Raw genomic sequence first — 72,089 nt, 5'->3', positions numbered from 1 at the left:
CAAATGTTAGACATCCACACCCTAGAGAAGATTCTAGTCCATCAATAGCGGTAATAAGCTTTCAATATAGATCATTGTTTGTTGTTGTTCTGGTTCACACAATTCATATGAGAAATGCTTATCTTAATATTTGGGAATTTGGTGCAAATGTTAGGTGGTTGCATCCCAAGATTGGCCTGAAGCCACAAATAATTAACTTAGGGAAAAATTTACAACTTCACACACCATGGATTAGGGACATGTTTTGAATTACTAAATGACAATGAGGAGAAAACCCTCTAGAGCACAATTTCTGCCTTGATCATTAGGAAATTTGAATGATTATTTCACTTTGATTCTTTGCAGGGAGCTACTGATTTCTTTTCACAGAGCAACAGGAAAAAATCCTCTGCGAATCATATTTTATAGGTAATTTATTTCATTTTGATTGGTTTTTGTGCTGAGATTTAGTTTTTCATTTCTTATGTCTCCTTACTGATAGCTTTGATATTTATTCAGAGATGGTGTAAGTGAAGGACAGTTTTACCAAGTTCTACTTTATGAACTAGATGCTATTCACAAGGTCAGTTTCCTAATACTCACTATAGTACTTGCTATTCAATTGAGATAGACACGACTCATTAGTTTGTTTGTATTCTCTTTGGATTTTGTTAAAGAAGACAGCTAAATGCTATATAAACTAAAATTTATGTGGTGTCAATAGGCTTGTGCATCTCTTGAGCCAAATTACTAGCCCCAGTGACATTTTTTATTATTCAAAAGCGGCACCATACTAGAATATTTGCAAACAACCATGTAGATAGGCATTCTATAGATAGACGTGGGAACATCTTGCCAAGTCTTCAGTACATAATAAAGCAACTGAATTTCATAAATTGTTTTTTTGATAGTTGATTTGTTTAAATATTACCCATCAAAAATTACTTAGTACATCTCATCTTTTTTCTGCACAAGAGCTTGCAGTTCTAAAGAATCTAATAGTGAAGAATCTGAAGAAGATATTGTAGCAAAGGTATATTTGGTGTTCTTTTTTAAGTGAAAATGTGATTTGAAATTTTGTATATTGTCATATTTCACATGCAGAAAGGTCAAATTGTAAATAGAGATGAAGCTGAATGAATTTAAGTTTCTTCTTCATTATTTATAATGCTCTCAATTCCTCCTTTGTAGCTATAAAAATACTTGTTTATTTTCACCTTTCCAAATACCCTTTACCAGGTTCTTCAAGATTCCAAAATATCTTGGGCTGACCCCACTATAGCATGTCCTAACTCCAACTTGGTTCACAGACCTAACTCCTTTCTATATGTGTCTTCCTATTACTACTCCATTTGCAGGTTGCAAACAAATCATCCTTCTTCCACCAATGAGTCATTCCATTCAAGAAAGACCATGTCTGACGATATCAACGTACAAAAAAATAGGGAGACAATTGCTAGATTGTGATCTAACTTAAAAAGAAAAGGTGATGGAAAATTTTATTGTCCTTGCAAAATGTGTAAGGGCTTAAAGACTCGAAGATATCTAATCACAACAGCTGAGCAACATTGTAGGCAACATGGTCACATTGAAGGGGGAAATGAATATCGCCCATTGGTATGTATTTTAATAGTTTATAAATTACATAAGACATGATTTGATGATGACATCATGGTCATGGTTAATATAAGGTCATCATTTTCATATAGGTCAACGTCCCTGAGTTTCATGTTATGGACCATGCCAATTCAGAGAATGCGGATTTAAGGTAATGATACCATGGAAGAAGACCAGGATGATGAAGATCACGATGATCAAGATGATGATGATGATGATGATGATGATGATGATGATGTTGACACAGAGCTTGATGTACCTTTACTTGAGAAGGCACACTAGTCCCTATATGAAGGCTCCAAAATAACTCTTCTTGTTGTTGTATTGTTGTTGGTGAACTTGAAGGTTATGAATGGTTTATCCAACGTAGCAATGACACGTATGTTAAGGTATGCCATCTTCGTTCATTATTTTACTCGTAGTTCCCTTATAATTAACATTAGGTTTGTGTAGAAATTAATATTCTTTAAATTAACAAATTATATTTTTGGTCGTAGGCTAATAGGTGAGTGTTTGTTACCACCATCAAACATTCTACCTCGCTCGTATCAAAAATTATCTACCATCATGAAAGATATTGGAATGGAGTATCAAACAATACATGCATGTCTGAACAATCATATTATATATCATAAACAGCATGAATTTGCAACACAATGCCCTACTTGTCATATCAGTAGATATCAATCAAATCAATTAACAAAAAAGGTGCCTCACAAGGTTCTTTAGCATATTCTCATTATTCCACATCTGCAACAATTATTCAGGTGTAATAGCTTGGCACAATTTATGGATTACCATGCACGCAATAGAAGTCAAGATGACATTATGTGAATGTAATGAAGGTATGCTCTAATACCACTTGATGGAGGGCCATACCACCCTACCAACTCATAACCAAGAGTGCAACAATATGGAGACAAAGATGACAAAATGCTTCAAACAATTGTATTATACATGAAAATCTAATATTAATTACAATAACATTTCTACAAGATCCCTCAAGATCCAATCCAAGCCCAAGCTAGTCCAGATCCACACTCTAGTAGAAACCACTTAGATCTCAACTTGTGCTCGCAAGCCACCAAGAAATCTCCTTGTTTCTAAACCGCAGCCACTAGCTCTTCTCCAACTTTATCCAAGATCCAAGTGTAAACTACCTCACATCCAATGCTCTATCTACACACTCATAACTCCAACACAATCCTACTGTAAACTGCCTCACATTCAGCACTCTATCCACATAACTCAAGAAAACTCACTCTTCACTTCCTTCTTCTCTTTCACACCTTGAAGCCTTCACACCTTCCAGCTTTCACACCTTGAAGCTTTTCCTTCCAAAGCTTTCACCTTCCCAAGCTTCTCCTTCTCGAGCTTGATTAGAAATGCTCATATGCCTTTCTTAAATAGGCACTTACCACCCAATGCATTACTTATCCACAACCCTCTAGAATTCCACCTACAATATCCACAACCTTCTACAATATCCAAAAATTTCTAGAATTCCACCTAAATACAACTAAGCACCACCACATGGCCCAATTAGAAAATTACATTTCCTTTATGGATCACAAAAAATATTAAATGCATGATTTAAGGAACTTTCCAAAAGCTTCTAAGATTCACCTACACACCTCAATTAATGGAATGACAACTATTTTTCTTATTTTTCTATATATGCCACCTTTGCACCTTGAAAGTAGAAATTCCTCTTTTCTCCCCTTTTTTCCACTTTCTATTTTTTATTATTTTTCTTTCTATTTTCATCACTTTCTCTCTCCTCCACAACTTTTTTTTTTTTTAATAAGTTTTAATTTTTCTCATGCAAAATGCTCCTGCATTAGACTCCCCTAATAGATAGAAAAGTGTGTCCCACACTTTGATGCCCAAAAGAAAGATATACAACCATCTTCATCTTCACCAAAGGCTTCCACCTCAATAGGGACAAGAAAGCCACCATGCAAATCCTCCACATCTGCATTACTCTATCAAACACTAGAATCTCAACCATCCAATGAACATGCTCATTCCCAAGAACAAACTAAACATAATGCTTCATTAGCAAACTCCCATTCACATCGACAACTAGTGAATCCATACCAGCAATAACAAGCTCCACATTAGCAGCCACATGTATATCTCCATCAACACAAGCCAAACTCTCAACACTAGCAACCTCATTGTTCACAACAAGATGCTCTGCAAGATACAAGTCACCACCAACAACAACTAGATCATCCACGACTGAGTGCTCCATAATCTCCATGTCTGACTCAACCGATTGATCATGAAAACCAATCTCCATCTCAACATCAACAAGGTTAGGAATATCCTCAGCAACAACCTCTATTTTATCTATAGGTTTTGCATCAGGCTCCATAAACTAATCAGCAAAACCAACCTCTTCCACCTTGACCTTCTTAGCTTGATCAGCCAATCTAGCATCTAACCAAGAAAACGTCTTACAAAAATTCCTCTCCACTATATCATGGATTTTTGCAATCATCTTAGGGTCCAATCCTCTTGGAGGCATCTCCCAAGACCTTCGTAAACCCTCTACAACAAATCCTTCACATGCTCCTTATGACAACCTCAAATTTTTTGCAAGTCAGATTGCAACCTACCACCTCGCATGAACAATCAAGAACCACATCACAAGTCTAGGACAATGAATCTGCATTCCAAAAACTCTCTACGATCATGCCTCAACAAGTTTAATCATCCATCTTCACATCCATCAATCAATTTGCATGTCCTCCTAAGGTACTAGTGTAAACTACCTTAGTTTTAGCAATTTGTCTACACGCTCAAGAACTCTCTGTCTAATAAACTTTGCCCAACCAAGGTCCTGGTACAAACTGCCTCACACTTTGGCAATCTACTTGTACACTTAGGAACTCCTACTCTGATAAACTTCACCCAACCAAGGTCCTAGTACAAACTATCTCACACTTCGGTGATCTACTTGTACACTCAAGAACTTCTCTGATACCACTTAATGAAGGTACACTCTGATACCACTTGATGGAGGGCCACACCACCCTACCAACTCATAACCAAGAGTGCAAAAATATGGAGACAATATGACAAAATGCTTCAAACAATTTTATTATACTTGAAAATCCAATATTAATTACAATAACATGTCTACAAGATCCCTCAAGATCCAATCCAAGCCCAAGCTAGTCCAGATCCACACTCTAGTAGAAACCTCTGAGATCTCAGCTTGTGCTCACAAGCCACCAAGAAATCTCCTTGTTTCTAAACCATGGCCACTAGCTCTTCTCCAACTTTATCCAAGATCCAAGTGTAAACTACCTCACATCTAGTGCTCTGTCTACACACTCATAACTCCAACACAATCCTTCTGTAAACTGCCTCACATTCGACACTCTATCCATAGACTCAGAAAAAATCACTCTTCAATTCCTCCTTCTCTTTCACACCTTGAAGCCTTCACACCTTCTAGCTTTCACACCTTGAAGCTTTTTCTTCCAAATCTTTCACCTTCCCAAGCTTTCACAGCTCGAAGCTTTCACCTTCCAAAGATTTCACCTTCCCAAGCTTCTCCTTCTCGAGCTTGATTAGAAATGCTCATATGCCTTGCTTAAATAGGCACTTACCACCCAATGCATGACTTATCCACAACCCTCTAGAATTCCACCTACAATATCCACAACCTTCTACAATATCCACAACTTTCTAGAATTCCACCTAAATACAACTAAGCACCACCACATGGCCCAATTAGAAAATTACATTTCTTTTATGGATCACAACAAATATTAAATGCATGATTTAAGGAACTTTCCAAAAGCTTCTAAGATTCACCTATGCACCTCGATTAATGGTATGACAACTATTTTTCTTATTTTTCTATATATGCCACCTTTGCACCTTGAAAGTAGAAATTCCTCTTTTCTCCCCTTTTTTTCCATTTTCTATTTTTGATTATTTTTCTTTCTATTTTCGTCACTTTCTCTCTCCTCCACAATTTTTTTTTTTTAATAAGTTTTAAATTTTCTCATGCAAGATGCTTCTGCATTAGACTCCCCTGGTAGATAGAAAAGTGTGTCCCACACTTTGATGCCCAAAAGAAAGATATACAACCATCTTCATCTTCACCAAAGGCTTCCACCTCAATAGGGACAAGAAAGCCACCATGCAAATCCTCCACATCTGCATTACTATCAAACACTAGAATCTCAACCATCCAATGAACATGCTCATTCCCAGGAACAAACTGAACATAATCCTTCATTAGAAAACTCCCATTCACATCAACAACTAGTGAATCCATACCAGCAATAACAAGCTCCACATTAACAACCACATGTAGATCTCCATCAACACATGCCAAACTCTCAACACTAGCAACCTCATTGCTCACAACAAGATGCTTTGCAAGATACAAGTCACCAACAACAACAATTGGATCATCCATGACTGAGTGCTCCATAATCTCCATGTTTGACTCAATCGACTGATCATGAAAACCAATCTCCATCTCAACATCAACAAGGTTAGGAATATCCTCAGCAACAACCTCTATTTTCTCTACAGGTTCTACATCAGGTTCCACAAACTAATTAGCAAAACCAACCTCTTCCACCTTGATCTTCTTAGCTTGATCAGCCAATCTAGCATCCAACCAAGAAAACATCTTACAAAAATTCCTCTCCACTATATCATGGATTTTTGCAATCATCTTAGGGTCCAATCCTCTTGGAGCCATCTCCTAAGATCTTCGTAAACCCTCTACAACAAATCCTTCACATGCTCCTTGTGACAACCTCAAATTGTTTGCAAGTCAGATTGCAACCTACCATCTCGCATGAACAATCAAGAATCGCATCACAAGTCTAGGACAATGAATCTGTAATCCAAAAACTCTCTACGATCATGCCTCAACAAGTTTAATCATCCATATTCACATCCATCAATCAATCTACATGTCCTCCCAAGGTACTGGTGCAAACTGCCTCAATTTTGGCAATCTGTCTACACGCTCAAGAACTCTTGCTCTGATAAACTTTGCCCAACCAAGGTCCTAGTACAAACTGCCTCACACTTTGGCAATCTGCTTGTGCACTTAGGAACTCCTACACACCTCGATTAATGGAATGACAACTATTTTTCTTATTTTTCTATATATAACACCTTTGCACCTTGAAAGTAGAAATTCCTCTTTTCTCCCCTTTTTTTCCATTTTCTATTTTTTATTATTTTTCTTTCTATTTTCGTCACTTTCTCTCTCCTCCACAATTTATTATTATTTTTTTAATAATTTTTAAATTTTCTCATGCAAGATGAATTCCTATATATGGTTCGGCATTTAAGGAAATAAAGGAAAAATGGCCACACTTTAAAGAAGAACCTCGTAATCTCAAGCTTTCATTGGCAGTAGACAGTGTCAATCCTTTTAGAGAGATGAGATCTACTTACTGGTGTGGCCTGCTTTTGTTATCAACAATGACATACCTCCTTGGTTGCCCATAAAGAGAGAGCACATAATGTTGACATTGATTGATCCAGGTATTTTTTGATTTAGTGGTCATCTAAATTAATTTATTATTACTAATCCATCAAATGGTCATAATAATTATGTAATGTTTTTGTTCATTCAACTAGGTGAGCACCAAGTTAAAGATATCAACATATATATTGATCGCCTTATCGACAAGTTGGTGGTGTTATGGAATGGGGTTACTATGTATGACATCTGTAGACCAATAAGACAAAGACAATTTCAATTTCATGCAGTGCTTGTATGGACAATACATGATGCCCTTGGGCTAACACATTTTTGTGGTATGTTCTCTTCTTGACACCTCTTTTTTGGTATGTCAAAGTTAACACATTTAATCCAATTATACACGATCTTGTAGGTCTTCAAACAAAGGGAAAATTTGCATGTCCAGTTTGTGGTCCAAAGACGAAATCTCATCATTCAATAAGTTTAAGAAAGCAGGTGTTTGATGATAATAGACACTTTCTGCACAAAAATCATAAGTACTGAATTACCAAAAAACATCTTTTCAATGGTCTAGAAGAGACTACGTCAAAGCCACAGAGAATGACACCTCGCCTATTGAAGTTGGCATACAATAAAATAAATTGTCAAGGTAATGTCATTCAATTTGATGGTTTTTGTTTCAAATTTATATTTCGATATTGTGTTTTGTTTACTGATAATGTGATTGATGCTTGTGAAGGTTGTCAAGGCATCAATAACCAACTTCCAAAAGGACTAAAAATTTATCCTATGCAACGTACTAGGTTTCTGTACTATGAGAAACTCCTAATTGTGCATTTATTTGATCTTATGCATATTGGAAAGAATGTAACAAAGACATTATGGAAAATCTTGGATGGAAGGCGTGACAAAGATCAAATTGTCAAAAATTGTAGTGACATTGAAGAATCCAACCATGCAATTAAAAATGGCATTTGATCAAATAAAAATGGAGACCAGATTGATACAAGTTCCCTTGGTTATTGTCAAGGCAGCAGAGCAATGCTATAAAAGAAGTCATAAAAAGAAAATGATTTCCCACAGGATTTGTTGCGAACATAAACAATCTCATATCAAATGAAAGTGAATTTGGACCAGGGTTGAAAACACACGATTGGCATACATTTATTAAGGTAATTCATGTTATTTTGTATTCACTATATATTTATATACTGCATTTAGTTTCAATTGCATTCTTTTATAAAATATTGACAAGATCATTTTACAAATATTGCAGTACGTTCTACCTCTATCTCTCCCACACCACTTCACCAACAATGTCAAACAGGTTATATATGATCTTGGAAAATACACAAGGTGGTTATCATCTAAAGAAATAAATAAAGAACATATAAAATATTGGAAGAGAAAAATTCCTCTTCTGAAGACTGAAATGCAAAAGTGTCTACCTCCAAGTTTTTTCAATGCACAAGAACACGAGCTCATACATCAAGTTGAGGAGATTGAATTGTGTGGACCTGTACCAACCAGGTCAATGTGGATGGTTGAGAGGCACTTGAAATTTTTGAAAGGCTTGGTTCAATAGAGAGCACATCCCAAGGGTTCTATGGTGGAGGGATATATGGTATACCAGACCATGGTGTACATTAGTGAATATCTTCTTAAGTTTGCAGCAAAGATCCATGTAGATCGTATTTGGGATCCCAACTCAATTAACAAATTTGAAGGGGAGTACTTGATAGGAAAAGGTAGATCGAGGAAAGTGAGATGTAAATCTAAGATGTTATTTTAGTTAATTAATTCTTATAAATCTTCAATATAAGTTATTTTTAATTGGTGTATTTTTTTGAAACAGGTGGTCGAGAGTGGGATGCAATACATTTGTATATTGCAAAAAATCTTGATTGGATGATGGAATGGATTGAACGATGTCAACAAAATGGTTGCTCATTAACATGGTAAGGTGTTGCTTCATTGGTTATAGAAGCTCATCGTAATGGAGATTCCAATGTTATATCGATAGTAGTTGATCTAGTAAAGGGTTTAAGAGGTGGAGAGATACGTAGAAATTTATTAATGATCATAACTTGACATATGTTTCATATCAACTCATGATGAAAATAATTTACACACACTTCAAAAATTGTAGGTCAAGCACCACAAAGCTATGTACTATCATGGCCACAAATTTTGTATAAAAAGGTTGGATGACACAAAGACAACTTGTGATTCTGGGATAACTGCAATTTTTGAGGTCACCAATATATCATCTAAAAATGACATACATCCTCAACAATCTCAAAATCAATACTATGGCATCTTGGATGATATAATTGAGTGCTAATTTAAAACCTTCAAAGTAGTTCTATTCGTCATCAAATGGTACAGGTTATGACTAAATCAAAATGATCCAGATAGAATGGTTATTCAACATGATAATCAATTTACAATGATCAATACAAGGTCATTTGAGCTAGTTGGAGATGAGCCCTATGTTCTTCCAAGCCAATGCAAGCAAGTGTTTTACTCAGAGGTTCCACATAAATAGGGTTGGTCATTTGTTGTTAGACATGATCCAAGAGGAAGGCTAATAAAGTATAATGTTATGGAAGAAGAAGATATTGATGATGATGATGATGGTGATGATGATAATGATGGTGGTGATGGTGATGATGGTGATGATGGTGATGATGATGGTGATGATGGCGATGATGATGGCGATGATGATGGTGATGATGATGGTGTTGATGGCGATGATGATGATGATTATGATGATGAAGATAATCAATGACTACAAACATCATCACCCCTTCTATTGACGATCTTGCATTCCATATATAAGGTAAATTTGTTATGTTTACGATGTTGTCTATTGTTCATGTTGTCTTCTAAGTTATTTGTAGCATACATGTAACATTTAATTTTTAGCTAACTTAAGATAAATGATTACCATATGTAGGAAATTTGATTACATATTTATTGTGTTCATTTCTAATGATTACAACATATGTTATTTATTGTTACCAATGTTTATGTTGTGTCTGAATATGACTCTTTTTGCAAATAGTCAATTGACTACAGGTACATCATCACCCCTTCTGTTGATGATCTTGCATTCCATATATAAGGGAAATTTTTTCATGTTTGTGATGTTGCCTATTGTTCATGTTTTCTTCTAAGTTATTTGTAGCAAACACGTATCATGTAATTTTTGGCTAACTTAAGGTAAATGATTAACATATTCAGGAAATTTGATTACATATTTATTGTGTTCATTTCTAATGATTACAACATATGTTGTTTATAATTACCAATATTTATATTGTGTTTGATTGTCACCCTTTTTGCAAATAGTCAATTGACTATAGGTACATCGTCACCCCTTCTGTTGACGATCTTGCATTCCATATATAAGGTAAATTTGTTCATGTTTACACATATCATGTATTTTTTAGCTAACTTAGGAAAAATGATTAACATATGCAAGAAATTTTACCCGTTTGGCGTGGATTGTGCACAGTGACATGGATCAGCAGGTATAAGTCAATAAATAGACATAATTTTCTTATATTCTTCTTGTTTATCATTGAGCACGTATGTTATAAATAGACATATTATATAATCATATAATGTATATATAGACAAAGAAGGTCCGTATATAAATATAATTGTATAATCACTTTCAACTTACTACATTTTATATTTGTCACTTTCACTTTCCATTTGATGGATTGCAGGACCCACCAAATAGGTACTTGTCAAATCTATCTACATCGAATGAGGGAAATGAGGAAATGGTAGATGAAAGCTCTACATGTAGTATGGTTAAAATAGGAAGATCAACTAGAGGTCAAAAGAATAGAAAAAATTTTGATAAATGCATGCAATTTTTCCTTGCTAATGGGGGGTCATGTTCTTATGATGATGGGACCAAAGGTGACATCAAGGTGCCCTTTTGGTACACACACATTGAGAAAGAATGGGTACCCAATGAGCTACCTCCAATTAATACAATTTTTTGTGTTAATGAGAGGATATATCGCATTGCTCCATCCTCATTACATGGTTTGGGCCTATTTTCCATGGATGGGATAAAGGTATGTTACAACAAAGTTGTTGAATTGTTCAAGTATGTCGGTCCATGTTACAATTACAATGATTGGATGCGGATTGTTTGATATAAAAAAAGTATGTGTAGGTATGGGGTATCAGCTAATTATATACAACGGAAAGAAAATGATCAAAGTAAAAGATTTTCTATGTACATTGATGAGAGACCAAAAGCAATAGGTAATATTGCAGGTTTTATAAATAGTACGTGACCTTCTTCAACTAGTAAGCAACCCAATTGCATATTTGAGGCACATGAGGGGAATGAAGTTTTTTTTTGTGCAATAAAATCAATAAGTGCAGGGGAAGAACTGCTAATCGATTACCATTTAAATCGCATAGATACAAACAAAGTTACTATCATGAGGGTTGTAAGTGCTATTTACCATTTTGTTAATAAGTTTTTTTTGTTGTGTATTGCTTTCAATTAGCTGAATTTTTTATGTTTAATCTTTGTGACAAGATGATATGGATCCAACAAATGATAGAGGTCACCAGGATGCTACTCCCACCCCTTCTTCAATGAGGGTAAACCTTTTTGAAATTGTACAAATTAGATAGTTGAAAAATGTTATATTATTACGTTATTTTATTTATGGTTTTTGAATTTTTATGATAGTTTTACTGATATTCCTCTCACAATTTGATGTTCAGGATAAGGGTAAAGCACCAGTAGTATGTACCGAGCCACTAGCTATGCCTTCTAATGAGGATATTGTTGAAACTCCCAATTTCACAAAAATGTTGAAGAAAAAAAATTTAAAAATTAATTTAGAAGTAATGAAAATTTTGGATGAGGCAAATATGGAATCCCAGGAGATGATGAAGAGGCTATCAGATTTGAGAGTGCAAGCTCATCATTATGAAGTAAGCTCCAATGAATCTTTAGTTATAACAAAAGTTCAATAAAGATTTATATTTTATACTATTTTATGTTGTGAAGTAAAATATGTAATATGTGCAAAAATACTTTATTGATGCAATTTTTTTAAAGAGTTGTAAGAAACTTCAACTACTAAATTTTTGTTATACAGGATTTTTTGGTAACTAATCCATAACTTGGTCAAGGACAACGCCGTGAGGCCGGTAGTAGCAAAGCTCTAACTGCCACTGGTAAAATAATCTTTTAGTTGAAAAATTAGACGGAATTTTTTATTTCAAACATTCAAAACTTCTTAACTCTTACTTTTATTATTTCAGAATGTCCTTGTTAACAATGTATTGTTCAAGTCATCCAGTGCAAGAGACTCCTACGAGGTTGACGGACGCCCATACGAGATTGTCGACTACAATGTCGACAATAAGGGGATGTCTAGCTGGTAAATCCTTATTTTTCTATATTTGGTTTTGTGTTAATTATGAGTTCATAATATGTACTTTAATCTTGGGTGCATCACATAGTGTATTTTTTTTTTTGTGGTAGGAGATGCACCATCTGGTACGTCGCCAAATGTGGATCATAGTGCATGTATTGGTGGTAATTCACCATCATTTCTTTGAGCTACCCATGTTTCTAGCACGGGAGCTATGCAGACATCGTTGTTGATTGATGATGATGAATCAATGCCTTTGAAATGTCCTAAGATTCCAGGTACTTTAAATAATTATTTTTTATATTGTAATAAGGATTTTCTTGCAAGACATAAACATGATAGGGAGTGGTGAATGCAAGGGCTTTTGATGTGGAGTGATGCCTCATGACCTTCTTTAGTATGTCGTATTGTGCAAATTGTTTAATTATTCTAGAATTCCTTTTTATTAGGAGTTTGGTAGGATCATCTAAATTATCAATGGCCTTTTTTCTATACCAGTAATTCTCTAGTTTAGTGATTTGGTACATTGCAATTTCATGCTTTCAGTTGAAGATACTAACCAATTTTTCTACAGAGAACCAAAAGTGGGAGTCTTCTTTCATAGTCAATGTTCAGTTTTCAATGATTTCCCGCATCATTGCTATTGCCTATTAGAGTTTTAAAGTGCTCCCTTTCAGCTTCACTATCTATTTTAGCAATATGATCAATGACAACATCAATTAAGAATGACAAAAAATGAAGGTCATGGCAAGTTATATGTATTATGAACTATATTTTTTTCAAGGTATACTGATTAATATAGTCACAGTACATTTTTTAGTTTTAGAACATCAGCAACAGAACCCTGGTAGAGTTTGACTGGTTTTAGACTTTTTTAAATTTTTTCCAAACTTCTTTTTTGGTCAATTTTGGTCAAGTTGATCCTCCAACCCTGAAATAGATCACTAAAAAGATGAAATGTATCTAATTTTATGTATTTTTTATTCACTATGAAAATTATTCTTTGCATGATTCATTTTAATGGTTCTTACTATTAATTATCTCATGACATTTTTTGCAAGAAATGATACATTTTATAGGAGGCTTTATGACCTCACGCTGCAAAGATTCGGGCCCACCATACGTAAAAGGTGGAACATCATAACTGAACTAATTTTATCCCACTATTTTTTTTCATATCATTAATTAGTGCAATATTTTTCCTTTCATTCGGGTCTTTTCTTATACTAGCTATATCTAACAATTTTGTGTTTTTTCTTAAAAGATGGAACTACCAAGATCAAAAATTAAAAGATGAGCTCATCAAAGATAGAGAGCATGAGTTTGGTAGTAATATTTTTTATCATAATAAATTGTTACAAAAACCTTTCAGACATCTTAAGGTTGTGAGGGACACATATAGAAAGAGTCTAGTCATAAACCTGAAGTACGAGTGCCCTCCCTTTGTTTTAGTGAGGGATTGGAATGAGTTCATTTTGGATGCAAAGGAGAAAGGGGAACGTCCAAAAGAAAGTACACCAGAAAATCCAAAAAGGTATGCAATAGTATTAACTACTAGTACATTAATGATCAAATTTAGGGTTCAACTTCAGTATCAACAATTTCAACTAGCTCAGTTTAATCTATCTATTGATGAAAGGTATGTAATTCATATGCTGACACAATTGCTTTCACCCTATTATGAATGCTCTCTAAAATTTGGGCATCTAATAAATTGCGGTGGTTGATTGCACATAGAATGCCTGTATACAACTATATATATCTCAATCTGGGTATAAATCTTACATAAGATATAAATAGTATGCTTATAACTTCACATATAGCTATATTATGTCTTGAAAATATAGTAATGCTCAACTACATGTACCATAGTTGTATGTGTTAGCAGTATATATATGATAAATGATATTCAGTCAGTGTAATGACAAGTACAATTTTTTTGAAAAACTTTGTAAGAATTTTACTAATGGTCACTCTCCTAAAAGTAATAAGCATCACGTTCAATGCCAGAAACACAAGTTAATGACAACTGAGCACTCTCCTGACAGTATGGTGTAGTTAAGTTATAGGAAGCTAAACTGGTATTGTACCTGTAGGTGTCTAAGATGTATTTTGTCTGGCTACACTGGTACTTGATATCTACTAAGATGCATACTATTTGATTGATGGTCTACCAATCATATAGTTATGTGAAACAAAGATAAATAATGGGTGAGAGTTAATATCAAATTTGTGAAGTTTCCACAGTCATGATTTCAAGATTTTTTTCCCTTTTGTATTAGACCATCTAGATTTTTTGTTGCCTACATTTTGGATCAAATTCTATGATTCGTCATCAGGGAAGATGGCAAGAGAAGAACTAACATTGTTTGTAATCCATATGGTGGCAAAAATGCTATCAAAAAATAACTGAATATGATTTTGGCATGAATGTTTTGGTTCACTTTTTATGATCTATTAGATTCATTATCAAGATGAGAAATGATATGTAGATGGTAGTTGTTAATTTTCTATTTATATGTTTGTTTTGTTTAGTTTATGTTCTCATAAACCATACTGTAAAAACCCTTTCATGAATATTCCTTAATTCAATCAAAATATGTTTTACTCCCCAACCTCTTATCCCAATTATTTCTTGGACAAATGTACCACATACAAACATCTACATGTGGCACTAGCATCTTGCGAAAAATCTGCAACTGGGTTGAATGTTGAAACATTCCACTTTCAAGTGTTTTGGTAGTGTAACACCTCTGTCAACCCTCTCAGGCATCAAAAATGAATCCAGACCTGCTATATTGATGGTAAAACCTCTATTTTTCTACTATTCAATCATTGATTGAGACTCTCTAAAGCTCCTTCACAACTGCTCTAGCATTTATTTGCATTGTTGCTCCTCTCCCACATGCAGCAACACATCAGAATTCTTATTGCCACATTGAGATTATTGTTGAAGTTTTGAGATTGCCCTTTCTTTCTTGCAGCATTTCTATGAAGGCAACTATGTCCTTGGACACTTGGTCTTCCTCTTCTAAAGGATTAGTAATTTGCACATTTGAAGCTTTCTTAGGTGATAATACTTGCCTTTTATTTGGTATCTCCATCTATCTTCGTCGTCCATGGAGGTGGGAACACCAAAGTGGTGATTTGACTACGGAAAGATCATATTCAATCATCATAATACAAATAGAAACCTCCAAGACTTCCTAAATTAAACCATAATCTTATAATTAATTGAAATCCAATGATTGTGTTTCTAATTGTATTGTAGGATTTGAGCTCTCAAAAGATACTTATCCTTTGTAATGGTTCACTTCCCACAATCTACAAGTCATGCAATTGCAAGAGATTGGATCAATTTTTTTTATTTTTTTATTATAGATTGTTCCAAAAATTATCCCCTATACGTCACGAAATCCATGGATAAATAGCATGATTACACATGTCAATTAAAGGTATGATACTATAATTTCTTCCCTTTTTTCATATTTTTGGTGGAACATGCTACTTTATGCCAAAACCTTCATACCAATATATAATAATCCACTAATTAGTATTGATCTTTATATCTATATCACCTAACATATTTCAAACTTTTCATAGGTTGTAGGACACATCAAAGGCAACAAAGGCGAGGCTGGAAAAGGTTGGGCAGCACAAACTTGGCTCTGGGGGATATTCGAAAATCAAAGCACACGTTGTAAGTAGCAATAAATGAATTGAAAAGAAAAATTATTTTTAAAATTCATATAATTTTTTTAATTAATAAAAAAATGCAAGGCACTGATTTTAATCTGGAGGCCATGGAAGAACACAAAAAAATTTCCTTCAAGCAAGGCTATGCAGCAGTGGTTGAACACCTACAGCAAGCTTCCATTTCTGCAACCAAACAGTCTCCTGCATCATGTGCACAGGTAAATATGCCAAAAAATATATTATAAATTGAATACTTGAGCAACAATTTATTTGACAATAATGTGCATGACATTGCAATGCAGCCTGTTAATCGTGACACAGATCATACACAGCATCATGAAGCCCCTGATGTGCATCATACTCTTGATGGAGGTGCTCATTTGTTATTTAAAACTAATTATATAATTATTAATACAATTTAACATCTTTAATTGAACTTGTTGTAACCTTTTTTTGTTGAGGATATAGAATCATGTCGTATTGAGTGAGTGCCAGAGGATGTTTAGACTGATCAGCAGGTAGATCATGTCACACATTCAAGTAAAGAAAATCTATGTTTTGTTCTTTTAAATTAATTTTTTGATTTATAGTTCTTTTACTTAAATAAAAACTTGTAATTCACTAATATAAAATGGTGCAAATTTAACTCATGAAGTACTTGTTATTGCAACGGACCCCCCTTTGGTGTAGCGGCCTCATGATGTTCCTAAATGGATGAGGAGGAGACATGTGTTAGAACCAGTAGAGGAGGGGGATGATGAGGACATTGATATTCCTCTTAGAAATTTTATGAAAAAAAGAAACGGCAAGAAAGCAAAAAAAATATGATTATTCATGAATGACTTACTCTTGAATATTGTTAATGAATATTATTCATTAATGTTGGGTGTTAATGAATATTGTGTTAATGAATTATTCATGAATGACTTACTCTTGAATGTGAAGCTCAAACTTTAAAGAGAAGCTTATAGTTAATAGTGACAACCAATTAGCAAGTCAAAATAAAGTTCTTCGTTACAGGTACCTTTTTAGTTTTTAAAGCACGATGTCATGTTTTAATATTGTATAGTTTTTTTTCTTAAGTTAAAGTATTCATTTACTATAACAACATAATTAATGACCATTTTAGTAACTATTCTAACATTACTTTATGACAAATCATATTTTGGCAAAGATGGCGATAAGTGGTGTTGTCTATTCCTTGGGAGATTGGATTGCACAGGTCTGTATCTCAACATCATTTGCATGTGGTAGAAATGCATACTTACAACCATTTCATTCTACATTTAAAAATATTGATGATAATATTTCTTGTTTTAATTTATATTTTTGTCTATAGTCATTATAAACATTGCAACATTAGTCAGCTTTTATAGGTTATGAAGAACATAGTTGAATACTACAATAATTTTTTGGTTAGGCAACGATAGCGATTCTTCTAAGCCAAAAGATGAGACAACTATGTTTCATCTTAAGATGGCAGTAAAGTTATTCATGTATGATTCCTTTCTTTAATGGTGATTTGGATGTTTGACTAGTTCTAAATATGTTGCTATAGTGCCTATTCAACCTTGTATGTGTATACTAATTTTTTATAGTGTAAAGTATATAATCAACATCTTTTTGTAGCTCAAATGTTCAGAAAGGTTGGGAAATACTCTATCCACATCCATATTCCATAGCAGACTACCTTTGCTTGTCTTTGGTAACCTTGGTTTCTTGGGCCTTTTTCTCTGGTCACAATCCTTCAAACTGTTTGGTTATAAAAATATCTTTTTCCAAGATAAGTATTCCAAATCTGAAGGTAGTTTGACAATAACTCATAGCCATTTTTTTTAATAGGATCAACTAATTTTGATTTTAACTAAATAAATAACCATCTCTAGCAGTTTTGGTCTGAAGCATGCTAACAGTTGTTTCTTTTCAGTCCTATATTTTCAATTTAGAAATGCTTGTTGGTCCTGATGGTGAGCTTCCTGATAAGCTATGTAACTTGGAACCATGTTTGATAGAGCATGTTAGCAATGAGATAATGGACCAGGATCCCAATGTTTGGTGGGATGATATTGGTAAATTTGATATGGCTGAATGAATTGATGATAATATTATTCATGTTTATTTCTATGTACCCATTAACATTAATATTTATTTTTCCAAAATTATACTGAAGCTGGGCTAGAGCATGCCAAAAAGTGTGTGATGGAAATGGTCATATGGCCTCTATTGCGACCTGACATCTTTCAAGGCTGTCACTCTGCAGGCAAAGGGCTCCTCTTATTTGGCCCTCCTGTAAGTCGGTATGGTTTATTCTTTGTTCTTTATATGTTGAAAATTCATTTTTGTTTACAATAAAGTACATTTAATTTTCTCTTAGGGTACTAGGAAAATGATGATTGGATAAGCTATGGCAAGAGAAGCCAAAGCTACTTTCTTTTATATTTTTTTCCAGTTCATTGATGAGTAAGTGGCTAAGTTCCTAATAAAATCATGCTTTCAAGTTCTTTTATTATTTTGATTCTTAAATGCAGAAAGCCTTGTATAATTATTTTTCCAAGGAAGCACTTGTTCTTAATGGAAGTCTTACATAATAAAGATAACATAAAAAAATATAACAAATGGTTTTTATTTGTGAGAAATTAGACACATATAAGGATTGCATGTGCAAGTGCAATTTCTAAAGCATATACCATGGCAGGAGTTAATGACCAACAAATTTCAATAAAAAAAAAACATTTTCCTATGATTGATTGCTGGAATTAAATATTGATTTAAGGGAAGAGCACAAATTGAAAGAGGGTATTGGGCATCTATTATCATTTACTTTTCTATTTTGGGTGACAATACAATATTGTTAGATTAGGGTATTGGGCATCTGTTATCATCATATTAGAACATGGCAAATGGTGTGAAATTGCACTTTCCTTAGTTGTGGTTGCATACCTATTGCACTCTTTCATTTGAAAAATGAATAGAAATACCATATCTAGTAACTTCTTTATGTTGTATTCATTTATTGGTAATGATTCAATGTCATACCATTTGATGGTAGCTTCTAGAGTTTCATTTAGTTGTAAGGTGTGTCTTATGTTTTCAAGTTTGTATACTCCATTTGGTAGTTTGGTATTAATTGATGATGTCTGGGATCTTCTACCTTCACTATAGTCTTCATCATCATCCAACTTTTTGTTTGGTATTTTCCATGTTATCCTCTATTTCCATGGTCTTCAGCATGGTTGTGTATTTTATCTATCTAGTTCAAACACTCTACGTGCCTAAGGTGGAAGCCATTTAGAACTAACAGTTGGAGAGATTGTGTTTCCCCCTATAAAACTAGAAAATGTCATGAGTTTAAGGTCAAGAAGAAAGAATTCATAACATTTTGAGTAGCAAAATATGCTTAAAGATACATATTTAGTTGATTCTTTGGTGAAGTTTCTTATTTCAATTCAATTGATTTTTCCTAACTCCAATGTATATTGTATTTCAGTGCTACATTTTCATAGGGATCTAAGTAAAATGACAGTTGACTATTATTTATATTTGAGAATTTGTGTTGCACCTTACTATGATATTATTTAAAACTTATATCATTCAGATATATAATGGTTTCACAATTTATTATTGTTTTATATGTGCTTGTTGTATCTGTTGAGACATTATATCAACATTATTTATTGTTATAATTATTGTAATATCCAACAATAACTTCATGAAAGAAGGATTTAGCATACTAAATTTTTCTCTTAGCTAGAATTTGTTAGAGAATATAAACATATGGTCATATACATGGATATACTATTTTCATAACTTAAGCAAGAACCTACAACACAAGGATAAAATTGTGAGCCTCTTATGATTTTGGGTTAAAATCTAATAGAATTTAATAAATAATAATAATAGTAATTAATAAAAGCATACAATAATAATTAATCTTAGCTTCGACCTCTTATCAATCAAAAAATAAACATCAGAATTTACTGATATCTTGTACTTACTATTTACATCTTTCACTACCATAACTAGATCAGCCATTTTTAGTTATCAAACTCTTTTATCTAGTTAACTTGTGAGTAATCTATCTTGAAAATGATTCTAAAAACCAAAACATGCATTTCTCAACTTCAGTTACCAAATTTGTGCTCTCATTTCTCTACAAATAGATATCAAGATATCTAGAAAGTTAATGATGCTCACATTGATAGTGAGGGATTATGCTTCTATGCTCTTCATTAATCTACAAGCTTTTGTATAATACAAGAAACCATAAAATGGTTTTTTTTTTTTTCAATTTTATCAATGCATGTTCTTCATCATTGGGTCAGGTAATCTATCCACATATTTCCCCTATGTGGTACTATGATTACCACATGTACTAATACAAACCTTTCAATCATATTCTTGAAAGCCATCTCCATTGCCTTTTGAAAGGTAGCACCTGTATTAGTTAGTCCAAATGGCATCTTACAATAAGCATAGGTACCCCACTTGGTGGTAAATGCAGTTTTGTATCTATCAGACTCCTTAAACAACACTTGATTGTAACCAGAAAATCCATCAAGAAATGAAAACCTCTTTGAACCACTAAACTTGGACAAAATTTGTTCCATAGAAGGGAGAGGATGGTGATCTTTAAGGGAAGCTTGGTTAAGGTCCCTAAAGTCCACACACAATCTAATTTCCTCATTCTTCTTCCTAACAGGGACAAGGTTCGCTAGCCATGATGAGTGCTTGATAGGGAAAATTATATTGGCCTCAATCAATTTGGATAGCTCCTTTCTCATTAGGGGTTCAATCTTGGGATTCACTGGTCTCTATTTTTTTCTTACTGGTTTTACATCATCAATTAAATCTATGGTATGCTGAAACAACCTTGGGTTAAAGCCCTTTAAGTCATCATATGTCCAAGAAAATACATCATTAAATTATTGACATAGATGAACAAAATTTTCTTGTTCAATTTCAAAACATACCTTATCCATGTTTAAGGACTTTCCATCAGCAATCATGACTAGAGTGTAGCCACTTTCATTAGCAACTAGGTTCAGGGCCCTGCCTCTTGCTTGGTCATCAAGATTGAAAACACTTTCTAAGGTAATGAGACCCTTAGGAAACTTGTTAGAACTAAGATGAATGATTTGATCACCATATTGATCTTGCAATCTCAACTGGTTCCTACCTGAAAACTCTGCCTCATTCTGCAAGAAGCTGACAATTTGCTCATCAGATTCAAACACTTGTCAATGGATGTTGTTACCGAGGATGGAAGGCCTTACTATCACTCTAATTTTTTGTGTCTTCTCCTCCTCAAGATTCCCTAGCACATCATAAGATGCACCTATTTTTGCAAGTCTATCAGCATGTCTATTTTCTTTTATGGGGATGCTTTGAATACTAAATGCATTGAAACCTTCAAGAAAATCCCACACCCTATATTTATAAGACTTGAGAAAACCATTTTTGGTGATATTCTGATTTCTCACTTGATTAACCACCAACTCACTATCTCCATACGCCTTTAAGGCTTGAATTCCTCTTTTTTGAGCAAGTAGGAGACCTTAAATCAAGAATTCATACTCGGCTACATTATTAGTGCAACTGAATTGGAGCCTAAAGGAGAAGTAGTACCTTACTTGTGCAGAAGAAATCAACATCGCACCAGCCCCTGATCCACTCTTATTCCTTGAGCCATCAAAGTACATACTCCATATCCCACTCATATCTACTTTGGCCTCCACAAGATTTGGAACTAAAGCATTTTTTTCTAATATACAGTATGTACTAAGGCCTGTCTCAAGGATTTTTGACATAGGGTCAAATTGATATGCATTATCCCACTCATCCAAGAAAAAATCAGGTATCTCTGTTAGGGAAGTGGTGGGCTCATTCACTATGTCATTCTCATCCATCTCTAGAATAGGGCAATTCATGTTGATGAGATTAGGGGTGTAAGATTCAGTATGATGGAGGGCTTGAGGCTTTGCTCTGATTGAAGCATTGGCTCCATATCTCATTTTAAAAGACATATATGACCAATCAAAAGATATGAAACCACCTATTTGGGTAGTAAAGTCTCTTGACAAACAGATGGAAAAATATAGCTTGACATTAGCAATAGAGATATCTTGGGTTACAATACAACCAGGGCATGCATGTAAGGCCATCTCCACATTCCTAAGGATCCCTACAGTCTTGACAGTACTACCATCCAACTTTAATACATCCCTAACAATAGTCTCATATTTCATTCCCAAAGCATCAGCAACACACCTAGGCATCACTAAACTGCTAGCCCTTGAATCAATCATGCAATTATGGACTAGTTTTCTCCCTATTATTAGATAAATAGAATGGAGGAGTTCTAACCTTTTTACTTGTATCTACCTCCACTGATGGTTTTACTAGGCTTGTGGCACTTTCCATGCTAGGTGGCTGATCCTTTGGTTCAATTCTTTCCAATTCTTGTTGCAGCAACCTCTTTTGCATGGGTATAGTAGCAACGGCATCCCACATGGAGATATTCATGTTTGTCTTCTTCATTTTCTCTACCACACTGAATGGCACAGCAAGTGTTTTGGTATAACCCTTGGGAGCTGCAATTGTATGGGGTTGAGATGGAACAACTTGAGGATCACTTGTATCTTTTCTGCCATGATTTTGCCTTTGCTGCTAAAAGGTACTTGATTGATTATTTGTTGCTTGTTCATGAGATGTTGCATTTGAATTTGAGGCCTAATTGGGAGGAGGAGGGACAACATCTTCCATAGCTCTTCTTTTGCTTCTAGTGTTATCAGCAATGGAATCTTGGTTTACATTACAATTCTCCTCCATCTAGTAATTCATAAAAGAGAAATCACCCTATCTTTGCATATCTGAGGCATCCTTAAATTGGTCCTCCTTGTATGATTATTTTGCTACAGGTTCTTGGACTGTCAAAGCCATAAAAGATTCAGCCTTCTGACACATACAATAGGCATAGGAGTAGTTACAGGAGGGCAGAAATCTTGATCTTGAGCCATATTGTTTCAAGGGACTATGGCCCTACTTTGCTTTACATTTGAGGTTGAAGCATGGCCACCTTGCCTACTCTGATCAAAAGAATTGTTCCAATGATTAGGATTTGGAGGCCTACCACTACTTGACATTTGATATTGCAATTGATGAGCTTTACTACCTTGAGCTTGTCTTTCTAAAGTCACCACCTTGTTGCTCATCTTTTGCATCATAGAGAAGCTATCCTCTAGCTTCTTCTCTTCACCCTGCAATCTCTTATCTATGTTTTGCATCATAGATTGCATCATTTCTTTGATTTCATCTATCCCATTTGAAAATGTGGAAGCTTGAGGGACTGGGACAAGGGATTGTGATGTAGAAGTTGTGGGAAGAGGAGCCATTACTGGTTGATGATTTGGAACATCAGGGAAGAAAGGCATAGGAGGCCTTGGAGATAGTTTACCTCCTTGTATTAGGATGTTCTTTGATTTTATTGCTATGTCATAAGCATTAGGCAAGGTATCTCCTTCCATAGTTTGGATTGTAGTGGCAATATCACTATTAAAAGCTCTAAGATAATGCAAGAAGGCATTACCAAGGATAGGCTTCACTGAAGTAGGTATTCTATCCCATGTCTTTTGAAATCTATAATTAAAATTAGTCATACATTCATGGAGGGCTCTTTTTATAGTGGTCAACTGTTCTAAAAGTGACAAATAGTCACTTTTATCCTCAAAATGTTTGCACAATCCTACTCCTAATCCATCCCAATCTATTATAGAACCATTAGCTAAACCTCTATACCATTGTAGTGCTTTTCCTTTCAAGGATGAGGCTAGGAGCCTAACTACAACATAATCCTCTGTAATACCATGGATATTGTAGACATTTGCAACCTCTTGAATGTGTTCTGAGGGGGAGATAGAAGTTTCACCAGTAAACTCTGGTAGACTTTTGAGGGCAGCTATTGGTATGTCATGTCTTTGGGCTAATAAGAGAGGGATCCCACCATTAAAGGTGGAAAAAGTATAAGCTCTAGGAAACACCATATAGACAAGTGATCTATTGATGTGTATTGATGACAATCTAGGCTGAGATCTAATAGCAGGAGGAGTAGAGATAGATCTTGTAGGTGTATTTGTTACTACTACACTCCTAACTGGTGATAAAGATATTGTAGTCTTCCTTCTTCTAGGGTATGAAAATGAAAGCTCTTGGTACTGAAACTTACCTCTAGAAGATGCCCTTGTTTCAGCTCTGGGCATGAATCACTACAACTTTGGTCTGGAACCAGATATGTATTTGAAGCTTAGAGTCGCCAAATACTTTGAAGAATGAGCCTCTTGAAGGCTTAAACACCGAAGCCAGTACTATCTCCTCGGTATTGATCTTGAAATTTCCTCTTTTCACACTAGTAGGCTTGAAATTTTTTGAAAGGTTGTCCCACCGAGCATGCCAAAAACTGTTGTCACTTAGGTTTTCACCCTTGTCCAAAGCCTATGCATGAGGACAACCTAGTGAAACATGGAAACAACCTCCAAGCTGTGGGACTTGGACTGTGAGGTTGAGTCTTTGGAGAAGGTTGGCTTCCTCTTACTATCAAGATGCACCAAACTACTCTTGGAGAGGAAAAGGGAGAAGGAGAGCATGAAAGAAAATCTACCTAGTCTAATCTAAAGAGGTGATGTACCAAAATAGAGTGTTCAGACCAATCTCTACCCATATATGCACTATTGAACCAAAATGAAACTAAGGATATACACATTCAGACTTGCTTTAATCTAATGATCACATGCAGATTAGAAAACTAGGATGAATGACACAAGGAAAGAGATATTCTCTTATATTATCATTCATAGGCCAAGGAGATATAGTCATGCAGATTATAGATTTCCACAAAACACTAGTGGAGGCAAAGAGTTCTTGCACTTCACACCAATGGATGAAGGAGATAAGGCAGAAATCATACAATTTAGAGGCAAAGGAAATTTTACACTAAAATTGCATAGCAACAATAGAGAATAACAAATGATGGTTGACCCTAACAAAATCTACAAAATTTGCCTTTATAGTTTAGGCATAACTGAGATTTTCCCTCCAAAACTATCCTGCAACCACCGGCATCAAGTCCTACAAGGAACAATCATGGGAAAACCTAATCTAGATGCAGATCCAGATGCAATGATTTTTGATCTTTGTTGGAACAGGACCTTGAGAAGACAGAAATGGCACCATTAAGCTATTCTGACCAAGTAGATAGCTAGATTGGGGTGGTAGATTGTTCTTCTTTGTTTTGCATTCACTTCTAGTGGTTGGAAATGATCATGAAGATCAAATCACACAAGAAACCCTCAACTTCCCTAGTTCCTGTCTCATGAATCAACAGGTCAACCTAGTCGACCTATCTTTGGCACCAGGATGAGCCACATGGGCCATTAGTCTTTTATCTTTCGCCACCCTGCAAAGTCTCCCCGATTTAACCATGTCTTTCTCTAACTAACCTCGCCATCTTCCTAAACCCTAATCATGATGGCTACAACATAACCGCCACCCCCTTAACTGTTAATCTTAGGCGGGCCCGTAAGGACACATGTTACCTAGGTGCTATGTCGCTATGGGTATCCTTCGAGCAATTTCCCATAGCGAGATAGCGCCCACTGTGGATCTTCCTTAATCTGACGATCGTGAAGACTTGTCATTTCTTGCACTTTTCCTTTAAACTTTTGGGCCCATGAAACACTGTCAACACACTTGGCATTATCTGTATCATGCCTAGCAACACATGGCATCTAGCTAGCGACCCACAGAGAAATTGGTCCCGCAGAGACACGTGCCCTCCACCCCCTTTCCTACATTTTTAATTTCCTTGCATCTCCATAATGCAGGGAAGTGGGGACCGTAGATCAGCTTGCATCGAAAGGTGCTCAGAGATCTATAGAACTACATACCTGGTAAGCTAGATGGGCCAATGAGATGCCTTCGTCATACTCTGACTCACTTGACAACTACCATCGAGGATGAGCCGTAATAACACTTGGAGAAGGGTGGGCCCATTACGTCATCTTGTGCTAGGTGTCACCAAACCATATCCCCACATTTTTTAATTTCCTCGCATCTTGATAATGTGGGAAAGCCTCAGCCCTTGATTTGTGAAGATTTGACAGTGCTCATAACTTTTACTTTCTGGACCTCTGCAACCATCCGTCGTGACATCACCTGGGACACGCATCACCAAGGTGTTATGTTGCTATGGGTGAGGGACATGGATTTTTGATAGCGCCATGGTGCCCTCTGAGGACTTATCAAAATTCGATGCCAAAAAATAATCAAGGAAGAAGGAGGGACCCACTGTATTCAACTGGGCGCTATGTTGCGAATGGCGAGAAGAACCAATTTCTCGATAGCGCCATAGTGCCCCGGTGCTGTAACCTTGCCACAGAATCAACTTTTTGACTGTCTTGTGAAACATGGGCCCATCTTCCATGTGGCCAAAAGGGGCTTTCTTGCATTATTTAAAGATCATGCATTTGGAAAATGCGAGGAAACGGGGAACCGTAGATCATGGAAGATCTAATGGCAAGGAAAGCTGCACGCTGGCAGTAATAAAGCATAAGGTTTTTTCATTCATTTTTGTGATATTTCCAGGCCATTAAAATAATATTAAATTTGGGAGGTGACCATTGGACAGGCTAGGCATTTGAATTCAAATTATTGGTGGGAGGTGGGGAAAAAATGGGTAACAGTTTAGAAGGCTCCTATGAGAGCAAAGCTTTTGCAATAATTGGCACAACTTGTCAAAATTTTTACATATCTTAGTCTCAATTTTGATGCAAATGCATAGAGAGGTAAGGTTTTTTGGTCACAATTTCAACACCAAGCTAGTCGCCTTTGATGTCACTTGTATGGTACCGACATAGAAAAGTAAGGTGTTTTGGTCACAATTTAGATGCCAAATTGGTGAAGGTTTACGTCAAAATTTTGACCAGCGACACCCGCAAATGAGGGAATAACAGTTCAAGTTGGACTAGGGAAATTGACAAAATTTGCGTCCATAAGTCCACCTTTATGAAGTCAAAATTTTGACTCAAAATTTATGTGGAAAAAAATTGACCAAAAAAGACTGACAGCAAGCTTGGTCACCTTATCGACCTACTCTTGTTGAAATTTTGACCTTTTCGCATCAAAATTTAGGCCTAAATTTACTAGTGACCCTAGACTCTGATATTCTTTTATTCTATTCAGTCTAGAAGACCATCCAAAGCTAAAGAGGATTTTAGCTTCTCCCTTGTTACTTCCTTGGTAAACATATCTAGTGGATTATCATCTGTATGTATCTTTTCTATCTTTAATTGTCCATCATCCAAAAATGATCAAATGAAATGGTACCACAAGTATATGTGTTTTTTCTTTCAATATAGATTAGAATTATTCACAACATGAATGGAACTCTTTCTATGTGTGAATAACCCCAATTATTCTATGAAGAACTGAAGCCATATCATCTCTTTGGCTACCTTTGTAGCAAAAACATACTTTGCCTCTATAGTGGATAAAACATTAACCTTTTGTAACTGAGAAACTCGGCTCGCTACTGCCCCACCAATAGTAAATACATAACCTATAGTACTCCACCTGGTATCAATATCCTCTACTAAATCTAAGTCAACATAGCCCTTTAAATCAATAGTAGAGCCTCCAAAATGTAAACACTTACTAGATGTTTCTCTCAAATATCTGAGAATCCATTTGACTACATTCTAATGCTTAGTTTTGGGATGACTTATATACCTGCTAAAAACCCCCATCATATGTGCAATATTTAGCCTAATACATACCTGTTAGCATGAATATTGATGGTATTCCTTTAGGGGAGTATCCTAAGAATTTCTAAAATACTTGGGGATATTGTTATCATGATTGACATGTTGCATTCATAACTATGTTTGTCATTGATGTCAACATAGCGGTAAGTCTATAAAGATTGACAAAGCAACAGATGGAGATCTTAGTTGTACAGACAATGTTTTGATTATCTGGTAATGCACGTTCATGGACATATTTCATATGGTGTCCTAATGTTAAGGTTCAATGCATAGTACCTGAGTCAAATATGTACGGAAGATATGCCTAATTTACAGAGATTAGTACAAAGATAGAGTACCTAAGAAGCAATTTCTGATGTGTGTATTATATCTTCTAATAGAAATATAATCTAGAGATGTGTGGTTAGCCAATGACATAAGATAGTCTAATGATGACATCAACAAATGTGCAAGCCCTAATATCGCACATGTGAGAATTTGTATAGACTGTGAGTCAGAAGTCCTATTGTAATGATGAATTAATTAATTATCTTATTATAATTAATTGGGAAAGCCTCAAGACTAACTCAAGGAATTATTTTGAAGATACGGTATAAGGGAAAGATTTTTTCTTTGCTTGTAAGAGTGTATCATCATTGTATTAAATACGAAGTGTGAAAAGGAGCATAGAGTGTTTGATGAATGCGAGTAAGCAATCCAAGGGATTATTGGATGTTAGATTTGTGATCTAGTTACAAGATTGAAAGGAGAAGAAGTTTAGTTGACAGGACAAAGAAAGAGGAAGAAAATACTATTTATTTATATTATTCTACAAGGAATAATACAAAGATCATTTGGACAGTGGGTTCATTGGTCTTGTTCTTGAAGTTATTTAGATAGTGGGTCCATTTGTCTTCTACAAATCCTAACAGGGTTGGCACAACTCCTAACAATGTTGGAATCTCCTAACAGGGATTCAAAGTCTCCTAACAGGGATTGATATGTATTGAATGTTATTATAGACTCCTAATAGGGTCCATCCTCTAACAAGGAACATTTATATTAGTGCATCATCTTGTGGGTATGATCACCACTGGGGTTTTCCCTATGATCAAAAGTTTCCCTAGTTAACATATCTAGTGTTATTGTGCATGAGTATCTTGTTGTGGTTTCTAATTATATTGCTCATATGGTTAAAGTTTAATAAGGTTGATAATTGTGATATTATTTAGATAACTGATTCACACACACTCCCCCCCCCCCTCCTGCTCTCAATTATATTGGTGGACTATATATTCTAACAATACCATGGGATACATCAAACTTCCTAAAGTTGAAGCATAGGGTACCTTCGACATTTTTTCCTCCTCTTCATGTTCCTCGGGATACGTCTCCTTATTCAATTTTAAATGACTAGGTAAAGGTGTGCTGATCATTGTAGCATTCTCCATAGAGAAACGTTGCAACACCTTTGCAATAAAATCAGCCTAAGATAAAGTCTATTTACTATTTTTTCTATCTCTACAATGTTGAAGTTGATGAAAGACCAACCCCACAGCTCTCAAGAATTACTTGCATGCAAACACCTGTCATAGAAAGAGAGGAGCAAAAGCTATGGAGGCTAGAATTCCAAGATCCATAAATGAGACATTCTTGATGAGAAAAAAGATAGATTGCTATTATCAAAAGTGAATCAATAAATTACAAAGAGATAAATCCTTATAAAAGGAGATCAAAACCCTAAGAGGAAACAAACCTAGGTTGCATGATAATAATTAATAAAATAATTAATTATTATATGCCTAAAGTTTAGCTTAAGTAAACTAGAGTTAATAAGTGACTTAATAATTAAATCAAAATGATTTAATTAATAAGGCAATATCTTATTATTATAACACCCCCCCTCCCCCCCTAGATAAATTTAGGGAGTAGCTAAAAACTTAGAAACTACTATTGAAAGTAAATTTGGGTCTCGGCAAACAAAGTTTGATTAGTTATCCAAGCACAACCAAATCTCTGAAAAGAGGAGAAACAAAGAAAATCACATGGGAAAAACTCTACTCCAAAAAGATATGGAAAGAATGCCAAAAGAACTAGTGAAGGACTGAAGAAGCATCCAAACTAGGGAATGTCCCATAAGATAGGAACAAAAGATGATCATGAAGAACACCACTAAAGCATGAAGCTGCAAACATTGCCAAACTATTGATCTGAAGAACCTCCACCATATTGAACATGACCAGGTAGAGAATACTAAGTCTAAAGAGATGATCAATTGAAGATGCAAGGTATCTTCATGGCCTCCAAAAATATGAATGAAAGAATGTCTATATGGTAAAATATTCATCTCATCAAAATGCATAGGTATCCAGCCATTGTAATCACCTAGTACATAGAATAAAATACTAAATACATAGCTCACTCCATCAAACTAAAAAAGAAATAGAACCAACATAACCCCCCTAGTAAGACATAAAAACTTAAACTAAATTTAATATCTCCTATAGAAAAAAGAATCAAGAACATCAAGAGTGCAAAAGAAGTACAAACACCTATAATGACACATGTCATCGATACATAATGAGGCTAATGTCATGGAAGGAACACTCACTTGACAAAGGATGATGGCGAATATGGCCAATATGAAACCCCCCAAGGCACTTTATAATGTAGTGCAAGTACAAAAAAACACAAAGATGTGCAGGATCTTGAAATGCAATAGAGTGGCACTTTATCTCAATGTGTTTGTAAAAATACTACAAAAAGATCTCAACAAAGATCAAAAGAGACATGAGGCTGATACAAGAGATAGTAGAAGCCATGAAAAATCATCTAAGAAATAAAATTGATCTCCAAACCTCAAATAACCAAGATATCCACCAGAATGCAAAAAGGCAAAAAAATTGAATGGTATGTGCCTGGAGCAGAATCTAGAAAATGGAATTTCTCAATATATGTCTCCAAGAGTGCAAAATAGAAACTCTAACTTTAAATTCATAAATTTAAAGTCAAACATAATAAAAATTCCAAATAAACTACACCACTAGAATGGGCTCGAAACTAGCTTTCTGGCACTATCTCATTTGCGAAAAATGGAGTCTAGATGAGCAAGTTACAGCCAAAAAACCACATGTAGGTTATAAAAGAGCTAGAAGGACAAAGTAAAAAAATTACTGCCTCAAGATCCATGTCAAAATGTCTTGGAAATCTTGTCTACTAGTATATAAATCACCTCAAGAAATGCACTAGTTTCATACCAAAATTTTCTCAGGGAGTGTGCAAGTATGTACCAAAAATCACCTTGATTTGCGTACAAAATCTCAATTTGTGTACCAAAAAATCTCGATTATTGTGCCAAAAATCTTGATTTGTGCACCAAAAAATCTTAATTTTTGGGTCAAAAAATTCAATTTTTGTGCTAAAAAAATCTCAATTTCTATACCAAAAATCTTGATTTTCAAGCCAAAAAATCTTAAAATCATCGAATTGAGAAATGTGCCCAATCAGGGAGCAATATTTTTTTGCCTCAAATTCAAACTATATCCAAATAGGATAATTTTATGTAAAAATAGGGGGTTTTGGGTGCTTTGAGCTCAACGGTGAGGTCTGTTTTGGCTCAAAGTGACCCAAAAATCAATGACCCCAGATCCAAAAAAAATCATTCTAAAGAACTAAAACTATCTTAAAAAAATCATAGATCTAAAAGCCAAGCCAAACTTCTCATAAATAGAATTTGGCCACGAAAATATGGAGCCCTGATACCATGTTGAAGTTGATGGAAGATCAACCCCACAACTCCCTAGAATCACCTGCATACAAAAATTGGAAGATCAACCCCACAACTCCCTAGAATCACCTGCATACAAAAACCTATATAAGAAAGAGAGAAGCAAAAGATATGGAGGCTGGAATTCCAAGAGCCATAGATGAGACATTCTTGATGAGCAAAAAGATAAATTTCTATTATCAAAATTGAACCAATAAATTACAAAGAGATCAATCCTTATAAAAGGAGATAAAAACCCTAACAGGAAATAAACCTAGGTTGCATAATAGTAATTAATAAAATAATTAATTATTATATGCCTAAAGTTTAGCTTAAGTAAACTAGAGATAATAAGTGACTTAATAATTAAATACAAATTATTTAATTAATAATTCAATATCTTATTATTCTAACATGAAAATATTCATACCAAGGATTTGTTTTATTGCCCCCAAATCCTTCATGGCAAATGAATGTATTAACTATTGTTTCATCCCCATAATGTGATTCATGTTAGACCCAGCTACAAGCATATCATCAACATATAAACATTTAAAATTATGTATCTATCATCATCTAACATCTTAAAATAAACACAATGGTTAGAATGACACTGAATGTAACCTTGCTCATGCATAAAACTGTCAAATTTAAGATACCATTGCTGAGGTGCTTGCTTCAAGCCATACAAAATTTTCTTCAATCTGCATAGTAGATTCTCTTTACCTTTGACCTCAAATCCTTTTGGTTATGCCATATCTACTCTTCATCAAAATCACTATGAAGAAAGGTTGTTTAACATCAAGCTACTCCAAATGCAAATCTTTAGTAACCATAATACTTAAAACAATACAAATAGAAGTCATTTTAACAACAAGAGAAAATATCTCATCAAAATCAATGCCCTTTTTGTGTGCAAATCCTTTTACAACTAACCAAACTTTAAATATTTTCTTACTTCCATTCTCTTCTTTCAACTTGTAAACCCATTTATTTTATGAAGCCCTTTTACCTGCAAGCAACTTGCATAAATCTCAAGTTTGATTTTTCAACAACGAGTCTATTTCTTCTATCATTACAAACTCCCACTAAATATTAGTATCAACTTCATAACTTTATCATAACATTTAGGCTCACCAGCATCATTTAGTAAAATAGAGTACAAAAAGGGAGAAAATCTTTCTAGAGGTCTACTTAAGCTTGTTGATTGTCTAACATCCACTAGGCTATGTGGTAATTTTTTGTTTCAATTTTGGTAGAGCATGAAAGACTACTAGAACATCTTCCTTTGGAGTATCATCCATCATTACATAATTATTTTCTTTCTTCTCATGTTGCAACAACAGATCTTTATACAATGCTTTCTAATTGAATATGACATCCCTCCTTCCTACAATTTTATGATTTTCAAAATCTCAAAGCCTATAACCAAATTCATCAAATTCCTGTGGGCCCATTTGCCGTTGCACCAAAAGCCATGACTATTAGTGAACATGGAACACCGCATAATTAACCACCTGTGGGCAGGGGAGCACGTCGCATCACCCAACAATCTCCCCCTCGACACGCATACCAGGTGCTTACGCGGGTCGGGAAGGCACCGGGGAGATTTGAACCCATGACTAGGCCAAAACCAGGCTCTGATACCAATTGTGGGGCCCATTTGCCATTGCACCAAAAGCCATGACTGTTAGTGAACATGGAACACCACATAATTAACCACCTGTGGGCAGGGGAGCACGTCGCATCACCCAACAATTCCATATCCAATAAATACTGATGCAAGAGCATCCTAGGTGTAAGAGCAATCTTGCATCACCCAAAAAATATTTTCTTTTTAGTCTTTTCTATTTTAATAAGAACTAGTAGATAGGGTGGTTACTATTTATGGGAACTTACTATTTTTTGTAAGTTTTTCATATGAGCTCAGAATGTTCTCATTTTCTACAGGAAGGTTCATTTTACCTAAAAATTACATTGATCAGGCATAAGTATCAGAGAAGTTATTGCAGGTTTTTGATGGAAAGATTTGTAGAAAAATCTTTAGGCTCACCATTGGAGGCTTTAGAGCAGGGTAAACTTTAAGAAAGCCACCTCCAAAAAAAGATATAAAATATTGGAAAAAATTTCATTATTTTGAAAAAACAAAATTATTTCTATTGGCAAATCTCTCAATTTTTTATTCTAAATATGATTAATATTGGCGATTATTTTTGAATCATAATTTTTTTTTGTATAAAATATTGACAAATCTCAATAATAATAGGAAGTTCATTAATCACCATGGAATATTACAAATCAAAATTGAACATTTTTTTACCTTGTGGAATATTATGAGAATCGTTACATATACTTTAAATCAATAGTGAAAAATAAATATTGGTGATATATCCCTAAACTAACTAATAATTATGATAATTATTGGTTAGTTCAAATTAATTTCTATAATAATATATTATATTTAGGTAACTCAAATCTATTCATGTAACAAATATTGTGGCGAATATTTGAGTTTAAATTTTTTAATAAAATAAATTATTGAGCAACTTTAAATATTCTAGACCTGAATTTATATAACTATGGCAATTTAGATTGTATCAAATCTTAAATTATTAGCCAAATTACTAGCCAAAAAATTCTAAAATTAGCCACTAAATTATACCCTACTTTAGAGTGCCCAGATGAGGTCTGAAACCTTGACGAAAGGGCACTTGTGCTATCCTAAATTTGTAGATCACTAGCTGGCATTTCAAAAAAGTGGTTATAATAGCCAATCAGAGCAATGGTTTGAGAGTTATGGTATTTTGAAGTTGGGCTACCCGAAATTCCTAAAATAATTGTTAAAGATGTATTTGGCCAACTCTATATGTATTGTTATGGTCTGTCAGCCCTAGGTATTAAATTTTATTGTCTAGAACCTTCTCAGACGGCATAAAATTGCCTATTTAAGAAAGGCCCAAACATTATCTAGGACAGCTCTGGGTGATAGTTTGTAGGTTGTCTTGCAAATTATTATAATGAAGGTGCCCATGTGGGTTAGCATATTATACTTACAAATTCTATAATTCTACATTTGCGGTGCAAATAAAAAGTCCATATTTTATTCTCGCATTTGTTGTTGTTTCTTTGTTTTCTATTATGTTTATGGTATTAAGGGGAGCACCCTTCATCAAGTGGTATCAGAGCCAAGTTTCTTGAGTGTGTTGGCAGATTGCCAACTATGAGGTAGTTTGCACCAGGACCATGTTTTGGGCTAAGCGTGTAGAGAGATTTCCAATTATGAGGTAGTTTGCACTAGAGTTTCAGTGAAAGCATGAAAAATGCCTCCATGAAGAGAGTGAGGCAGAAGAGTTGTAGGTGTTACACTGAGGGGTTTAGAGCCCTCCAAATACAAATACAAGCATTGGAAGAATAAATGCCTAGAGGAATAAATCTTCCTGTAAGAGATGAAAGTGAGGATGAGGACAAAGTAGAAGAAAATGCTAAAGTAGAGGCATTTCTAAACCTAGAGGAAGAAAGGTTTTTTAGGGCCATCTCCAAGATTGGAAAAAAAACCTAAGTTTGAAGTTTCCACATTTTTTAGAAATCTTAACCTAGAGGAGCTGATCAATTGGATCAATGAACTGGAGGAGTACTTTGAGTATGAAGATATGGAAGATCTCGATAGGGTTAAGTTTGCGAAGGAAAAAATGAAGCAATATGCAAAGATCTAGTGGCAGGAGGTTCAGTTGGAGTGAAATAGAAAGGGAAAGGACAAAATCACCAGATGGGATTGAATGATAGCTAAACTAAAGCAACAGTTTATTCCCATGGATTATGAGATTGATATATTAAATAAAATGTAAGGGTTGAAGCAAGCAAGAAAATATATTCAAGAGTATACTGAAGAGTTCTACCAAGTTCCCATTAGAACCAACCATGCAGAAGCTGATAAGGAGAAAGTGGCCCATTGTCTTTATGGGTTAAGGTCAAGCATTCAAGATGAGCTGAGTCTAATTTGAATGAACAGTATTGAGGAGGCATACCAATTTGCCCTAAAAGTTGAGGAGAAACTGAGTAGGAAGTTTAAAAACAAAAATAGTGGAAGAGGTCATGATGGAAGATTTGGCAGATGATCCTATGGTGGCCATAATGATGATCAAAAGAATAAGGATGAGGCTGGAAGTAGCAATTAGAACCAAAAGGGAAACAAGTCCAATTGTTTCCATGATCAAAGCAATAGAGATCAAGGAGGACAAGGTAGAGTACAAGGATTTTCAAGAGGAGGCTTTTGTGGGAAATGTTTTCACTACAGAGAAGAAGGGCATAGAGCATTTGAATGTACCCAGTGTCAAGGAATGACAGATCAAAGAACTAAAGGCTTGGCCAGAGTTGCACATGTTGATGAAGATACTAGATCCTCACATTCTAAAGATGGTGAAAGAGGAGAAGTCCTAGTTAATAGAAGAGTCCTTATGAGTGGTGAGACTGAACCTAATCAAAGAAGGAGCTTGTTTTGCACAAGATGCAAATGTGAAGATAAGTGTTCTAATGTGATCATTGATGGTGGAAGTACTGATAATCTAGTGTCAGAAATGATGGTCACCAAGTTGAAGCTAAAGAGATAGAAACACCTGCGTCCATATTGTATTGCTTGGGTGCAAGATGACCACAAGCTCATGGTCAATGAGAAGTGTTCAATGAAGTTCAAGATTGTAAGCTACCAGGATGAGGTACTATGTGATATCATACCTATGGAAATATGTCATATGTTATTGGGTAGGCCATGGCAATTTGAGAGACATATTGTATACGATGGGTGAGCAAATACCTACACTCTGACCAAGGATGGAGTGAAACATAAGCTGAAACCATTGAAGGATAGAGAAGAAAAGGTATGTTTTGTTGATGGAAAAGAGTTTCTCAAATAATATGTTTTGTTGATGGAAAAGAGTTTCTCAAAGGTATGAAGCATGAGCATATGTGTTTTTCTATAATTCCAAAAGATAGTAAAGAAAAAGTAGAGGAGGTACCTACAAAAGTTGCAAATATGTTGGGAGAATTTTTTGATATTGTATCATATAATGTACCTGATGGATTGCCTCCAATGACAAAGATCAGTCACCAAATGGATTTGGTTCCATGAGCTAGTTTGCCAAACAAGGCAGTGCACAGAATGAGACTAGTAGAAAGTGAAGAGTTGAACAGACATGTTTATGAGTTATTGTAGAAGGGGTTGATTTGAGAGAGTCTGAGTCCATGTGTTGTACTAGCAGTATTAGCACAGAAGAAGTATGGAGAATGGAGGATGTGCATAGATTCTCATGCTATCAACAAGATCACAATCAAGTATAGATTTCTATTGCCAAGGATGGATGATATTATGGATTGTTTGAGTGGAGCTGAGTATTTCACAAAGATAGATCTAAAGAGTGGGTACCATCAAATTCATATCAGACAATGTGATGAATGGAAGACTATTTTAAAGACAAAAGAAGGATTGTATGAGTGGTTAGTCATGCCTTTTGGGCTAACCAATGCACTGAGCACTTTCATGAGGCTCATAAATGAGGTACTGAAGAAATTTATGGATAAGTTTGTCATTATTTACCTAGATGATATTTTGATCTTTAGTAAGACACTGGAGGAGCATTTGATCCATATTCACAAGGTGTTTGATAATTTGAGGGAAGAAAAGTTGCTAATAAACCTGAAGAAGTGTAGTTTTGTAAAGAAGGAGTTGGTGTACCTGGGATTTGTAGTTTCAGTAGAAGGTCTGAAAATGGACCCAAAGAAAGTGAAGGCTATCCTTAAATGGCCTACTCCAAAGAGTGTGATAGAGGTAATATCTTTTCATGGACTGGCTAGTTTTTATAAAAATTTTGTAAGAAGTTTTAGCAGTATTTTTGGACCCTTAACTGAAACAATGAGAGGGGATAGGAAAGAATTTAAGTGGACTCTAGGAGATGATAAGAGTTTCAATCTTTTGACATAGAAAGTTACTGAGTAGCCTATTTTAGCACTTCCTAATTTTAACAAGGTGTTTCAAGTAGACTGTGATGCTAGTGGCACTACAATAGGTGTTGTTTTGATCCAAGAAGGTAGACATGTTACTTATTTTAGTGAGAAATTGAATGATGCAAAAAGAAAATATTATGTTTATGATCAGGAATTTTATGCTATAGTTCAAGCATTGAAGAAGTGGAGACATTATCTTTTTCCTTAGGAGTTTTTTTTGTATACTGATCATCAAACTTTACAATATTTGAATAGTCAAGGAAAATTGAACCAAAGGCATTCAAAGTGAGTTGATTTTTTGAAGAGTTATACATTTGTTTTGAAACAGAGGAGTGGGAAGTCTAACAAAGTTGCAAATGCAAATAGTAGAAGATAAGTTTTATTGACAAAAATATAGATAGAGGTGGTTGGGTTCAAGGAACTCGATACTTTGTATCTAGATGATCCTGATTTTGATGAAGTGTGGAAGGCTTGTACAAAACTTGTTACACTTGATAGGACAAAGTGGTTGGATTTCATGATCCAAAATAGTATGTTGTTCAAAGGAAACCATTTTTGCATTCCCAAAAGTTCAATGAGAGATAATTTCATCAAAGAGAAGATAATGGAGGATTGGTTGGACATTTTGGCAAAGATAAAACCATAGCTTTGGTTGCTGAGAATTATTACTAGCCACAATTGCAACAAGATGTGAAGAAGTTTGTATAGAGTTGTAGAGTATGTTAGATGGAAAAAGGAGTAAAGAAGAATACAGGGTTCTATCCACCATTACTTATACCAGAGAAGTCGTGGGAGGATGTTAGTATGCATTTTTTTCTTAGATTATCGTAATGTGGGCATGATTCTATTTTTGTGGTGGTTGAAAGATTTTCAAAGATGGCACATTTTATTCCTTGCAAGAAGACTAGTGATGTTGTTCATGTGGTATAGTTATTTTTTAGAGAAGTGGTGAGACTACATGATATGCCAAAGAGTATAGTTTTAGATTGAGATACCAAATTTGTTAGGTACTTCTAGTGTACATTGTGGAAGAAGTTAAAGATAGATTTGAAATTTAGTTCATCACATCATCCTCAGACTAATGGACAGATAGAAGCTATGAATCACAGTTTGGAAAATTTTCTTAGATGCTTGGTTGGAGATAAACCAAAAGGATGGGATATGATTTTACCACAAGAATCACCATTCTAGATTGTATATGGGAGTAGTCCTAGAAATGCTTTTGAATTATGGACTACTCCCCTATACAATATAGAATGGTGATTTGGCCAACTTTATATGTATTGTTAGGGTCTATCGGCCCATTTTCTAGAACTTTCTTGGGTGGCATAAAATTATCTATTTAAGAAAGGCTCAAACATTGTCTAGGATAGCTCTAGGTGATATTTCACAACTTTTCTTGCAAATTATTTTAATGAAAGCACCCATGTGGGTTAGCATATTGTACTTGTGAATTCTATAATTCCACATTTGCGGTGCAAATAAGAATTCCATATTTTGTTCTCGAGTTTGTTTTTATTTCTTTGTTTTCTATTATGGTTTATGGTATTAAGGGGAGAACCCTTCATCAAATACACATTTCTTTGGCTTAGCTTCTAGCTTGGTTCTATTTTTAGAATATATATGGGCAAATGCTTCACAACTAAAGGTTTTGAGAAAAGAATAACTCACCTTCTTAGCAGTTCATACTTCCTTTGGAATACCACAACTCAAAGGAGTAGAGGGACCTTTATTAATCAAATATAAAATATTATTGATAGACTCCACCCATATGTTTAAGGGCATCCCAACATGCAACCTCATGCTCCTTGTATGCTCCATTATTATATTATTCATGTGTTTAGTCACTCCATTTTCCTATGGAGTCCTTGGAATAGTCTTCTATTTACAAATACCATTAGTGGAGAAATAATCTTTGAATTCATAACTACAATAATCACCACCATTATTAGATCTAAGATATTTTAATCTCTTACCACTCATTTTCAACCAAGCATTTCCATTTCTTAAAAGTTTGAAATACATCAGATTTTTTTCTAAGAAAATAAACCCATACTTTTCTAGTTGCATCATCAATAAATGTAACATAACAATGAGATCTACCAAGGGAAGATACCTAAGATGGTCCCCATACATTTGTATGCACAAGCTCTAATTTCTCATTTTTCTTTTCCTTCCCACTCTTCACATAACTCACTCTCTTTTATTTTCCATACACACAACTTTCACAGAAATCCATATTAACACATTTCAGACCTGATAAAACTTTCTTTGAATAAGTAATTTCATACCTTTCTCACTCATGTTCCCAAGTCTATTATGTCATAGCCTTGTATCATAATCTATAACAACTATTTGTTCTCCCTGCTCAACTGTAGTAATTATCCCTAAACATTCTTTTTTCTCTGAAACAATTAAAGTGGAAGAAATAGTATGACCTGTACAAAGATATAAGGTTCCTACTTTCACAACTTTTGCTACTACTAGAGAGCCTTTTGAAACCTTTCAATTTTTATCATTAAAAGTAACTACACAACCCTCATCACCGAGTTTTCTCACTAAAATTAAATTGCTACTCAGCCTTAGAACATGTCTTACCTCATGTAGTAGCTAATGATTCTCATTTTGAAACTAAATCCTAATGTTTCCCTTTCTAACAATATGAGAGGGTTCATTATCTCCCAAATAAACAAGCCCAAAATCCCCTTGGACATAATCAATAAAATAACCTCTATGGGTTGCAAAATGAAATTGTTGGATACAATTGTTCAATTGTGTATTGTCTTTGATGTTACACAAATGTTATATCAGTTCTCAGTCAGAGTCTACCGAACTTAGTTGGTCAGCAAGGCAAAAGACAAAGTCTACCGAGCTCAGAAGGTTAGCAAATCAGGTTTACAGTGTCTACAGATTATTCTTGGGCTTTACCTTGTGTAGACAATTGTAACTAAGCTTTCAAGGTTAAGCAAGACAATTTAGTATCTGTCAAGCTTACTCGGTCATCAAAGGTAAATATGGCAAAAAATAGTTCTTACCAAGCTCTCATGAACAATGAAGGAAACTAGTTCTCATCGAGGTCACTCGACAGCCAAAGGATTTTGCAGATATTACAATGTTAACTGAGTTGGGACGGTTAACTCAAGAAATTGTTTCTGGAGTAGTGTTTATCAAGTAGGGTCAGCCAATGAAAGTTTTCATTATTTTGTGAAATAAAGTTTATTTGTTTAATGTAATATTTGTAGCCGACTAATGTATGGTTTATTGGTAAATGTAACTTGTGAATGAGCCAACTTGATAATATGAATGGTATATATAAGAGGTCAAGTTGTGAATTCTAAGTGTGTGATGAATTTGATGTGAAATAAATGTGAAGAAGGACTGATTATTGTGAGAGAAAATTTTGAAGGATGATCAGAGATCATTAAGGAGCAGCAAAGCTATATTTGATCAAGGAGGATCTATTGGTGGAGAATAGAGATCTGTAATCAGCAAATTTAGTTGCATCATATTCAGGTCAATTCATTGTTACTTTTTAACCATTGTAGCAGTGATTTCAAAATCTCTTAACAGAGTTACTTTAGCAGCCATTTTGTAAATCCTCTAACAAGGTGACAGTTTAGTTTAATTGTTCTAAAGACCTCTAGTAAGGCCACTCTTAATAGGGTTATTAAATCCTCCAACAGAGTCACACCTAACAGTGTGTTTTGTAACCTTTAACCAGGTTGGCTCCTAACAGGGCTCACTTCATAAGAGTGAAAATTGGTAGCTAGTTACTTGGTGGTTTTTCCCATATTGGGTTTCCACGTTAAATCTTGTGTCTCTTGTGTTCATGTTACTTACTTTTGCATGCATGTTAATGACTATGAATGCTTAAAGACTAGTAACAAATTAATCTACCGAGTTATAGCATTTTGTGAAGTTTTTACTGAGTATCAGTAATAACTAGTTATTTAAGAAATTTAAGGGATCTATGGATTTTGTTTTGTGGTAACTGATTCACCCCCCCCTCTCAGTTACTCCATCTATAATTCCAACAATTGGTATCAGAGCTTTTGGTGCTTTCAAAAAAATATTTCAAGGATCTAAGCCAAATATTAGGATGTCTTATAAGAGGAAAATTCCAAGACTTACCAGGGACAACTTCTCAGCATGGCAGGGGTATATTACACTTCATCTAGCTTCTATTGGTGATACAGGGCTAAAATACCTTGATGAAAAATATGCAGAACTTGCTGGTACATTATCTGTCAATGATATTGCTGAAAAGAAGACTCACAACAACATGATGATAAATATTGCATCTACCCTAAGTTATTAAGAATTTGATGGCATCAAGGATTGCAAAATTGCCTTTGAAATGTGGAACAAGCTAAAAGAGATCTATGGAGGTGATGATAATGTGAGAAGAGCCAAAGAAAAAACTTTGAGAGGTCAATTTGATCAAAAGAGGATGAGAGAAGATGAAAAAATTACAAAATATGTTAAAATATTTAAAGCATGTGTTAGTACCATCAAAGCATCTAGAGGAGATATCAAGAACGAAACATTAACAAGTAAAGTTCTTAGAACTCTACTTCATATTTATGCAATCAAAGTTTCTGCAATTCAAGAAAGAAGATGTGAAGCAAATCATAAGATAAATTTAGAGGCTATAGTTGGAAGATTGACTGCATTTGAGCTAGATAACTATGATAACTATGTTCCAGCTACCAAGAATGTTGAATCAGCATTTGAAGCCAAGCTTTCACTCAAGGAGAAAGGCAAGAAGATAAAGGATTCTCAGTCAGACACTGATGAAGAATCTGAACAGAGTTCAGATAGTGATCTTGAGGTGGTTGAAGCTCTGCTAGCAAGGAAATATTCAAGAGGCAAAGGGAAATACAAAGGTAAGGTTCCTCTAATCTATTTTTCTTGTGAAGAAATTGGACATATTGTTGCTAGGTGCCCAAATAAGCAGAACAAGGATGAGAAGAAAGGTCACAAGTGCAATGGCAAGAAAGACTTCAAATCATTCAAGGATAAAGGTAAGAAAACATGCTTCATGGCTAAAGATTCTAATGATTCTGATGATGAAGAAGAAGAAGAAATTGTTTACATTGCTATAAAGGATGAGTCTAATAATGATGAGGAAATGGCGATTATTTCTCATATAAGAAAAAATGATACATGGATTATAGATAGTGGTTGTTCTCATCACATGACTGGTGATAAAACTAAGTTTGAATATTTTGAAGATTATGATGGTGGTAGTCTAAGGTTTGGTAATAATGAACCTTGCTACATAAAATGAAAAGGAAGAATCTCACTAACCAAGGAACTTGTATGTGATAATGCATATTGGGTAGAAGGACTAAAACATAATCTATTAAGTGTGGACAGCTACTCAATAATGGAATCAAAGTGAAATTCATGCATGGTAAAGCAAGACTACTGGATGGCAAACAAAAGGTAACTTGTTTTATCTTGAACTTGGTGAATGCTCATGTTTTATTGCTCAAGTTGAAGAAAGTTGGTTATGGCATAGGAGGTTGTGTTATGTGAACTTTGATAATTTGGTGAAAATAAGTAAATTCAAAAAAGTAAGAGGCATTTCTAACATAAAGAAACCTAAGGTTGGTCTATGCAAGAATTGTCAAATTGGCAAGATGGGAAAGACTAGCTTTAAAAGTAAAAACTATCAATCTGAAGAAGTTTTAGAAATTGTGCATACTGATTTATGTGGACCTATTGGAATTGAAAGTTATACTAGTGAAAAGTTCTTCATTCTTTTTGTTGATGATTACTCAAGAATGATGACTATCATGTACCTAAGAGAGAAATCAGAAGCATTTGAAAAGTTCAAATGGTATTTGGCCAGAGTAGAGAAGGAAATAGGGAAAAGACTAAAATGTTTAAGGTCAAACAGAGGTGGAGAATTCATTTCAAATGAGTTCAATAACTTTTGCATTGAAAGGGGAATCAAAAGACAGGTTTCAACACCTGGAACTCCTAAAAAAAATGGAATAGCTAAAAGAAGGAATAGTTCTATCATGGATTGTGCAAGAACCTTAATTATTGAAAAGAACATTGCTATCAAATACTAGAATGAAGCTATTAGCACTATAGTTCATACATTGAACTAAGTACAGCTAAAGAAGGACTCCTTCAAAGCCCCCTATGAGTTATGGTATGGCTACAAACCAAATGTAAGTTACCTAAAAGTATTTGGAAGAAAATGTTACATTTTGAAAGAATCTAGAAAAGGTAAATTTGATGTAAAGGGTGATGAAATAATATTTTTGGGATATTCTTGCAAACATAAAGTATATAGATGTTTGAATTTTTCTACTCACAAAGTCATAGAAAGTGCACATGTGAAAGTTGATGAGTTTGTAGAAAGAACTAAAGAAGAAAGCAAAAGGGAACCAGAAGATTATAGGAGATTTGTTTACATTGAACCTAATACAATGCCAAATACACCTATCAATTAGGAATCTTCAACTCCCAAGTCTTTAGTAACTGAGTCGCAGGAAGTTCAAACCGAGCCAATACCTACCAAGCTCCAAGGACCCAAGTTGCAAATAGAAGCTACTGAGTTGATAGCTACCAAGCCCGAGCAACCAAAACCTAAAGCTAAAGTGCAAGAGAATGAAAATGCAAAGCATTCAAAAGGAAAGGAACCTATATTAGCCAAGTATTTAAGGAAACATCATGCACCAAATCAGATCATTGGAGATAAATCTGAAGGAACTATGACAAGAAGTAAGTTGAAAGGCACTTGTTTACTTGATGATTTTGAAGCTAGAAATGTCAAAGATGCACTAGAAAATGAAATTTGGATCGAAGCTATGAATGAAGAGATATAGAAAATAGAGAAAAACAAGACATGGACTCTTGTGCCTAGGCCTAAAGACAAAAAAGTGATTGGAACTAAGTGGGTATTTAGAAACAAGTTAAATGAAGATGGTAAGGTGTCAAGGAAAAAAGCTAGACTAGTATGCAAAGGATACTCTCAAGAAGAAGTTGTAGACTATGGAGAGAATTTTTCTCTTGTTGTAAGATTGGAAGGTGTCAGAACCTTACTTGCATATGCTGCATACAAAGGATTCAAAGTTTATCAAATAAATGTCAAGTTAGCATTTCTCAATGGTATACTAGATGAAGAGATTTACATTGAACAGCCTAAAGGTTTTGTCGATCCAGAGAAGAAGGACATGGTCTGAAAATTGCATAAAACTTTGTATGGTCTAAAACAAGCCCCGAGAGCATGGTATGAAAGATTGCACAACTATCTTATTCAAATTGGTTTTCAAAGAACTAATGATAATAGTAGCTTGTATATCAAGGAAGGACCAGATAATAAGATTTTTTTGGCAAAAATATTTGTAGATGATACTTTGTTCATAGGAAATGATGATCTTTGCAAAGAATTTTCAGTACAAATGAACAAGGAATTTGAAATGTCAATTTTGGTGAGACCAAATTCTTTGTTGGTCTTCAAATTTAGCATAATAAGAATGGCATCTATATCACTCAATCTAAATACATCAAGGAGATACTGAAAAATTTTGGTATGGAAGACTACAAACCAGTTGGAACTCCTATGTGTACTGGATTGAAACTTACCAAGGATGATGAATCAAAGGAAGTGGATCAGACATTGTATAGATCTATGATTGGAAAGTTGCAGTATGTAGTGCATAAAAAACTAGACATTGCTCTTGCAGTTGGTATTGTAGCAAAATTTTCAGCAAAACCAAAAGAAAATCATATGATGGCAATCAAAAGGATCATGAGATACTTGAAAGGAACTGAAGATTATGGATTATGGTATAAACTTGGAGGAAATTTGGATTTAAAAGTGTTTACTGATGCAGATTGGGTAGGGAATGTTGATGACAAAAAAATTACAAGTGGAGGAGCTTTCTTTCTTGGAAAGAGGTTGGTTTCTTGGACAAGTAAAAAGCAGAACTGTACATCCCAATCCACAGCAAAGGTTGAATATGTTGTTGTAGCAGTAAATTGTTCAAACATTGTTTGGTTCAAACAATTATTGGAAGGTATGAAGGAAGAAATCAAATAACCTATTGTTATATTTTGTGACAATACTAGTGCAATTAGCCTATCCAAGAATCTAGTGATGCATTCAAAAACCAAGCATATTGCTATAAAGTACCACTTTGTCAAAGAATTGGTGCAAGATAAGGAGATCAGACTAGAATATATCCATACAAAGGAACAAATTGTTGACATATTCACAAAGCCTTTACCTAAGGATGCATTCTTGTATCTAAGAGGTAAGTTAGGGGTCATTCCCCTATCTGAAGCTCACTAAAATACAGTTTTAGTGATGCATCAACAGCAATAGAATTGGAGATCTATCAGTTGATGCAACAAAGAAATGAAGACATTGCATATGAATCAATACTTAACATACATTGAATTTTATTTAAGTTTGAAGTTGTTTTTTCTTTGGCATGTGTTGTCAAAGAGGGAGAGTTTACTGTCATATCTTTCTAAAATTTGCAAAAAAGAGAGATTTTATGTAAGAGGGAGCAATTACTATGAAAGAAGGAGATTACTGTATTTGAGAAGTTTTGTGGATTGAAATGAAAGAAGGTAAAGCATTCTGTCAGTGAAGACTTGTTTTCAAATTTCATTCTGCTATGACATGTTGTGTTGCCATCAATGCCAAAGAGGGAGATTGTTGGATACAATTGTTCAATTGTGTGTTGTCTTTGATGTTACACAAATGTCATATCAGTTATTAGTCAGAGTCTACTAAGCTCAATTGGTTAGCAAGGCAAAAGACAGAGTCTACTAAGCTCAGAAGGTTAGCAAAGAAGGTTCACGGTGCCTACCAAGCATTCTCAAGCTTTACCTTGTGCAGACAGCTATTACCAAGCTTTCAAGGTTAAGCAAGACAATTCAGTGTCTACCAAGCTTACTCAGTCATCAAAAGGAAATATGGCAAAAAATAGTTCTTACCGAGCTCTCATGAACAATAAAGGAAAATAGTTCTCATTGAGTTCACTCGATAACCAAAGGACTTTGCAGATATTACAATGTTAATCGAGTTGAGATGGTTAACTCAGGAAATTATTTTTGGAGCAGTGTTTACCAAGCAAGCTCAGCCAATGAAGGATTTCATTATTTTGTGAAATAAATTTTATTTGTTTAATGTAATATTTGTAGCTAACTGATGTATGGTTTATTGGTAAATGTAACTTGTGAATGAGCCAACTTGATAATCTGAATGGTATATATAAGAGGTCAAGTTGCGAATTCTAAGTGTGTGATGAATTTGATGTGAAATAAATGTGAAGGATTGATTATTGTGAGAGCAAATTTTGAAGGATGATCAGAGATCATTGAGGAGCAGCAAAGTTATATTTGATCAAGGAGGATCTATTGGTGGAGAATAGAGAACTATAATCAACAAATTCAATTGCATCATATTCAGGTCAATTCATTATTACTTTCTAACCATTGTAGTAGTGATTTCAAAATCTCTTAACAGAGTTGGTTTAGCAGCCATTTTGTAAATCCTCTAACAAGGTGATAGTTTAGTTGAATTGTTCTAAAGACCTCTAGCAAGGCCACTCTTAACAGGGTGATTAAATCCTCTAACAGGGTCACACCTAACAGCGTGTTTTGTAACCTTTAATCGGGTTGACTCCTAACAGGGCTCAACTTTTATGTCATCTTTGCTTTTGTAATGTTAAATTTCACTAATGTCACTAGACATAATCAAATACTTCCAAGTGCGTTTTTGTCTAGAATCTCTAAGTCCTCATTTGTCTAACTTCCCTATTTCTTGGCTTTTCCTTCCAATGGGAACACAAAATACAAAGATTTAATGTGGTTCACCCAATCCCTAGGCTACATCCACCAATAACAAGTCTAATATCATTATTATCCAATGATTACAATTTTCAATCACTTATAGCTTAATACCACCACAAGAAGCTACAATATCATCATATATTATGAAATCCCTAACCCTAAGTCACTTTATACAAGCTTTTTTGCTTACAAAATTAGGGCTAGAATAAGTCATCCAATAGAAAAATAGTAGTCGACACCTTTTATAATAGTAGAGTCATTTTTGGCTTCAAAGGCACTGCCCCCAAAAACCCTCACGAGGGTGTTGCCCCTCAACCCACCCTATACTACGATAGGGAGACCTAGGGTGCTACCCTAGGACACTGAAAGGGGTGCTGCCCCAAACCCCCATAGAAATAATATGGGGAGAAAATACACTAAATAAACCTATGAGTCTAATTAGGCTCCACATCACAATAGAAAGCATGGTCATATTGTTGCAAGCTACATCAAATTATATTTTAGAGGAAGATCTAGCAACTAGATAAACACTAGTACTGCATGCTATAATTGTCACAGGGTCGACCATCTAAGAAAGAACTATAGAAACTAAGTCTCAACACCAAATGATAAAAATTCTAAAGGTAAAGGAAAATTGGGTGCAAATGAAATGTGTAAATAGATAAACAAGAAATGGGCAAGGAAGATTCAAGAAAATGAGATATCAAGTGCAAAAAATGAGGACACCTCATCCAATGGATTAGGTGAAACCTCCACCTCTAACTAAAATACATAAGGAGGTTAGGAATTGTATTATCGTTGAAAAATCTAACACTAGTTCCTATAATGATATGGAAACAAGTCCATATCTACACTACATTGGATGTACTAGGAAAATTATGAAGTATGGAAATATTGCAATCAATTAAGCTTAACTAAGCTAGTCGACAACCATGTGCCAGTAGAGATAACTAAGTTAACAATACCTATGATGTGAATGCACTTTACTTAAGTTAGAATCAAGTTCACTATGTCACCCGAGTAATGATGGAAGTGTGTCATGACCAAGCTACTAAAAGTAACTAAGTTCATTTAATGGAACAGATAGTGATGTATAATGCATTCAATGTGCCCTAAATGTCAAAAAGGTGATTTTATTATATATGATGGAGTTTTCAATTTTCATTATTTACCCTATATACAAAGAGATAAGAGAAGGTTTGATATATTAGAGTGAAGAATCAGATGCAAAAGAATTTCATCAATGAATTTGAAAGTAGAGTGAGTTATAAGTAATTGAGTGAGTAGATTAAGTACTTGGTGAAACTCTAATTCATGAAAATGGCTTCCAACTCCAAAAATGTGAAAAGATAAACAAAGGTGAATGCAAATCTAGTCAAGTTGATCTGAAATGAGGCATATGAAGAATCAAAGTACAAATTACACCCCAAGATTGGTCTATAGGAAAATAAGGTGAGTGTCCTATCTTCTATACCACCAAGGTTTTACTCATAAATGATCTGCAATTATTTTATCATTGAAAATTTGGAGAAATGGGAGACCTCAAACTGCATGAATTTTATGATCAAATGTGTATGGATAGAAAATTAAAAGAAGATTTTAAACATTTGGAGTTGATTGGACTGATTCCTACCCTAGATATTTCAATCGAGCAGATTCAATAGTGTTCCCTGCATGGCAGATAACTTAGGTCACAAATTGTGAAAAGGGACAGAAATATGATATAGCTGAATTATAGCTAAAGGAGTTGACTTATAACATGAACATTATCCAAGTTGCTAAGTCAAACATGTGCAAGTTTGGTTCTCTTTTGGTATTTATATTCTTTTACATGCAAAACTAATTTCCTGACATTAGTGAAGTAAATTGGAAAATTGATACTCCCTTCATCTATCAAATTAATGAGTACATTCAAACACTAGGTAATAATTTTGAAAGTGTTATGAATGAATATTTTGATAATTTTAAGGAGAGGATGAACCAGAGATATAGGATACCCCTACCCTAGTTGAAAAATACAATGATAAGATTTTTTTCCTAGTTGATACTAACCATAATATAGTAAACAATGTTAAGCCTAGTGGTGTATGGATGGAACCCTTAGAATATGAAGTCAATATTTACCAAGAACCAACATAAATTGAGATATTATGAAATGGACATATTAATACTAAAGCTCACAACTTTGGGATCTATGAAGTTGCAAAGAAAAACATCACTATGGATCTAGTTATACCAAAGATGGAGAGAAGGGGCTAAGAAAATAATGAAGAAGCTAGAATCTGCATGAGGTGAAGGAGAATGAAATGAACTACTGATGATCATTGAGGGGAAGGGTGAAGATAAAGCTGAAAAAGAGGGAAAAGGCAAGGCAATATTTATTTTCGAGCCACAATAATCCAAAGGCAAGAAGAGGACTATTGTTGCTACCCCTACAAACCCCAAGGTCATATAGTCTACAACATGATAAGTTCAAGAGGCCGTAGTAAAGAAAGGTGTTGTGAAAATTACTAAGCCCATTGCATAATCATAAAAGAATTCCCAAAAAATAAAGATAGCCCCAAAGTCCTTAAGCAAATAGGTCAAGAGACCAAATCAAAGGAGAAGAAATTTGATTTTGAAAGAAGATGATGAAAGAGGAAGTAGAAGATGATAAGGAAGATGATAAGCATATAGAATTTGGTGAACAAGGAGGATCTAAAGATCCTATGCCCAAAAGTCCAAAGATAATTGATGAGATAACCAATAAAATAATGAATGGTAAAGGTTTTAGTGAATTCAAATAATCTAAATATGAGTCAACGAGTTAAGAGGATAAGAGAAAGGTTGAAGAAGAGGTGATAATAATGATGACAAGAGTCAAATATGCACCATTAAAAATTAGTAATCAAATTCCTAATGAGCTATATCAAAAGATTGATAGTAGATGGAAATATGCCTTGAATAATGAGAAGGAAATGAGGAGAAAATCATTGGCAAATATTATGCCTATATTTGGTCTTGAGGATATAGTTGAAGCTCTAAATAGACATGAGAAAAGGTTTGTTCATAAACATAGAGATCTTTATGTTTTATCTGGTCAATTAAATTTAGTGGATGAAGATTCTAAAATTATATGTAACAAGGTCACATTAACAAGGTTGGCTCCTAACAGAGCTCACTTTAGAAGAGTGAAAATATTTGGGTTATCGATTCCCTAGTGGTTTTTCCATTTATAGGGTTTCCATGTTAAATACTTGTGTCAAAATGTGTGAATGCTTATTGTGTTGCATGTTTATTTCATGTTAACTCTTTAATGTTGCAACTTGATATAAAATGGATGATTATTTTGATACTCAGTATGGTAAGGAATATTAAGTTGATAGTTTGATGCACCATTTATATTAGTTTGAATTATTGTGTTAAATTTGGTTACCAAGTTAATGATTTGAAAGCTTAAGTTGGTGAAATGTGTTTTTAAGGCCTATATGATAAATGGTTATAACTAATTCACCCCCACCCCCACCCCCCAAGTTATCTAATAATTAGTATTAGAGATGAGTGTTTCAAGGAATATATTTGAAGGGACTTAAGCTAAATATTTGAAGATGTATAAGAGAGAGGTACCAAAATTAAACAAGAAAAGCTTATCTTCATGACAAAGCAAGATGAGGCTTTATCTATCTAAGATTGGAGACAATGCACTATATTATTTGGACAACTAGTACACCCCTCCTATGTTGGAATACAAGATATATAGAATGCTAAGGGGGGGGGAGGTGAACCAATATTCTCTAAAACTTTCACAGTCAAATGAGTTTAGTCATTTCCTTCCTTCACCTATTGTAACTCGATAATAACTATTCTATCATCACATTACTTTGTAAATGAAACTAACATAACAAATTTTAGCATCCATAAAGTAAAACATATAAGGTCATGAAACATAACACATAACACAATTATTTGGTATTGCATAAACCCTTTGTCAGAGGGAAAACTACGGTGGGGATGATACCCACAAATCCATCACTACTATAATGAGAGGTTCTTCTTAGGGCTACAATGTTTAGTCACTTCCGATGACTTACCTGGTTAGGAGTAATAGACAATGAGATCCACAAGGATCTATCTTTTACAATGATTTTAAAACACTTATCAAGTGTGTACTCAGTTAAGGGATTCATAAATAAAATTTTGAAGTCCACCTTTTTCAAGGTTTTAGAAAACTACTACAGTGGTTAAACAATAATAACAATGACCTATAGTAGAAACCTACTTTGATTGATTAGATTTTTCTTCTTCTCAATGGTCATCGCCTTCTTGTGACATATTTGTAATTCCTTCCTTTATTGTCCTTAACTTTGATTTTTTCCCTTCATTCTATCTTGTCATTTCAATTCCTTACTTGGAAGCATTCATTTATCATTAAAATAACCTCGACCATACCATTTGTAACAACTTCAAATAGTTCTTAAATGCTTCTTTTATAGTATTATTTTGTCATTTCACAACTTGACCTAATTAGGGTTTCAAAACCTTCTAGAATAGTCCTCTGATTATGATCAATGGTTTTGGAAGCATTCATTCTTTCCTTCTATGCCAACTTCATTTTCATTGGTTTGGGTTTCCTTGAAATCATAAATAATCAATTCACATCCTTTAAGAAAATCTTATCAAATCTTTACCTCAATAATTGTAAATTATTTTTCCTACTTGGTTTAGTCATGTCAAATTAGATTCTATGCAAATTCAAACTTTGATGTCACCTCTATGTTACTCGATAAATGCATTATTCTTTTCTTTCATGCTGACACTTAATGTAGACTCTACTGGGTAGATATAGTATCACTCGGTTTGAACTTGTGCTTGGGTACAACTATAATGTTCATCCATTTTCTCCTTCATTTCTTAGGCAATATAATGACTTAGTTATTGTGCACATTTTGACATGGGTGCAAACTTCATTTCTTCACACCATCAATCACAACTATATAGAGTCATCATCCCCTTGAGGAGAACAAAATGAAATCACTACTATGATTCATTCTTAACATTTGAATTTCTTATGATAGCAGATCACATACAACACTTCAAAACTTATCAGTCAAGAACTTGCATACTCTCTCTTCTTGCCTAAATCTTCTTACAAAACTTTCAGATCTACACAACTAAGTTGAAAACTCTTGAAAACATTTATATAGAACCAATCTACACTAGTATAGATATTTTTTAGAGAGTAACCACTCACAATCGTGAGAAAGATTTAAGACATGATTTATCACTTGACAAATCTGAACTGAACTTTCAACTTGTAAAACTTGCAAATCATCAGACACTTAGAAAAGAGAAAATACTTTTGAACAATTCTGACTTTGACTTTACAATAGCACCTTGAAAACTAGATCTAGCTGAATTGATTGAATATAAAACCTAGTAACAATACAATTTGCACCCAACCCTCAAAGAAACTATTGCAAATGGATAAAACTTCACTAGGGTACATAACTTAGAGTAACTAACTAGAAAACACATCAGAAAACTTAATACTGTAAATTGTTTCATGCACTTCTCCTATTGTATTGAATCTCCCTTTTTTTTATAAATTCTCAAGGTTTTTCTACCATTCAGATTCAATATAGTCCCCATCAGAGTTGTCATTTTGTTGGTGTCTTGAAATGTCATGGTTTCAAATTACCCTATTGAGAATGGAATACATCTAGGGGTAGCTACTTCCCATCTGTAACATATATTTTCAGACACTGTGCCAACTATAAGGCTATACTCTTCTTCTATTTCAGGCTCTACAAAACCTAGGTAGGTGGACCTATTAGATTCTTCATACGATACCAATATGCAAAGCATAGACTAAATCTAAACAAAGCAGATTAAACCCTTATATCTTCTGCACTTATGCAAAGATCATAGACATGAAATAGCTAATGACATGACCTAAGAAATTGATAAGCTAAGTGAGGACATCTTTTTAGGTCTTAAATAGAAAGGGAAATGGATTATTATAATTTTGATTTCAGCAAACCCCAAATATGCAACAGTAAGAACAAGTTGATCCTATAGCTAATCAATGCCTTATCTATTGGGCAATTCCAAGAATTACACACATACATATATGATATCAGTGAAATATCTATACATCAAGATTTCATATCTATCTTATCACTTTATGAATTAGACATCAATGTTCATAAAGACCTCATTCTCATGAAGTATCCGTCTCAAATAACCAGCAACCCTGCCAAATACATCAAGCATTTACTTGGCCCTTTGTTCCAACAAAAAAACATATCAGAAATATAACTTTAAAGGGATGCAAAAGGATTTAAGTTCTTTGTCCCTAAACCTCAAAATGTTGTAGAGTATAGAGATAGGAGATGAGAATGAGAATGAAACTAAGAAAATTCTTTCTCATTTTTATTTGTTTCTTTGAAACTATATATTCAAGATGCATGCAAACAATTCATAAGACCACTAAATAGATCAGAACTATCTATATTAGCTTAACTAATGTTGTTCATACAAGAGAAATATTCTATAGAATTTGGTATCATAGTAATGAAAACACATCAAAATTGGAACTCTGGTCTCACAATATTGAGAAAACTCAAGATTGGAACCCCTATGGTATCATAGCAATGAGAAATTTTCTCCAAAACTAGAACCCTTACCATGAATCAGAAAGAGAAAGATATAGGAAAGGAATTAAATCCTAAATCTAATCTAGAAGTGACATGTGTCCACTTGAATCTCCATTCCTTCTTGTTATAAAATATCTCTCATCTTTCTATAACTAAAATTTGATATGATTCTTATCATTGTTATGTAACAAACTTGAAATATCTCTTATTCAATGATGAAAACTCTTGTGTTGCCAAAATATCTAAAATACCAATTTTCCATCCACTAAACTAACTTGGAGATGACAAAATCCACCCCTATCTACATTTTTTCTACCTCTAGCATTCACCTAGTTCATCATACATTAAATCTGAATTATCTAACTGAATGAAACTGAAAAGTGGGTATTTAAGACAAAACATTGAATAACTTGATCAACTGGCTTCTTGTGCAAAAAAAAACTCCAACAATGGAAAGTTCATTCTCTCCTAGTTCTGGTGATATATAATATTGCTATATTGGCACATCAAAAATGCCTAGAATCTCATTTTGAAAATCAAGCTACCTAGCAAGGGTCTCAAGTCTGCATCTTAGCAAATATTCAATTTTAACCTAAAGTCAAAACTTTAGATTTAAATCAAAATTTATTTAAAACCATCTACACATGATTTCACCAAGAAAAAATTAATAAAATATTAATTTTTTACTTTTGAAATTTTCTACCACTTTTCCATCCAGGTCAAACCTATTTGACCGAGCTGTGACACGTGTCACATTGTGATTCACCTAGTTTTTGCACATTCATTTGACACCTACGACCTTGGTGCCACATTTCACTATATATTGGTCCTTCTTCTACCACGTGGCAACCTCTGATTTGGTTGCCATGTCACCATCCTACTCAGCATAATGCCACATCATTGCGACATAGTGACATCACAATATGTGGCACTATCCATCCACATCATCTTGCCACATCAATGCCTTATCATCATGCCACATCATCCTACCACATCATTGGTCACTGTGTCATTCTCCACCTCAGCATGGTGCCATGTCATCATGACATAGTGACATTGCAACATGTGGCACTATCTACCATGTCATTACCTCAATTTTTGCACCAAGCTTGGGTTGTCTCTGCCACATGTCACATTTCATTTGGTTATTGGGTCCACATCATCAGCTAACACCATCATCTTGGGTAACATGTTTTTTTGAGATTTCTTTATGGTCATCAAACTAGCTAGGCCCACCATGCATGGGTCTATCACTTTTCATAAAGAAAATATCTTAAGACATAATCCATTAGAGTTTTTGTGTATAAAAAGAACAAAAACATCCACACACGAGCAATGTGGGATATATATTTTACCTCCCTTTGAAAACAAAGAAGCTCAGGACAATGGCAGTGCTTGCGAAAGATTCTGTAGGTAAGCCAAGGAGAATGGCTAGTACCTTATACCTTTCTTATAAAAGATGAATCATCATATATGCAGAGCACCACATTTCTTTATTGCCAATGAAAAACACATTACACCATGGGGCTTCAAATGCCCAATCCATCATATTTTCCTTGCATTTCCACTAGGATGCATTCACTATTTCATTTCTCTTCTTTTGTAGTGCCAATGGAAGGGAGTGGGGAGGATCTAAGATCCAGCTTGCATTGATCTCCATGCAATTTTCTTTCCACATGGTCCTCTGCAAATTCTTTGCAGGCCTGATGGATTAATTATTGGTCTCATATTGTTTTTGACTAGTGAGTGTCTATACACTTAAGTCATTTACTTAGTTCATGTTGAACAAGTAGTGTATGCCAAGCACAACATGTATAAGATAGAGCATGTTGGGTCAACAATGAGTGTTGATTCACTCATGTGTCGAGTCACTCAAGTGCCAAGTAGACAATGTATGCCAAGTGATTCAAGAGCAAAGTAAGCAATGTATGTTGAGTCATTTAGATGTTGAGTCATAGTATAGAAATCAATATATACCAAGCATCAAAGACTTTAGATGCTAAGTAACACAATTTTTTTCATAATTGTGTGCATTGGCAAAAACTACTATATAAATCATTTTTGAGCTAACTTATAGATTGAATTATGATATTTTGGTGACAAGAAAAAATATTAAGTTGGAAACCCTATGAAGTACATGTATCCAATTGTTGGAATATTCAAATGGGAAGAGTACTTCTGAGGGGGGGGGGGGGTGAATCAGAAGTACCAATTGTTATCCTTTCAAACTCTTAATAACATATAACTAAAATTAACATGCATGAAGGTAAACAAACATAAAATGAGAGCATGCATCAACACCTAGCACAAGAGATTTTGGTGACCCAGAAACCCTCCAGGAATAAGAAGGTAAAACTGGGGTGGGGATGACACCCACAAAAATTACTACAGCAATGAGTTCAACCACTTTTGATGGTTTGCCCTATTAAAGGCCTACCCTATTAAAGGCTTTACATTGTGTCAATAATGACCTGTTGAAAGGATTTACAAACACTTTACTAGAAGTGTCACCCTGTTAAAGGATTTACATAAAGGTTGTTAAACCCACTTAATACATAGGATTTTCTTGACCTTCTCCAAAGTCTCTCCTACCTAGCTGTTAAGCTAACCTATCATCATAGGATTTCAAGCTCTAATACAATTGTGAGAGAGTATTAGAATATTTGACCTAATTGAATGCAATCTTGAATTGCTGGGTTCAGGAACTTGATCTGCTCTTTTTCTTTTGATCCTTGCTTGATCTGATCTCTAAATATGTCCCCTATTCTGCTCTGATCAACTGGATAAATTATATTCTTTCCACTAATTCTTTTCCTCTTCACACTAAAATTTCACTATAATCTCTCCTTATGCAACTTTTCTTCCATTCATACAATGGTGCATTCATCCTCCTTATAAAGAATGTGAAGACTTAGGCTTAGGTATGGATCTATGATCCAAATTGAATCTCAAATTCCCACTTATACTTTGCATTTTTCTTATTGGTTGCATGCCTTCACCATTTTTTTGATTGGTTGCATGCAAATTGCATAGGGAATGTAAATGATTCATCCTTATCCTTTTTCTCCTTCAAAAATTTTCTAAGTCAAGTCCAAAAATGGTTTATATCTTAGTTTGTGCAAATACAAACTTTTATGCTAATCTTGCATTGCTTGACACATGAAGCATTATTGATGCTCGGCACATATTGTTTCTAGATTGCTTGGCATCAACTATGTTTTTTAGTTCACTTGGCACCTATTTTATCTTGTATCACTTGGCATATGTTGTTCTGAGTTGCTCGACATCTGAATGATTTTGTTACTCGGCACATGAAAAATTCCTATATTGCTTGGCACATACTATACTATAATCTGCTTGGCACTAACTGTGACTCGGCATGTATGATGAAAATGGTTAAGTTTGTTGACACTTATTTGTCAATAATATTTATTTGACCAACACCAATTAGGTAAAGGGGAGGATTAAATAGAAAAATGGATCACATCCATTGATTCATACCTAACCTTAAGTAACCTAGGTCTTCTTAAGGAAGACAACCCCTAGACATTATATGTGTGTGTGGAAGGAGTAAAGAGAGAAGTTTGCATGCACAAACAGAGTATTCATGGTGTCTAAGGAGTTGTGAATTGAAATTGCATTGCAGAATCAGTTAAAGGAGAATAGAGGAAGGAAAGAGTAAATAGTAGAGAGACATATGATCAACAAGGATCAAGAATACATCAGTTTAGAGGTGATATGTCATCAAGCAACAAAGTGCTAAATGGAGGATCAATGTTGAGACATTCCAACAAATGAATCAATTAAATCTCTTAACAAATAAGTCCTTATAGGCTATATTGAAATTCTCTAACAAGGTGCTTACTTAATTGTGAGTTGAATTCCTTTAACAAGGCACACTTTTAATAGGGTATTGAAATCCTTTAACAAGGTAAGACCTAATAGTCTTTGTAAGCCTTTAATAAGGTAAACCTTTCATAGGGTAGATCATGTCTCATGATCAAACATTGTAACCTTCATTGGATACACTTTATTACTATAGTAGTGAAGATTTGTGGGTGTCATCCCCACCCCAGTTTTACTTTCTCATTGGAGGGTTTTTGGGTAATCATATCTAGTGTCATATATGTGTCAATGCTTACTTGTTTACATGATTTAGAGGTACATATTTTCCATGGTATTTTAGTTTACTTATTGAATGTATGAGATGGATGTGTGGTAAATTTTTTATGGGTCAAATTTTAAAGCACTGATTCACACGCTCCCCTCCCCCCCCCACCCCCTCTCAGAATTTTATCTTTCCTATTGTAAATTCCAACAATTGGTATTAGAGCATTGGTTCTCTGAAAGAAAATCAAATCTACAAGTTGGGAAAGATCATTGAGAATTAGGGAATTGAAATACAACTCATTCTACATCAACTAAATGAAGCAAGAGAAGATTTAAAGAAATATTTAAAGAGAAGGAAGGAAATTTCCATTGAGGAGAATGACACACAATATAGAGAGATGGACACTACTAATTTATTTGATAATGGAGATTCCAATGAATTTTATGCAAAAATTATAGATCTAATAGAAAAGAACAGAGCTCAAGTAGAATAGATCAAAAATCTCAAGTCAGAGCAAGAATCACAAGCCATACTACTATGTGTGGTGACTGAATAGAAAAAAAAAAAAAAAGTTATGAAAGAAAAAGCCATGATTGAAGATGACATAAGAGTTTTGACCAGAAGACTGGAAGAGAAATCATCAAAGCTAACTAGGATTACTAACATGCAATTGGATACTTTGGGTCAAATGATGAATGTCAACTATGAATTGAATGCCAAGGACATTGAGATAACAACATTGAAGTTGCAGAATGAGCAATTGAATAATGGCTTAAAAAGGGAAAAGGAATTTGTTGAAAATTTTAATAAACCTAATGAAGCCATCAAATACTTTGAGCAATTATTGAGATCCCCTAGATCCAATAATGATAAATCTGGATTGGGATACACAAGTACTGAAGGAGAGTCATCCAAAAGTGTTGAAAAAAGGAGTAACAAAGGTTAGAATTCCAAACCTATTTTTCATAATTGTGGTAAGAAATAACACACTACAAATGTATGTATGAACAAAACTGTAAATCCAAATGTTAAGCAAAAGAGCATGGGTCATTGCCATAAGTGCAACAAATAAGGTCATCAAGTACATGAATGTAGAACTAAGACCATGCACACTCAAAGATTTTAAAGATATTATTATAACTATTAGAAGTATGGACATAGAGCTTTTGAGTGCAGATCCAAACCCATGTGGTCATCAAACAAGAAAACAAAGGTAAAGAACAATGGCAACTCTTATAACTGGGATTATAATACAAGGTATAGTTGTCATTATTGTCAAGAGTATGGAAATTTTCCTAAGAATTGTATTAGAACACACTTTGGAAGTGACTAAAAAAGGTGGTTGAGTCAAACCACATGTTTTACATGTTTGAAGATTGGTCACATCAGTCGATATTGTCCAACAAGGTCAAAGGCACCAAGTTGTGAGTTCAATAAAGGCAAAGGCAAGGCAAATATTGAAAATGTCAGAAATGAAATGAACAAGACATGGAAGAAAATGGAGAATTGCAACACATCAAGTGGATAAAGGATCATTTCACCTAATGAGTCAGGTGATCACAACTCATCAAACTAAATAATCAAGAGGCATGTGGAACTGATATTCAAAATTTATATCATACATTAGTTTCAAAAGGATTTAGTTCTGAAAAGTTTACATAAGCATGAATAAAGATGCAAGGTGTTATTAGAAATCAAAGAAAAATCTTTAAGTTTTTTATGTTACTATTGGACATGAAAAGTTTCCTATGATTGACAAGTGAAATTTTAGAGGATGTCGAGCTAATAAACTAGCTAGTTGTTAACGAGCTCATAATGGTTGTCAAATGAATGAAAAGACTAGTGGATGTTGAGTGAACCAAAAATTAATTGATGTCGAGCTTACAGCTGTATAAGCCCTTAGCATTAATTGTAGTATTTCAAAGGGGTATTTGATCAATTTCTACTCATTTAACATCATTTGAAATTGAGAGAGAGCAAGAAGAGCTAGAGGTGATCTACAAATTCATCTAAAGTGATTGCAAGAGATTTGAATAGCTATTTGATATCATTTCATCATATTTTGCAAGGTATTTATCACATGTTGAGCTATGCTATTTATAATTTCATAAACCCTAGTTTTGTAAAATGGCATCTAGTTCTTTGAAGGAAAAAGGTGTAAAAGGAAAAGAGGTTTTGATTGTTTAGTTGGTTAGCAACAAAGTAAAAAAACCTATTATCAAAGCCATACTAGACATTGCATATAAACAAGATTCCTCTAGTGCATTATCTATGATACCACCAAAAGTTTTAATGATTCAGGATGTCAAAAAATGTTATAATTGTAAATTGGGAGTATTAGTGACATGGAAATCAGAGAAGCATATGATAGACTATGTCAAATAGTGTGTTAAGGGAAGAATTCAAGATTGTAGAAAAGAAAGGGTTAAATCATGCCCTAGATTTCCCTAACATTTTCAAAATTGAATGGATCAGGATTATTTTGATAGGATTCATGATAGTTCACCATGGTTAGATAATGGGCCAATCAAAATCACAAAAAGAATAATCTATAGGGTAACACGGTATCCAACCCTAGATCGGCCAAAGACTATGAGGAGCGAGTCCAAAGAAGTTATTGAAAAGAATATGGGAGCCATGTGGAACAAGAGAGGAATGACCATAGACACCATCACAGATCTTCTAATAGATTTTACAGTAAGGGTAATTTCACATAAGTTTTACCAATCAAGCAGATTGGACAGTGTACCCTATATTGTAGTGGATGTGGGTTACAAGATTGTGAAGAAGGATCATATATATGATCTTGCCAAGCTACAGCTACAAAAATTGATTGAAAACCTAGGAGCAATAAGGAAAATAAAGATTGCTAAGTATAAATTTGGATTTATTTTGATATGTATCTTCTTTTATGTTCATAGCACATTTCCTACATTTGGCACTATGGCATGGGAGACAAATAGGCCTGTTACAATTCAAATAGGAGAGTTCATTGAACAGTTAGGTGAAAATTTTGAGTCAGTAATGACCAGTTACTTTGAAGACTTCAAGCAATCCATGAAGAAGATATTGAGGATTCTAGTATCATTAGTGGAAAAACATTATGATGATGTTTGTTTCCTAGTTGATGCTAATTATACATTTGTTCAAATAGAAACTCCAAGATTAATATGATTAGGGCCATTAGGCTATGAAATTAACGTAGATGAGGCCTCTACAGCAATAACAGCATTACTTGCAGAAGAAATAGACAAAGATGCCAAAGCATTTGGTAATTATGAGATGGTTGAATCTAAGACTACTATGGAATTAAAGACTACTTGTGTCATCAAAAAGGAGAAATTAGTAAAGAAATTGAAAGAAAAATTTAGTGAAGGTGTCGAGTGGGAAGAGGATGAAGAGGAAGAAGACACTCAAATTCAAGCACCACTTGCATTGACACAAGGAAAGGGTGAAGATCAACAAGAGGAAGAAATAGAAACTATAGAAGGTTCCAAGGAAGAAGTAGAGGAAGCACCTATTCCTATTGATCAAAAGAAGAGAAAGGCTAACACACAAATAGTGACAAGACCCAAGAAGGTTGCTAAACTAAGCCAGCCCAAATCCAAAGCACCTACCACAAGGGCTAGTGCATGTGTCACTACACAAATGTTTAAAGAGAAAGCCAAACCTATAGAGTAGGAAGGAGGAGCACAGAAAAGACCAAGGAGAAAATACATTGCTAAAGCTGAATCTAATGATAATAGCCAATTCCAAGTGGTGTGTCATAATCCATCATCAGATTTAGACAACTTATGTGAGAATGTTAGAAACAATGCAGATTTGTCATGATTTTCTCACATTGATTTTGAAAATCTTGGAAAAGTTCAAAAGAATCAAGTGGAGGAGGCAATATATGCCATGATGGCCAATTTTAAGAAAGCTCCTCTAGAGATTGCCAACTCCATACCTAAAAGTTTATATGAAAGAGTTGAGAAAAAATGACATTATTGTTTGAACTTAGAAAGGAAAATTAAGTAGACATACCTCACTCAAGTTATGCCTGAACTCAATAAGGCACATATTGCTAAAGCCATAAAGAAATATGTTTTTAGATTTGTTCCTAAATAAAGAGTCTTTAGCAAATTATAGAATAACATAGAAGATGTTGTAAAGAAGACTACATAGATGTGGAAAGTTACATATGGGTTAGCTACAATAAAAGTAGGAGAACAAGAGACTATTAAGCTTAAAGATGATGAAGAATATGACAATAATGAAGACACAATTGAGGGAGGTACTGAAATGAATGTAGATGATCAGGAAACAGTTGAGAAAGAGCAGCAACAAGAACAAAGTGTACAAGATACACAATTGCCAAATGTTAACCCTAAACAAATAACAAGTGTGAGTACCAAAACTATCACAGTAAAGGATGTTTCTGATCTCACTGCTCAAAAAATCAATCCCCTAACAAAGGAAGACTTGAAAAAGATACTTGATCAATCTACACTACAGGCTAAATTGTGTGACAACCCCATATTGGTGAATGTAGATGAAATTCAAAATTCGATGACTAACATTACAAGGGAAGAGGTGAAAACACAAGAACCACCTATAATTACCCCTCAAGTTACTAGTGTAAAATATTCAGATAATGTACCAAAAGTTATGCCAGAAAAGGTTGATAAAATTGGAGAGGATAAAGTGAAAACTCAAGCCACTACTGAAACATAGAGTCAAACAGGTCAAATAAATTCATCTGCACCTCCAACACAAGTTCAAGGTGCAATTCAAGAGAATGTGGTAGAAAAGGACAAGGCTGAAGAGACTAACTTGACACCCAAGCTAAAGGAGCTAGCAGCAGTTCAAACACTGGTAACTTTACTAGAATCTTGCACTCCTTCCAATCACACTCTTCAGAGGATAAGCACAGATGCAACACCTTTGTAATTCTTAGTGCCAAGTCCAAGTTCATCAAAGGCACAAGAGGTAATAACATATGGAGATGAAGGCCTAGATGAAGAAATTATTTTCCCAAAATACGATTATGCCACAATGACAATAGAGCAGATGGGTATACTTCAAGAAGCCCTAGCTAGAAAGAAACATCAAGAACTGCTCAGAAGGGAGCATAGGTAGAAGCAAGATTTTCTTGATATTAAAGGCATCTTCTTAGATGCATTTAGTCTGCCTACTCTAGATGAAACAAAGCCACTTATTGAACAATTGAAAAATATAGTGGAAAAGATAAGTGATGTAAACCTTGATACTAATGCAAAATTATTAGAATGGTCTAAAAATAGATTTCAAAGTAAAGTGAATGAGAAAATATCCAATGATATAGCACTTACACAAGTTGCATTGGCAAGTAAGGTAGAAAGTGTGAAGAAGGTACTTGAGACCATTTTCTCTCTACACACCAAACTGTGTAATCCTACACTCTTCACACAATTGACAATGAGTCACATTTTGAGCTTGGAAAGTCAAATAAATTCGTGAGGTGCAAAATTTCCCATGACTCTAGCTCAAAGTGAGAAGCATTTTAGGACTTTATTGCAAACCTAGAATCAATTAGCAGCATTATTTTCAGATGAAGCCAACATAAGGGCCAAACTAATAAGCATCCAAACTACATTGACTCCTCACATGGAGATTTTTTACAAGGAGTTAGGCTATGTAGAAACTGTTATGAAGAAAGACCCCAATCTTTCTACATTAGATGGCCTAGTTCACCTTACTACCGAGTTGGCCATCCAAATTAAGGCTTTGGAGGTAGCTTGTGACAATTGGGATGCAGCTCTTAAGATTATCCTTGAGGTCCATAAATATTTCTTGGACAAACACACTATTAGTGTATCACCCATTGACATCAGTGTCAAAAAGGGGGAGAAAGTTAGCTTAAACAAAGGGGGAAAAAGAGAGCTAAGCTAAGGAAGAGGAAGAGCATGGGGGAGCAAATAAAGAATAGCAAGCAAGTAAAGGTGTATTAGTTGAGGTACATCTACTCAGTAGGAGTAACATTTTGAGTACAAAACCTAATCTAACAACTTAGGGGGAGTTATAATATTTTGAGGTATAAGTTGTTGCAAATTTTTGTATTTTGAAATTTTGTATAGAAGTTGAATAAGAGATATGTTATGCTCGTAAGAATAAAAGTATTAATGCATGACCAAGTGATTTTGACACTCATGTCAAAGGGTGATATTGTTGATCTCAATTCTTTTTGACTAATGAGTGCCTATACACTTAAGTCATTTACTTAGTTCATGTCGAACAAGTAGTGTATGTTGAGCACAAGATGTATAAGATAGAGCATGTTGAGTCAATAGTGAGTGTTGAGTCACTCATGTGTCAAGTCACTCAAGTGCCAAGCAGACAGTATATGCCGAGTGATTCAGGAGCTAAGTAAGTAGTGCATGCCAAGTCATTCAAATGTTGAGTGATAGTATAGAAATCAGTATGTACCAAGCATTAGAGACTTTAGATGCTAAGTAACACAATTTTTTCATAATTGTTTGTATTGGCACAAACTACTATGTAAATGATTTTTTAGCCGACTTATAGATTGAATTATGATATTTTGGTGATAAGGACAAATCTTAAGTTGGAATCCCTATGAAGTACATGCATCCAATCATGTAAATGGAAGGTTTAAGCAGAAAAATAGATGAATCACAGTAATTGATTCATATCTAACCTTAAGTCACCTAGGTCTTCTTAAGGAGGACAAACCCTAAAAATTATATGTGTGTATGGAAGGAGTGAAGAGAGAATTTTTCATGTGCAAATAGAGTATTTATGGTGGCTAAGGAGTTGTGAATTGAAATTGCATTACAAAATCAGTTAAAGAAGAAGAGAGGAAAGAAATAGTAAATAGCAAAGAGACATCTGATCAAGAATACATTAGTTTAGAGGTGATCTGTCATCAAGCAACAAAGTGGTAATCGTAGGATCAATGTTGAGACATTCTAATAGGTGAATCAGTTAAATCTCTTAATAGAGTAGTCCTAAAAAGCTATGTTGAAATCCTCTAACAAGATGCTTACTTAATTGTGAGTTGAAGTACTTTAATAAGGCACACTTTTAATAGGGTGTTGAAATCATTTAACAAGGTAAGACCTAAAAGTCTTTGTAAGCCTTGAACGGGGAAAAACTTTCATCGGGTAGATCATTTCTCATGATCAAACATTGTAACCTTCATTGGATGCACTTTATTACTATAGTAGTGAAGATTTGTGGGTCTCATCCCCACCCCAGTTTTACCTTCTTATTGGAGGGTTTTTTGGTAATCATATATGTGTCATATATGTGTGAATGTTTACTTATTTACATGATTTATATGTACATGTTTTACATGGTATTTCATTTTACTTATTGAATGTATGAGATGGATGTGTGGTGAATGTTTTATGGGTCAAATTTTAAAGAACTAATTCACACCCCCCCCCCTCTTAGAAGTTTACCTTTCCTATTGTAAATTCCAACATTAATGATGATGCCTTTCTTTGAAAATTCTTTGCAGGCCTGTTGATGGAGCCTTTCTTTCAACAATCACTCCCTCCATAAATTGTATGGATAGAAGTTGTCACTGCAAGAGATCATGGATGGATGGGGCTAGGCTGAGGCAGTTACTCCTACAAAGTGACAAGAGTACAATGCTTCCTTGTTGCCCTCTAACATCAATAGAGAAATGCCCACAGATATCAAAGTTTTATTTCTTGAGGAAAAAGTGAGACTCGATGGCATGCAGTTTATACAAGGCTCCCTTGATGGCACATTTTACTCTTTCCATTTGTTGGTCTTGCTCTTAGAATAGAGGAATATAAACAGCTTGAAATTGGCTTATTACCCTTTTTTACCATTGCTATCAATTTGGGCAATCACTTTATGACCCATGTTTTTGAAAAGTTAAAGCCAATGTGACTCTAAAGCAAGCCTTCATATTGCTCTTTCAAACTTCAAAGTGGAAAATTTCAAAGGAACAAATGCCTATCCACTTCTCAATGCTAGGAACTTCAATATTTATAGCATGATTTTAAACTTTTTTTGAATTCTGAATAAAATTTTCTTGTTCATTGTTGACAATGAAGAACATCCTCCATTCAGTCTTGACCTTCTTTAAAATTTGTTTCCCTTATTTCACCATCTTGTAGGTCTAACAGTAAAACAAAATGAGCATTGATAATGGGCTCCCCATGCATATCCCTCACTTGGCAAGCAACATGCCTTGAAATCACCTAAGCAAGATTTTAACTAAAAATGGACAATTGTTGATTTCATTGATCTAGAATATAAATGGAAATCACAAATTTTTCATCCTTCCTGACAGTGTCAACATTTTCATCTTCCAATTCTTATTTCAAATCTAAAATTCCTTGTAAATCTGCTAAAATTAGTTGGGCCCCAAAGTGGGTTTGACTAAAAAAAATTCAAACTCAAACACCTAACATCTCAAATAGACCTACTAAACATCCTGCACTGATTGGATCCAAATTCAAGCATTGATTTTTCATTAAAAACTCATTTCACCTCTTATCTGCAAAGTGAGATTCTCTAACTGAGAGGCCTATAGGTTGGCTTTAAAAATTGACTAAAACAAATAATTGGGCCCTAAGATCTGAGATGTTAACTCTCTACTTCACATTCTCTTACCTTGTTGAATCTCGTCTCATGACAAAATCTTGTTCAAAAGATATTGACTATCAAAGTTGCCTTCTCAGAACTGCCTGCAAGCAAACAAGTCAGAAAACCATAAAATGCATTCAATTTTGGCTTCGAAAATAGAGCAAACAGACACTTGAGGCCATGGGAACTGGGGCATTAATTTTTTGTCATGATAAAAGTATAAATCTAGGATTTGGGCTCATGATGAATAATTGGACGAATTTGGCAAGTGCTCAAAGTGGGCTACTTGGATTTGTAGGACTAGAAACACTTGCAGAAAAGTGATTTTTGCAAATGAAACAGACCTAGGTAAGTGTGTCGACGAATTTGTCAAGACTTGGAAATTGGTACACTTAAATTATTTTTAGAGCAAAACATAGTGTACAATCCATTTGATCTCACCTATCATGGATTCAAAGTTATGATATCATGAATAGGGGTACCGATCAATCTGCACTTCTTGATAGCAATAAAACTTTACAAATTGCATATGGAATTGCGTTTGAGAAATGACCAAACAGATTTGTCATAAGTCCAAATCAGAAAAATAACAATTATTTGACCTCTAGAATGCAAAGCAAAAGGAATTATCTCATTTTGGTCAACTGGGTCAAAGTTATAACCAATCAAACAAGGCATCCCAGAATTCTAAACAATTTACTTCAGTAAGAAAACAATAAATGACTGATTTTGAGGGATTCAAAACCTAGTCAAAACATGTCAAAATGACTTTAAATCTAAAACATAGGTTCTTTGATATGCATATTAAACATTCCCAAAGAAAAAAGTCATGAAACATACTGGGTGCAAGAAATTCAATTGCAAACTAGGCTTCATGTTGTTGTTTGACACATACAAAAATACAAATTTGGACATTACTCAAAACAAAAATTCACAGAATGACTCGGAATGGAAATTTATCTTCATGGGATGAGTGGATATGCTAAATGCAAGGTGTTAGAAATATTAAACACCTCTTAGGCCTCACAAGGACAGTTAGGTCCATATGCATTAAATGCACTTTAAGGGGCTCAAAAGCATGGAATGGTACTCAAATTGTGAAGGCAATTTTGAGTCCCAGTAGGAATAACATCATAACCCTCCTATGATAGTTGATAATATCAACAAGAAGAAATGACATAACAATTCAATAATTGAGATTGATTTTGTGCCAAATGATGTTGAGTTTGATGATGTCAAAGATTGTGCTAATGATAAATAAATGTGGGACAAGATGATACTTGTGCATGGTGGAGATCAAAATGTATTGAGAACCAAAACAAAAATGATAAATATGATAAGATGAGGATGAAGGAAGAAAAAAAAAATTATTTATTATGTGAACCAAATCAAGGAGTTGTGAGTGCTATCAAAGTTATTGGAGGAATCATCATTAATGAATAATTTGTAAGTTAAGTTCTCATAATACTATTGCCTATTTATACTATAAAAGTATCTTCTATTCAAGAATTTATAAGTTATGCCTAGTAATGATCTTATTCTTGCTGGTTTAGTTGGTTGTTTGACTAAATTTGAATTAAGTAATGTTTATGATAGTGTGGCTAAGATTGAGAATGCTTTCAAGTCATCACTAACCATTAGATGTTCAAAGAGAGAAAAGAGAAGTAAGCATAAAAGTGATTCAGACTCAGAGGGAGATATAGATGAGATTGAAGTACTTCTTGGAAGGAGGCTACGAAAAGGTAAAGGAAAATTCAAAGTTAAACTACCTCTAATATGCTTTAAATGTAATAAATTTGATCATATTGCTACTAGATGTCCTAAGAAGAACAAGAGTGACAAAAATGACAAGAAGGAGCACAAATACAAAAAGAATAAGGACTATAAGGACAAAGGGAAGAAGTTAAGATACACTATTGAGATAGAGTACACCAAGTTAGACATTGATGATGAGAGGGAAGGAGTAGAAATGGTATATGTTGCTATTAAAGAAGATCCAAATGAGGAGAGGTATGAGAAAGAAAAAACCCTCATTTCTCATGTTACTAAAAGTGATGAATGGATTATTGATAGTGGATGTTCACATCACATGACTAGTGATATTAGTAAGTTTGATAAAGCTAGAGGAATATGAAGGTAGAACTATTCAAATTGGAAATGATATTCCATGTCCTATGAAAGGTAGAGGTTCATTGATGCTAAATGATCAAATTGGATGCAAGGATGCATATTGGGTTCAAGGACTAAAGTATAATCTGTTAAGGGTTATATAGTTGAATAATATGGGTCACAAGCTAGAATTGTAGAATAGAAAAATAAAGATCTATGATGATAATGGAAATCTGATTGGTACCAAAGAGAAAACATGAGGTAATCTATTTTACCTAGATCTTACTATTAGTACATGGTTATTTGAAAAAGCTGAAGATTTATGGTTGTGGCATAAGATATTGTGTCAATTAACTTTGAGAATATGGTTAAAGTAAGTAGAAATAAGTGAGTGAGAGGCTTATTGAATTTGCATAAACTTGAGAATGCTATGTGCAAGCAATATCAGCTTGATAAGACGACTAAGTCTATTTTTTCAAGCAAGACACATTCAAGTAATGATATTCTGGAGTTAGTTCATATTGATTTGTGTCATCTAATTAGAGTTGAGAGTTATTGTGGAGATAAATATTTCATACTCTTTGTTGATGATTATTCTAGAATGATGACAGTTATATTTTTGAAGTTGAAATTTGATGCTTTTTAAATAGTCAAAAGGTATAATGCTAGACTTGAAAAAGAAATTGGTAAACAATTAAAATGTTTGAGATCTGATAGAGGTAGTGAGTTTATGTCTAATGAATTCACTAAATTTTGTGTTGAGAATGGAATTAAGAGATGGCTATCTACACCAATAATAGCACATCAAAATGGGAATGCAAAAAGAAGAAACATTTTGATTGTTAATTGTGTTAGGACACTACTAATTGAAAAGGGAGTTACACAAATATTCTAGAGAGAAGCTATACGAGCTATTGTATATACTCTCAACATATTTCAATTGAAGAAAGCAACAAGCAAGAAACCATATGAACTCTATATGGTTATACATAAAATGTAATTTATTTCAAAATATTTGGAAGTAGGTGGTATATTCATAAAGATGCACAGAATGGGAATTTGATTCAAAATGTGATGTACGATATTCGTAGGTCTCTACTAGGAGCAAGGCTTACAAATGTTTGAATAAAGAAACTGACACTATGATTGAAAGCACAAATGTTAGAATTGATGAGTTTACAAATGAGAATGATGAGGAAAGCAAAAAGGAACCTGATGATTACAATAAGTTTGTATATGTATATGAAGATGAGCTTGGTTGATGAAGGGTGCTCCCCTTAATACTACAAAAATACACAAAAGTAGAGAACAAGAATTTGAGAGAACTAAAATATGGGCTTCTTATTATTGCTGCAAATGCAAAATTTAATAATTACAATATGCAAACCCACATGGGCATCTTCCTTACATTAGTCTACAAGACAAAGCTCTGACTATCACCTAGAACTACCCTAAACAACGTACAAGCCTTCCTTAAATAGGCATTTTTCACCACCTAGGAAGGTTCTAGATACCAATCCCTAACCCTTGAGGTTAACCAACCTCATATTATATTATTTTATTAAACTTTATTACATAGAATCCACTCAAGACAATATACAAATTACATTTTTGAATGGCCCACAACTAGAGACCATAACTAACCAATTGTTGACTCAATTCACTATTATAACCCCATTCTAAAGCCATAAGCCCTATAGAGGTTGATCACAAAAACATCCATCAACTAAGGTTCTACCTTGGTTTAGAGCCATTTAGGCCTTCATCGTTGGACCTAAAGTTTGGATAGCCAAAATTCATACCAAAAAATCTACAATAACTGCACTAATATATATGATATGGCAATAAAACTCATCTAGCAAGTTGATATGTCTAATATGAACCTCCACATGTGAGATTAGAATAATTTGAGCACATAAGACTAACTTACTAAAATTAGAAAGCTTCCACAAATAGAAACTCTATATAGGAATAACCCTTGTTAAAAACACAAAACTAGAAATAGAAATATTTTTGGGTGATGCAAGATTTCCCTTACACCTAGGATGCTCCTACATCAGATACCCAAGGTAATTTGAGAAGTGACCCTATCATGTCTCAAGTAGTCAAATGAAAACTAAGATGGTCAACCTCCTCCCTTTCTAGCCATGATGAATCCTCCACTAGCCTTCCTTTTCATGTAACCAAATACTCTTCATATATTCTATTCCTTGTGCTCCTTCCAACATGACTATCTAATATCTCTTTAATCTCCTTTGTAGTTGAAGTAGTTGTTGGAATACTCCACTCTAATTTTGCAACTTCATCTCCATCACCTCCTTCATGATAGTCTATCAAATCTAAAATGTTAAATACTGGTGAAATATTTGTTTAGTAGAAAGCATTTCCTGTATCATATCTTTTCAATAATTTGCATGGTCCAAACTTCTTCATTTTCAACTTATTATATGTACCTACTAGAAATCTCTCCTTCCTCAAATAAACCATGATTTCATATCCAATCTAAAATTCCTTATACCTCCCTTTTACATCTTCCTTAGCCTTGTATGTGTATTCATTCATGTGATGTGCTTCCTCACCTCCTCATGGATGTTCTTCAAATGTTCACCAAAATCCTCTACTTCAACACTAATTTCTCTTTTATACAATTGCCTCAATTCGGAAGCATCTATGTGACTTCTCCCATATACAATTTGCAATGGTGATTTACCAATACTCCTACTAACATAATTATTGTATACATATTCTACCTATGGTAAAATCATATCCCATCCCTTTGGTTTGTCTCCAACCAATTATATCGATAAGTTCCCCAAACTATGATTCACAACCTCTACATGTCCATCAGTCTTTGGGTGATGTGATGAACTTAAGTTCAAATTTCTCTTTAACTTTTTCCACGATGTACATTAGAAATACCCAAAAAACTTACTATCTCAATAATAAACTATGCTCTTTGGTAGACCAATTAATCTCACCACTTCTCTTAAAAATAGCTCTGCCACATAAAAAAACATCACTAGTCTTCTTGCAAGGAATGAAATGTGTCATCTTTG

The sequence above is a fragment of the Cupressus sempervirens genome, chromosome 3, assembly GCF_028749045.1.
Source record: "Cupressus sempervirens isolate cs-2001-9-10 chromosome 3, ASM2874904v1, whole genome shotgun sequence".
Taxonomy (NCBI): domain Eukaryota; kingdom Viridiplantae; phylum Streptophyta; class Pinopsida; order Cupressales; family Cupressaceae; genus Cupressus; species Cupressus sempervirens.
This window is presented reverse-complemented; position numbering follows the sequence as displayed.